Source organism: Sturnira hondurensis, unplaced genomic scaffold (assembly GCF_014824575.4).
Source record: "Sturnira hondurensis isolate 20B ecotype Veracruz unplaced genomic scaffold, ASM1482457v3 Scaffold0004068, whole genome shotgun sequence".
Taxonomy (NCBI): domain Eukaryota; kingdom Metazoa; phylum Chordata; class Mammalia; order Chiroptera; family Phyllostomidae; genus Sturnira; species Sturnira hondurensis.
The window spans coordinates 986,844-1,058,932 of NW_028076699.1; the positions used below are offsets into that span (position 1 = coordinate 986,844).

At 40.8% G+C, this 72,089-nt stretch overlaps 1 protein-coding gene across 3 annotated transcripts; it reads left to right on the plus strand.

The window, feature by feature from the left end:
• Nucleotides 1-21,829: 21,829 nt before the first annotated feature.
• MYSM1 (Myb like, SWIRM and MPN domains 1) lies at nt 21,830-56,118 on the plus strand. 3 transcript variants are annotated; one of them, XM_037043146.1, is made up of 20 exons: nt 21,830-21,909; nt 26,540-26,615; nt 28,379-28,449; nt 32,320-32,397; nt 32,487-32,510; nt 34,138-34,216; nt 37,528-37,626; nt 38,053-38,825; nt 42,666-42,796; nt 43,935-44,038; nt 45,499-45,576; nt 46,427-46,515; nt 48,059-48,113; nt 48,451-48,501; nt 49,181-49,255; nt 49,840-50,028; nt 50,747-50,879; nt 52,743-52,848; nt 53,027-53,084; nt 54,145-56,118. In XM_037043146.1, exons 1-20 carry the CDS (start codon nt 21,845-21,847, stop codon nt 54,310-54,312), a joined length of 2,502 nt encoding a protein of 833 aa, XP_036899041.1. In that variant the 5' UTR covers nt 21,830-21,844; the 3' UTR covers nt 54,313-56,118. The 3 variants fall into 3 exon arrangements, with proteins under 3 accessions (XP_036899041.1, XP_036899042.1, XP_036899043.1); XM_037043147.1 differs by lacking the exon at nt 32,487-32,510; XM_037043148.1 differs by lacking the exons at nt 28,379-28,449; nt 32,320-32,397; nt 32,487-32,510; nt 34,138-34,216.
• Nucleotides 56,119-72,089: the final 15,971 nt, after the last annotated feature.

The following is a 72,089-nucleotide window of genomic DNA, read 5'->3' on the forward strand; positions in this document are numbered from 1 at the left end:
ACAATCCTAAGGAGCAGGAACTATACTTTCCTTATTTTACAAAGGGAAAAATGAGGCTCAGAAAGGTTAAGTTATTTGTTAAAGATCACACAGCTGGCACAGGAGTACAAACTGAAGGTATTCAAACTTCGGTTTGCCTTAGCTCTACAACTCCCACTTAAAGTTCCAATTTTATATTCTTCCTTGCTCTCGCTGTACATTTAGAATCCCCAAACATGATCCCACTGTGCAAAACTTCATCCTTCATTTGTGAATTAACATTTTGATACTGGGAATACGACAATAAGCCTACAGAGCTGACTCGAAATTCAATCCGTCCTAAGGGAATAAATTCCTTAGCTTTGAGGGCTTGAATTCTTAGAGACCACTTAATAACTTGCTTTATTCCTGGGGCCTCCTTAATCCTTTTAGCTTTAGCTTTCTCTTTTCCTTCTCATTGGCTACCCATTGAACCACAGAACCCCAAGTTTGGAATGACCACAGCGATCCAGTGTCCTGGGTGAGGCTGGAGGCCTTGTTCAACTGCCCCAGCAAGTAGTTCCCTAACTATTTCTTAAGTACACCTCCATGGGCCATTGTATCCCTCAACTCCGTGATCCCACATGGCACAGCTCAGGCTTGGCTGGGGCCATGTTCTCACTTCGTGGGGATTTACTACAACCACATTGTCTGCAGAGAGAAGTAGAGCAAAATCAGTGCTGTCCTTACTTTTCTCCTCATGAAAAAGGAATTTTAATGTGCTGCAATATATTGCTTGCCCAGTATATTTAAGATATATCGGTGACGGACTATGGTGGAAAATGTCACCAATACTCTGCCAAGAAGCATCTTGGAGCAGGCCAAGCTGACTCTGACGGTGGCCTCTTCCTCAGTCTGCGCCTGCACCAGTCTCCCACGCCTCCGCAAATAGCACCTGCATCCCTTGCATTGCTCAAGCCAAACACTTGGGAATTATTCTTGTTGCCTCCCTCCGTCTCACCCCCACAGCCAATCTGTCACCAAATTCTGTTGATGACACCTCCAAAATAGATCTCAATTTCATCTACTCCTCTCTATTGCCACTATTCATGTCTAAACAACTAGCACTTCCCATCTGGATCTCTGATCTCCCCCACGTTCACAATACTGCCTCCAACACATACACACACACACAGACACCACAATCCATTAACCATCCAACACCCAAATGGGTCTGTAGAAAAATATGTTAGACCATGTCAGTTTCCTGCTTACAACCCATATGTATTTTCCATTGCCATCGGAATATCATTAAAAATCTTCCCTTATCCTTCCAAGGCCCCCTATGATCTGGCCTCAACACACTTCTTGGCTTCATCTCACACCCTTGTCCACTTCATTCATCATATTTCAGTCTCAAAAGACGCTTTTCGTTTCTGCCTGCCTCGGAGCTTCCATTACCTACCACCCTCGAATACTCTCCCTGTGCTACCCATCCCTTCCCTGATCTTGGTTTGGCCAGTGCCTATTTGTCCTTCATAGTGTCAGCTTAAAAGTCACCTCCTCAGAGAGGTCTTTATACTTTCCCAACCTATAATAGTTCCTTTGGAGGCCGGGGCTATTGCATATTGCAAATACCAAATAACAAAAACCCAATTCTAACTGATTTAGTTAAATAAACAGATTTTCCTACTTAAATAAACAAAAAAGAATTGATTGACCTATAGAACCGAAAAGTGTGGAATTGGTCTTGCTTTAGACACAAGAGACCCAGCACTCAAACAAGGTTGTCAGAACTAGGGGTGACGCCACCTCTTCATTTAATCTTGTGTTCAACAGGTATTTATTGAGTATCCATTAGGTACCAGGCACTAGTCTAGTTGCTGGGATGTATTGTTAAGATAAAAGTTTTTGCCTTCGTGGAACTGCCATTGTGGCAAAGGGAACTACACAGGAATAGTAAAGATAATAAATGCTGAGTTGACCAAAAAGATTTTTCCCCATAAGATGGCTCTGGTAAGGCTTAGTGGTCTTGAACTTCATTTGAAATCATTTCGTTAGTGTTGTGACAGCTGATACATCAGCGTGACTCTTTTTAAAACATCAAAATTGGTGAATTTTTGTGTAGCCATTTTAATATTGAAGACGGAAGAAAATATGCAACATTTTGGCATACTATGTTTATAATCTCAAGGAAGGTAAAAACACAAATGAAATGCAAGAGAAGAGATTCATGCAGTGTATGGAGAAGGTGCTGTCTGTGACTGTTTGCATGTGTCAAAAGTGGTTTGTGAAGTTTCGTGCTGAAGATTTCTCACGGGACGACGCTCCACGGTCTGGTAGGTCAGTTGAAGTTGATGGTGATCAAACGGAGACATTACTAGAGAACCATCAGTGTTATACCATGTGGGAAATAGCCAATATACTTAAACATTCAAATCAACAAGAGTATTGGTGGAAATGAAAATTGTATCTTTTATTTTATAGAAAAAACCAAACGGACTTTTGGGCCAACCCAGTATATCTACCATAGATGAATGCACCTAATATGAGAAACACAGAGCAAGATCGTGCAGATTGCAGAGGACGGGCCTGGGTAGTCAGGGCAGATCTCTATGAGAAGGTGACGTTCCAGCAAAGACTGGAAGAGAGTGAGGGAGAAAGCTGTGTGCATGTCTCAGCTGGGGACCTTCCAAACTGAGCAACTGGCCAGTAAAAAGTGCCCATGCAATGATGTGTCTGCCACCCTGAGGACCAGCGAGGGAGGAAGTGTGGCTGGAATGGGTGAGGGAGAAGAGGGGAGATCCCAGATAATGGGAGTTCCATCCTAGAGCGTCTCACGAGCCATTGCAGGGCATTGGGTGGAGGAGTTAAAAATCTGATTTCTAAAAGAATCCTTCCGTGTGGAGTGCGGATTCCAGGGGAGGACAAGAGTGGAATCGGGGAAACCGGTTAGGTGGCCACTGAAGTCACCCACAGGATGGCATGACAGATTGGACACAGCTGTGACAGGTGCCCAGCCTCCCCTAAAGGTGGGTGGAGTCGCCTGGTTCTAAATTTTGGCTCACAGGGCATCAGCAGAAGGAGGCGGGCAACTTCTCCGAGCACCTTCCACATGGCCTCTCCCCTCTGCCTTGCTAGCTGAGATACACCTGCTACACTGTAGTCACCTCAGATGTCACCATTTGGTCACCCCAAGGAGCGCAACAACCTAGGAAGCCACAGCTGCCGAGGGAACTAGAGAGGTGCTGCCACGCAGCCCTGTCTGCCAGTGCGTGGCTCGTTACGTGAGAGAGGGGGACACTTCTGCCATATTTAAGGCCCTTCGGTCACTGCAGAGGCAGACGTCCAGTCATAGCGAAGGTAATGGCCTTGTGGAGATTGTCATCTCATGAGTTCCAGCAAGACTTTATCTTGCAATCTGAGAGTCTAGTCCACCCAAGGGAGATATTTTGATGGCAAAAATGAAGCCTTCTAACCCTGGCTGGTGTGGCTCAGTTGGCTGGAGCATCTCCCTGTAACTGAAAGACTGTGGGTTCAGTTCCCAGTCAGGCTACATACCTAGGTAGCTCCTTGACCCCTGGTTTAGGAGCATATGATCCCTGGTCTGGGGCACACGAGTTGAGTATTACTCTGTGCTCTACCGTGATGCCTTACCAGATAGGAACCATACTTTTTGCTCATCCCTATATCTACTTCCCAGGCATCTTCAGTCCAGGGGCTAGCATTTAGTAGAGATCTAATTAATAAATACTATAAATTTACTATTGCTTTGTTAAGTGAAAAATGTTTCCCCCGTTTTCTAGGTGTAAAAATATACAAAGACTCAAAAGTTTTAAGGGATTTGCTCCAGGCCACACAGCTCAGAAGAGAGGAAGACAGAACACCGTGAGAGTCTGGACGCTGCTTCAGATTTTGCCCAAAGAGGAGAGGCAGGGCCTGGGGGAAAGATGGAAAAAGAGTCAAAGAGGAAGCTGAGGGAAATTGTAAAAAGAGAGGCAATGAGAGAGAATTAGCACGGACACTACCCTACTATGGGAAAACATTGTCTGAAGGCAGGGAACAAGTATACAGAGCGATTTACTCACTTCCAAGTCCTCAGGTGGAGCGTGGCCACACAGAAGAGGCACCGCGGACGCCTGGGCCTGTCTCCCGTGGCCAGCACACCCCAGAGCAGGCACTGGAGCTCTCGGCGAGCTCTCGGCTGTCTGGACTCCAGAGCTCCTGCCAGTCACTTTCCCACTGCAGGTTCCTGACACAGATGTTCTCTCTGGGTAATGGGTCCTTCTGTAAGGGAAAAGCATTTAAAAAGACCAGACCAGCAAAGCATTAGCTGTTTGTGTTTGCCAGGAACAGAAAGGAGTGTGTTTTTTTCTCTTAAACGATTCTTCTATGCTTTTAAATCATCCCGCTTACACAATCTGAAGGTTAGGCGCCAGATTTTTATTTTAAATCATTCTGTAACTTTAGAGTCTGTCCGCCCTACTCATTTAGTGGAGAGAATGTGGGCGGGACCCCATGATCTCAGATACAAAGCAAGCAGCAAGACCGTGGCATTCATCTTGGGCTGCAACCGACCACAAAAGGACCATAGTGACCAAAAGTCACAGATCTCTCACCTCCCTGGGTGATAGTAAAGGCCTGGTTCCCAGTGGTCTTCTTAGCCACACCTCGCAGGGCTTGCGCCCATTTGGAGGAGGGACTGTTCTGAACAGAAACCTATAGCAGATGTTATGGTCAAAACCAGAGGTGATGTGTATCATGTGCAGCCATGGCCAAGACCAGCGGCTGCCCAAGGGAGTGATAGTTGTTAGGTACCTACCATGTACCAGACGCTGGGCTAGGCCTCTCCGCTCACATCACCTTTATCTGACTTTGTTTCACATCATCTCATCCTTCCCTCTGAGGCAGGGACCCCTGCCCACCATTAATTACAGAGGGTGAAACGGAGACTCAGTGAGGATACAGCACGTGTACCCTGCCACTTCACACAAAGCCAGAATTGCCTCCTGTTCATGTTTCACTCCACCCTTCACTCAGCAAAACCCACCTTTTCCATTCAGCGACTTCACCTAAGCTCTCAATTTAGAGTGTGCCATGAGCAGACAAAATGCAAATAAAGATAACATTCCGGCAGCGAGAGTGTAGGGGCTGTGTGTGTCTGCCTCTGCTCCCCCGGGAAGCACCGCAGTCTCTGTGTTGCTGTCCAGGAGCCCAGGCAGTCCAGGCCCCAGGCCAGGGTAGAAAGGTTCGGACCCCAGAGGCCAGGGGGGGAAGGGAGCCCCTGCTCTGGAGCTAATGAGGTGTAACCACTGCACCCCAGGCATCAGCGCCTTCCAAGGTCTCCGGCTCCTTTCATGCCAGGTCCAGACTAAGGCTGAAAACCCTAGTGGTCATAGTATATTTTTAAAGGCTTAGTCGGATCAGTAAGAAGAATGCCCCGGAATCTTCACTAATGCAGTGAGGTCTGTTTCCAAGACGTGGGGCTTAGAGACCAAGAATCTAACTGAATATCATCTGGGCTGCTGAACAGAGGGAAATCACAGCAAGTTCAAGGTGTCGGTGACTGTGATGGAAATGGGCTCCAGTGAGCATGAAATTAAATCAAATAAAAGCGTGGAAAACCTTGAAAAATCCCTTCCTGCCTTAAATAAAAACCACAGAAAATGTATATGAATAATTCCTTGATGTCCACTTTTTTTTTCTTTCAAAGTAAATTCTTTCAAAGGGCTAGAAAAGTTAGGGACAGCATGTGGCCTTGCAAACATACCCTCACATGTAAATAATTAACACAAAAGCTGTGTTTTCAAAATTATGTGTGCTATATCACATTTACCTAAACAATGATTTATTTAAAAGTGGTCCTTGGTTTTCTTACAAATGTGATAGAGTATGATCCATGGCATGGAGACAAAAATACATAAAACACGTTGTGGAAAGTCTTCACACACTTCAAGTTTTCCAGTCAGTATAAACCAAAAGTTGGTAATATGATATTTTTGTTGATGCCAAATAGCAGTAGGTCTGTTTCATTATACAACGCAGGGTTCTGAGATGGATGGTGAAATTCTCATCTAATAAAAAGTTCTATTGAATACATCTGAGATAGGCTTTTGTTTTATCTTATTTTATTTAGGTTTAGTTGGTATACAATATTATGTTAGTTACATTCATTTCAGGTGTATAATACAGTGATTTCAGTATTTTTATACCTTACAATGCGATCACCCTACTAATTTTTAGCAATTACCTATCGCCATGCAAACTTCTCACAATATTATTGACTATGTCACCCTTCGCCTTTTTCGCCCCTCTCCCTGCCCTCTGTCAACCATCCCTTTGGTCTCTGAGGTAGGCTTCTCAGAGCTGTGTCAAAGCAGGTCAAGATAGAGATCTGCTCTGTTCACTGCAACAAACACTCGTCAAACCCGTACCAACCACACGTGTACCAAGAATTACGCCAAGTATTGGAAAGAGTCAACGTTCAACAAGCCAGATTCCTCCCCACCCCTATGGCTCACGATCAGACGAGGAAAATGAAAGTGCAGGTACCAATTTTAAGTTGCATATTTTTGCAAACCTCCAGAATCGGGATGCATCTTACAATTGACACCGTGTCCAAATGTAACGGGCAGCGCTTTTTCTTTCCACATGGCGCACAAAAATAATTGAGTAACTTTGTACCCATTACAATGGAATTCAGATTTGACCAAAATATGGCAAGTGATACATAAGACAGACCACAGACAGTGCTAAAATAAGGAGGTCCAAAGCTGCCTTCAAACTTCCCTGGAAGAGTATTTGTTGCTGAAGAACTTAGGTCATAATTGGTAAATAAGGTGGGAGTGATAAAAGCATCTATAATGTTGTTTGTTCATAATAATAAAACAATGTCAATGCACTCCTATGTTGTGTGACTTTAGTTACAATGGGTACTATACAATTTATGTTAATTTACTTTTATTTCCTTGGCGTTTCCCAGGACCCTCCTGTCCCCATCACGATGAGACGGTGTGCGTTCCTTTTACGCACCGACCGTAACATCCACAGGAAGAGCAGCTTTGTTTTCCAGAATTTGGCCTTTCACCCAAACAGTCGAGTTTGTCTTGGTTGCATTTTCTAAAGTTGTGCTCCGGTCGATGGGCCGATGATTTCCCAGAGACGAAGAACAAGGTGGCTACTGATGATGAAAAACAAACAACGCTTTGAGGGGACATTTTTTCAACATTTTCGGCTTAGTCTATTTGATAGGTATTTCTCAATCAACTTCCTACCAGTAATCTTCTCTTCACAGTCTCCCATACATCCTGTATACGGTACTGTCAGCTCACACCTCTGTGAGGTAGGTTGCCATGGCAATAGCTAGAATAAAAGGTGGGTTGGGAAGATGAGGCAAGAGGTGGCTTTCCTAACATGCACAGAATTAGCCTCGCCCTATCACCTGTCCATGTTGCCAGGCAGAGACCTCTGCTAAGGGCATTGGTCTTGCAGCTTTATAATGATCCATTTCCATATTGAGTATGAACTTCTTTTTGGTGGTGGCACAGTCTTGTTCACCTCAGGGCCTGCTGACGCCAGCACAGTAACCAACATACAGACTAAGGACCCTTCAGTGGAGTAAAAACACACATTTTTAATTAGTGGGAAATGTTATGGCAGCCAGTTTATTTCTCAAACAGTTGACATAACAATTCAAAAATGACCTTGTGATGGAATGCAAAAAAAGGAGAAATAAGTTAGAGGGACTAAAAATAAGCCGGCATAGACAAAGATGTGATTGTCCATGATCCTGGAGAAAAAGAATTATTTTAACAAAAAACATCAGTTATATTTTGGCAGGATTTTTTTCTTAAGAAACCTGACCAAAAAAAGAAACATCACATTTATCATACGCTCAACCACTCAGTATGTAATCCTCAGTAGACTTAAGTGAACTCATATTGCTAAAATCTATCTTTAATCTCACTAGATCCCTGCAAGGACTCCTAGATTCATTCTGAAAAACAAAACAAAACAAACAAAAACCAACTAGTGTCTTCTCAATGACAATGCTCTACAAAATGTGTCCTGACACCTGCCTGGCCTCTTCTACCACTGCTCTGCCCCTTGCTCACTGCTCTGTACCATGTGGGCCTCCACCTGGCACACTCCTGCCTGGAGCCTTCGAATTAGCTATTTCTTCCACCCGAACACTCTCTCCTGACATCAGCCCGGGATCTCCCTGAGCTTCGCAAAACTGCACTCGAATGCCACCTTTCCAATAAGGCCTGCCTTGAGCCTCTATTTAAAACCTATAGTCCTGGCTGGTGTGGTTCAGTGGATTGAGCTCTGGCCTATGAACCAAAGAGTCGCTGGTTCAATCTCCAGTCAGGGCACATGCCTGGGGTGTGGGCCAGGTCCCCAGCAGGGGCTGTATGAGAAGCAACCACACATTGATGTTTCTCTCCCTGTCTTTCTCCCTCCCTTCCCCTCTCCCTAAAAATAAATAAAATCTTAAAAAAAAAAACCCCAAACCTCTAGCTCTTCACTGCTATGAACTCTTGGGTTCCTTATCCTGGCTCTGCTTCTTTCTTTTTCCATAACACTCAATCAACTCTAACAGATATAAAATTAATCTATTATGTCTATTGTTTATTTTTCCCTCCCCTTTGCTAGGATGTGAGATCTCCCCCAGGGCAGGAAACTTTTTCTTCTTTATTCATTGGTGTAGCCCCCAAACAGTGTCTGGTACATAGTAGGTGTTCAATAAACACTGAATTGAAATAACTATCTTAAAGCTCAGGAGCAACAATATGCTTCATAATGTAAAAGACATGTCATTCATCCATTCTCCAAACATTGATCAGGCACCTCCTAAGTGCTGGGCATGGAAAACTTAGACGCAGTCTCTTCCTCAGGAGGTCCAGGCTGGTGTGGACCCAGGCAGGCCACCGCAGGCCAAAGTGACAGGCACTCCAACACAAGCACACACAGTGGCTGCAGGACTAGCAGGATCACAAAGGACGAAGTGCATGTGGATGGTCCGGGAAAGGTTAAGCAAGGAGACAACGCTAAAGCTGACTTTTCGTGTAGAAAAGGGGCTTCTAGACAGCGAGAGGAGGGACACTTGGACTTGGTGCACAGGTGTTCCATGATGTGTGAGCTACAACAATGAGAGTCAGTACAGATTTACCTCGGACCTAAACGGTCCTTTAGAATCGGTACAGAATGAACTGCCCTCAACTTAGTTATTTGCCTTCTGCCTCCCCTTATTTCCCCCAAAAGTGTAACTTGAAATAAATAGGCAGGCAGTAGAATTTCACATGTTTGTCCCTTGGTAACAGGAAGTGTCACTGAGCAGAGGTCCAAGGGGGGGCAATATTTGGCCCACTCAGGGATGCCAAAAACTGCTACAGAACAACAGGGGTCCCACCAAGGACCATATACCAATACTGTCCATGTTACTGAACAAGGGTCCGAGGTGGGGGCAATACTTGGCCCACCCAGGGATGCCAAAAACTGCTTCAGAAAACAGAGGCCCCTCCCAAGGACAGTATACTAATATGTATTGGGCTCTTCTGTCCACCGCCAATTGGAAAGATGTCTCTCAATGCCAGAGATTTGTGAAAAGGAAACAAAATGTTTATTTAATGCTATTTAGGCCTAATGCCTTCATTAAAATATTAAAGTCTTTAAGGGTATACACCTACACACACACAGCGCTCCCTTCTCCCACTGTCCCAACTCCGGGTACCGTAAATCAGGAAAAGAGCACAAGCCCATTTTTCAGGTCGCTGGCACGTGAGTTGTGTTGCCTGTCAGGCAAGATCTCCAATTAATCCAAAGTCATGTGGCACCTTTCACTGGCAAGAGTTCTTTGTACCAAGTTCCAATCAAAGTCTCTCCTGCTTTCCAGGCCTCTTCTACCAAAGCCGCACTCCACCAAAAGCGCGTCTTTCTTCTTCACCTAGCCGCAGGGGGATCTCCATTCTGGCAAAGCTGTGTGGTCTTCCCTTTCACCTGGGAAAGAGAGGGTCCTAACTCTGGCAAAACCACATAGCTCTCTCTTTCATAGCTAGAAGAGGGGATCCTAACTCTGCTGAAACCGCGTGTCTCTCTCTCTAATGGCTGCCGTGTCTGGGTTTAAATCCCCCCGTGCCCATCTTCCTCTGTACCCCTATTTCTGACTCCTCCCATGATCAGTTACACCTGCCAGTATTTCTGTATTATTACAAGTTTACTGGGCTGACATTGTTAGTCTGGGCAGGTATGGCCCCATGTCCTAGAGCCAATCTCCTCCAAGCTCCCACGCAGGCGCTGTAACTCAGGGGATCTGCCCCCCAGTCACATCTTGTGGGGAAGTGACTTCATTCCCCTAGCTCCACAGTCACATCTTGGGGGGAAGTGAACATTCCCCTAGCTCCAAGCCTGGCCACAGCCATTTAACATATCCAAGTGACCCGCCAAAGGCTATAGATATGTTAAATGACCAGGCCATGGATTAGCTGCACGGCTGTGGCTGTACAGAACAGCCCTGCATGTTCCTGGTCCATGTGTCCCTTCCCCCAACTCACACCTGTGGGGGGAAGGGGTGAGGACATCTTATAAGTCTCTCCAATATTCCTATACACTTTGACTTCTGGACACTATTCCAAATCTTTCCTGCCCCCCCCCCCCTTTGGCTGCACCCTGTATCATCTGGACCATCTACTGGGCTTGTCTGTCCTCCACCAGACGAAAGACATCTCTCAATGCCAGAGATTTGTGAAAAGGAAAGGAAAGGTTTATTTAAAGCTATACACAGACTTAAAGTAGTGACCCACTGTCTCCATTAAAATATCAAAGTCCTTTAGGATAACCACAGACGCCCACAGTGCTCCCTTTTCCCCCTACCCTAATTCAGGGTACCGTAACTCAGGAAAAGCAGCACACATTCGTGTTCAGGCCACTGGCACCATCAGCTATGTCGCTGTCCAGGCAGGATCTCTAACTACTCCAAAGCCATGTGGAACCTTCTCATGGCCTACTGGCAAGAGTCCTTTCACCCTTCTTCTAGGCAAAGTCTCTTCTGTTTCCCAGGCCATTCGTCCAAAGGGAGCACCCCAAAGCCATGTGGGCCTCTTCTACCAAAGCTGCAGGGGTCTGCACTCTGCCAAAAGCACATGATTCTTTCTTTCATATGGCTGAGGGTAGGGTTGCCACTCTGGCAAAGCCTAGTGGTGGTTCTCTGCTAAAGCCGTATGGTGGTTCTCTCTCACATGGCTGCGGGGGGTCCCCACTCTGGCAAAGCCACGTGGTTCTCCTACTCCTTCTTACACGGCTGTGGTGTCTGGGCTTTTTAATCCCTGCGCCAGTCCTCCTTTGCAGCCCCATTTCTGACTCCTCCCACAATCGGCTACACCTGCCAGTACTCCCATATCCTCCCAGCTTTACTGGGCTGCCTTAGTGAGTCTCGGCAGGTGTGGCCCCAAGGCGTGGAGACAATCAACTCCAAGCTCTTACGTAGGCGCTGTAGCTCAGGGGACCTGCCCCCAGTTACTCTTGGGTGGAAGTTACTTCCATCCCCCTGGCTCAGAGTATGGCCACAGCTATTTAACATATCTATGCAGCCAATTAAAGGTCATAGATATGTTAAATAACCATTCTAGAGGTTAGCTACAAAGCCTTTGCTGTACAAAGCAGCTCTCAATGGCCCTGCTTTGTTTGTCCCTTCCCCCAACTGACACCAGTGGCAGAAGAGGGGACAGTGAGGACATCTCAATATTTCCTGGACACCCTGAGTTCTGGACCCCAGACCCCATTCCAAATCCCTTTTGGGGGCCCCCTGTTGGCTGCACCCTGTTACAGAAGGAACTTTGGGGATTTATTTTTCCCTCTATATTCTATATTGAGTTACGTACTTTTTCATCAGGATTGTAATACAATTGCTCTTTAAATCTCATATACACACACACATATAGGCATACACATTCACTCAAAATGCCAATTGGTTGTGTTTATAACGTATATTTTCTGTTTGGGGATTTATAGTTCCCAGTTGATTTGTCCATTCATTCAACTAATTAAGTACTTAGTATGTTGCAGGCACTGTGCTAGATGCTTGGATATAAAGAACAGAAGCATGTTCCTTGCCCTTAAGAAGCTTTTATTTTTTAAAGATTTTATTTATTTGTCTTTTAGAGAGGAAGGGAAGGTGAGAAGGAGAGAAATATCAATATATGGTTGCTTCTTGCGAGTCCCCTGCTGGGTGTTAGATCCACCAACCAGGAGAACAAATGTCGGAGACTTTCAGGGATTCAAAGATGTTAATTTACTGGCCAAGTTTAACCTGCGCAGGGGCGATCCCTCCAGAGACACTGTGCCCACTGGGGGCTCGTCCGGGATTCGCGCCTAGCGCTTACAGCTAAGTCCTTATATACAGGTCATCAAGCAGGCGTTTTTGCACAGAGGCAGATTATTGGCTTACAGGGTCCACACTCGAGAAAAAGGGTGGGGTCTGACTCAACTGGAAAGGAAATTTTGAAACTAAACAGATGGCAATCAACTTACAGGGTCTCTTCTAGGGTTTCAGGCTCCTTGGGGCTGAGGCCATTGTTCTTGTTCCCAACACTGGGAACTGGCCTGCAACCCAGGCATATGGCCTTGTTACAGAAAAATGAAGTGACCAGACACCGAGGGTTGAGGAGCACTATCTTTATTTACATGCACGGACCCAGAGGAGGGTGATCTCCAAATTCTGAGCCCCGAACAAAGGGCTCCTGGGGTTTTTATAACCTGTAGGACCTTCCTGTCTACATAGCGGAAGCAGGTTACAGAAGCAGAATGTGGAATGTTGCATTCACCAACCGCGAGAACAAATGTCGGAGACTTTCAGGGTTCCATAGATGTTACTTTATTGGCCAAGTTTAACCTGCGCAGGGGCGAACTCTCCAAAGTGTCCGGAGACACGGTGCCCGCAAGGGCTGCAAATGAGAGTCGCGCCAAACGCTTACAGGCTTAGGGTTTTAAGGAGGCGCGCAAGCAAGCTGGATACAGAAGCAGATGTGGCGGTTAGCGGTTGGCTCAGGGGCACAGTAGGGTTACTGATTATTGGTGAGTTAACTCGTGCACTGGCTCGGGCTCCTTTATCTGATTGGTCAGTTGAGCTCCTGCACAGGGGCAAAATTTCCCTCCCTAGTAACTGTCCAGATGGCTATCTGCCTGACTAACCTTGTTGCTCTTACACCACATCCTGGAACACACCCCGCTCTTCGGGCGTGTCCCGGAGCCTCTTTGCATTAGTTAGTAAAACACCTTTTGCTTCCTTACAGCTATGTTCTGGCTAGTTCCCCTTTGCCCTCACCATGGAAGTTAGGTTATTTCCTTATTTGGGGATATCTGAGGTGCTGTGCTTCTCATTGGCTGCGCGGCAGAAGCAGGTTACAGAAGCGGAATGCGGAAGTTAGACTCTCCTAGGGGGCGTTCTTAGGCTAGCAGAAAAGGGGCTTTTCTCTATCAGCCTGACTGGGAATCGAACCTGGATCATGTGGTTCGCAGGCCCACACTCAATCCACTGAGCTACACCAACCAGACCTTAAAAGCTTTTAACAGTGGGTTAGAAAGACGTGTGAAAAAATAGGAACACTGAAGCATTCCACATGGTCTGAGAGAAGAACTTAGGGCAATAGTCGCAAACTGCAGGTCAGATAGAGCTCACGTAGTCTTTATTTGGTTCAATAGTACTTTTTAAAACTTTGAACTGGTTTTCACAAATTAAATCTTGATTTCTGACTTCTCTTAAAAGAAAAATTAGATCTGGCAACTCAGAGCCAGAGTTCCAAAATGGCAACAGTATGTTAGAGCTGAATCAGAACCAGTCCTTTCACAGGGAGGCCTGAGGGTGGAGGGAGGAAGGGAGAGAGGGAGGGAGGGAGGGCGGTGGAATGCTCCAGAGACTGTGGATGGGCTGAGAATGGGAGATGTGATGTACAGATTCCAGGCAAAGGGAATACTTGTCTGGTTTATACTTAACTAACCAGCTAAACATTTACAAGCCCATGCAAATTCCAACACTCTTATCCCTCTCTTTTGCCTATAACAATGTTCAATAAATGTCTGTGAGATGAATAAGAACTTGATCAAAGAATTATCCCTGAAAAATATTATTTGGTAGGCCATTTTGCAAATGAAGAAGCAGGAGTCTAGAGAGGTTGAGCTTGTAACTAAAGAAGACACCGGCATTCAGGCTGCCTGTCACTACCAAATCCAATAAGCAATGACAGCAACTGAATCTTTAATGGGCACTTTACTCAGATGGCCGGCGATCCGAGAAGCTGGCGGGTGATCCGAGAAGATGGCTGGTTCACACCCTAACAAACCATCTTCCTTTCTCTTTCCCGGCAAGATCTTATATAAGGGGGGTCAGGGAGGACAAACAAGGTGCAGTGAGGGCTTTGAGATTCAGAAGCTGCAACACTCCTGTCCTCCACAGTGAGCTGTTCCCAAGCTGGGTGGTCATCTGCTCCAATGGAAGACAAAAGGCCCGGATGCTTCCAACTTGTCCCCAGGCCGTAATCTCTAGCCAGTGCCCCAGGAGGTTGGCTGTTTTTCCCAGGGGCCAGGATGGGCCTTATCTGTAGTTTCTGAAACCAAAGCTTTAACATACATACTACTTGCTAGACATAACTTTGTACCTTAAGCTAAAATTTTCCAAGTCTTGAGTTCCCTATCAAGTTCATTTGCCCAATGCAAAGCTAGCGTGAGCCCATCGTGGTTAACAGATTGAACTAAGGGCTGAGGGAACAGGGAAATTGCAACACAGAACAGTATGGTGGACATCTGCTGCTTTGCCTACGCAGCATCCACTTCTCCTCTCTGGAAAGAATACCTTTATTTTGCTTGGGGAGCCACCACTCTTTCCGATTTCATGCAGTCCTGGTGAATCTGAGGCAACAGGGCTTCTGGTACTGCAGGTCACCCAACCCTGCCCAGCCACACCTACCCTCCCACAGCCATTGAGAAAGATGCATAATCATTCCCCTGGGGGTTGCTAAGAAGATGCAATTCTGAATGATGCTATTAGTACCCAGCCTAAGATAGCATGATGTAATGAAAAGATGATAAGCTACATTTCCTTGGGTAAATTGTTTAAGTATTCTGGACTTTGGTTACTACATCTGTAAATGAAAATAACAATTCCTTACCTCAAAGCACTGCAAAGAGATAATGTATGTAAAATGCCTGGCACATAGTAGGAGCTCATTAATGTTGGCATCTCTTCTTTCCCTTCCGAATACTGTCAGATGGATGTAGCATTACTGTAATTAAAATGTAAGAAGTATATTGGCAGACTTTCCTTACAACATATTGGGAACAGCTTTTTCAGTAGCTACCTTATGTGATTTCAGGGAATTGGGGAGGGAAAATAAAATAAAATGCAGCTTGCTTTCCTGGAACAATTCAAGCTGTATCCAATGCCTGCCAAGTACAGCCTATAAGTCTATTCTGCATTCATCTATTATCTCACCTTTCTGCAGATAAAGTAGTTTTCCTCCCCGCTCATTGGCCATTTTATTTTTAAAATGGAAGCTTTTTTGCATCCCTGACAATCATTTAGCTGACAGTTTGAGTCATAATGGAGTAATAACATTAGTGAGCAGTTGTATGACACTTCCCGCTTTCAAATCACTTTGCAAATCTGAGCTAATTAGCATGAATGCTAACATGCCAGCTTTTTATGGATTAATATTGCAACTATACTTTGCTTTTTCAATAAAAATGCAATGACTTTTTTTTTTTACCAGAAATGGGGGAAAACAAAATGAATAAGCTGCCTCTCCAATGGATTCAAATACAATGTAGTTGAAATACGAGACAGATGCCTTATTGACTGAATGTTCCTCCAACAACTTTCATGAGGATTTACAGGTATGGTGCCCCCTGCTAATTCTGTTTTAGGGTCGACAGAGGAAATAAAGTATGTTCATGGGGGAGAAGGAATTTGTAAAGCCCAAACAAATTTCCAACCTTCAAACTACACTTTCTACTGATTTCTAGGTTTAAGTGCCTCAAAGAAAAGAGAAAATCAATTTTTGCCTGTCATTTACTGTGATTGTGATTTATTCTCAAACCAAATGAGAAGATACCTGTTCACGTAGTATTGATAAATACCTATTGTTTGTGTAGGTATTTCATTGTTAGTATTCTCCTAATTGACTGAGTAAAGAGTGAGAAAGATGGGTTGGAATCCCAGGTCTGGCAGTCAGCTGTGTGACCACAGCTCTCTGAATCTTGGTTTTCTCACCTTTAAAATGGGGGTGATAATACTTACTCTGCAGGATTCCTCGGAGGTATTCCCTGTGCTCCTCTTTTGTGCAAATCCAGATTTCCATCTGACACTATCTTCTTCCTCCTGAAGAATATTCTTTAACATTCCTTGTAGTAACTATAGGCCGATCCCAAAGAAATTCTGCCTTGAACACTATCTGGGACAGGACAGGCCCACCCTTTCTGTCTGTCACACATCTTCCTCCCCTGTCCATCTAAAATCACTCTGACACTCATTCAGTTTACAGGGAAAAATAGCACCATAATAAACTAAACTGGTCTTCCATGTCTGTCCATCTAAAATCACTCTGACACTCATTCAGTTTACAGGAAAAAACAGCACCATAATAAAACTAAACTGTTCTTCCTTATGTCTGTGTTAGGTATTTTGAAATAGGTAATTACATTTTAATGGGGACTAGGAATAAATATAAAAGTTCAATTTGATGGGGAAGATATGATCACCTGAAATGAAATGGTAGAGATATCTCAGTTAAATTTGGTTACTTTGTACAAGATTATCAAAGAGTGATGTGAGGATGTACACTACGGGGAAGACGGCCCAGGGCGGGTAGAGGACTGTCTGGAGCACACTTAAATGTGGATGAACTCGCTTGCCTTCTCAATGTGCAAGAGTGGTCAGGCCCCAAGAAGCTGACTCACACTACCTGAAAGGCTTGCAGACTGAGGTGGCCACCAGTCTGTCAAATTGTTCTTTGCACTGAGAATCGTGATGGCCACGTGTCTGTAAAACTCACGTCAGTACGATCAGTCCATTTTCTTATTTCGGTGGGAATATAATTCGCAAAGTCTGAAGGCTGCTTTCTGAGTGTGGAATCAGAACAAGGAGAGTTAAATATGTTTCTAATGTAACGGCTTCATGCTATTAGTCATGGCCTTCTGTGACCATTAATTCAACAATATTTGCTGAGTGCCTGCTATGCAGCCAGTACTGTTACAGGCGGTAGGAATAAAGCACTGAAAAAACAAAGTCCCTTCTCTCATGGCACCTACCTTTTCATACAGACGGTCGGGCTACTGGGTGTAAAATATTAGCATCTTTTTTCTATCCACACTAAAATTGGAAACCTGAGATACTCCAGCTTCGTTCTTCTTGGACATTGCTTGAAAAGGTACTTGACAGCACGTGCTACTGTGAATTTAGACGTGTGAATTCATTCGGGCCTGAATGTGCTTCTATTTCTTTAAGGTCCCTTGGCTACCTCTGCCCTGATGAGGTGAATTCACCACTTCACTCTAAAGACAGTCTGATATTCTTTATTTACAGTCTGTGAGATTCAATTATCTGTAGCCTGAAGGACTGAACACGTTCGTATTTGATACATACGCAAGCTGGAGGTACAGTCTGGTGTGGGGAAAACAACCGGAGCTTTGAAGCCAGCTTCAGTTTGGATTCTTGCTCCAACAATTCCTAGTTCTATATCCTTCGGCAAGTTAGCAACCCTCTCTTTATTGCCTTTAAAAAAAACTATAAATACTATATGAATACATTTTCATTGTTAATATTCAAACTTTGTTTTGTTGTTTTAGCAATTACTTTAAGGTTTATATTATACACATTTAATACATCACAGTGATAACATATTAAAATACTATTTCATATGTGTATAATAATCTGACAATAATATACTTGCATTTCTCCATTTCTGGACTTTATATTATTGTTGTCACACATTTAGCTTGTACACATGTTATACACAACATGTGTACATGTTGTGTATACTCAACATTATACTCATACAACATTATTATGATTTTTGTTTAAACAGTCTATTCTCATATAAAGAGATTTAAATACTATGGAAAAACTTTGTGTTTTTACAATGCAGTTACCATTCCATGTGTTCTTTCTTCTTTAATGCAGATCCAGACCCACACCTGGCATTCCCCTGTGCTTGAAGGGCATCCTTTAACATTTCTTATAGTACAAGTAAGTCGATGATGACTTCCTTCAGATTTTGTGTCTTAAAAGACATCATGTGGCTTTCATTTTTGAAAGATATTTTTACTAGGTATACAATGATCTAACTTGACTGATTTTTTCTCCTTTCAGTCATTTAAAGATGTTGACTTAACATCTTGCCTCTGTTGTTTCCAACAAGAAGTTTGTTGTCATTCCTATCTCTTCCCTCTGTAGCTAGCATGCCTTCGTTCTTGAAGAGTTTCCCCCTTTATCACCGTGGTTTTTGAGCAATTATAACAGGCCTTTGCGCTGTTGTCTTTATGTTTCATCTGTCTGGGGTTCCTTGATTTTCTTGGATCTGTAAGTGTATAATTTTCCTCAAAATCGGAAAATTTCTCAATTATTATTTCTTCAACTGTCTGTCCTGACCCATAGTCCCGGCTTCTCAGAACTCCATTTGCACATATATTATGAAGCTTGGACTTGGAACATTATTGATGTTTTGCTTATATATTAATTTTTTAAATTTCTCCTTGTGTTTTATTTTGAATAATTCTTTTAAATGTTTAAATTCATAAATCCTTTCTTCTGCAATGTCTGAATTTCCATTAATCCAACGCAGTGTATTTTTCATTGTGAAACATTCAGTTTCATTCTTTTATATTTTCCATCTCTCTACTTAACTTTGTGAACACACAGAATAAGTTACAAGAACTGTTTTAGTGTGTTAATTTCAGCACCTGTGTCAGTACTAGATCAGTTTCAGTTGATTTATTTATTTTCCTTATCATGGGTCATATTTTCCTGCTTCTTTGTATGCCTAGTAATTGGGTGTCAAACATTGTGAATTTTGTTTTGTTGGGTGCTGGGTATTTTTGTATAACTATAAATATTCTTTTTTTAATTTTTATTTATTTATCTTTAGAGGGGAAGGGAAGGAGAGAAGGAGAGAAATATCAATGTATGGTTGCCTCTCGTGAGTCCCCCGCCGGGAACTGGCCTGCAACCCAGGCATGTGCCCTGACTGGGAATCGAACCGTGATTGTGTGGATCGCAGGCCCACGCTCAATCCACTGAGCCACACCAGCCAGGGCTAACTATAAATATTCTTAAGCTTTCTTGGAAGGAGAGGGAAGTTGAGATGCAGTTAACCCACAGTTTTATTCTTCCAGATCTTGTCTTTAAGATTGTCAGGCAGTACCAGAGCAGTGCTCCACCTAGAGGCAATCATTCTAATCTACTTAGATCATACCCTTCTGAGTTATGGCAGTAGGACCCCATGAATCATCAGGTTTTCCCAGTCTGGCCTGTGGGAATAGGCACTATTCCTGGCTTTTTGTGAGTGCTGGGCATTGCACTACTCCTTCCAATGTTTCCCCCCTGCTTTTCTCTCCAATTTAGATAGGGGGAATTCCTACTTTGTATTCCCCAGAGTCTAGAACAGTGCTCTCAAATTTTGACTGATCAATGTCAGCCTCAAAAAGGTGGTGCAGAAGAGGGTTCATTCTGGAATAAGTGCCCCTCTTTGGTGATCCCACAACAGTCTATACCAAACATAAAATTTCATCTTGAAATTGTATATTTGATAGACTTTGAGGGCAGAGACTGAGTCTGTCTTGTTCAATGTTGTTTCCCCAGTACTGAGTACAACAAGAGTATAAATAATTGTGAAATATGAATTCTGAATTCTTCATTCCACTTCCAAACTGCTCGGTGAGAAATGGGTCTTTAAACAAGGTGCTAGGTTGCAGACCTCTAGAACAGGACGTTTTAAATAGATCAGGCCGCAGGAGTCCACCTGACTGTGAGGTTATAGTCCTATCATGCATGGCAGGTCGGATCAAGCCTAGACACTTATGCGCCTGCTTCACATAAGGCCAACTAACTAGCAGCATCATGTGGGCTATGTATGGGGAGGCACCGGACTATTCTAAAGGTCTTGGGGCATATTGGAATTCTGTGCAGGCTTTTCCTTCCTTCTATAGATATCTAGGGACACTGATGCCTGTCACCAGGCAGAAAGCTCAGTGCAGTGTTGCAAGAGCTACTGTTCACACAGTATTTTGTGTTATGGTCTAGGGGGCATTTCCAGACCGTACTACCAGTGTTCCTGTCCCAGTCTGGCCAGTGGGAATCAGCCAGATCAAATGAAAGGCATCTCTATCNATTGGAATTCTGTGCAGGCTTTTCCTTCCTTCTATAGATATCTAGCGCCACTGATGCCTGTCACCAGGCAGAAAGCTCAGTGCAGTGTTGCAAGAGCTACTGTTCACACAGTATTTTGTGTTATGGTCTAGGGGGCATTTCCAGACCGTACTACCAGTGTTCCTGTCCCAGTCTGGCCAGTGGGAATCAGCCAGATCAAATGAAAGGCATCTCTATCCTGTAGTCTCTTTTGACTGTCTGGCCATGTACACCTTTCTAAACTTGGCTTTAAGCTAAATTCAATAAACATTTTGGAATATGTACTCTGGCAGGCATTCCAGTTACCATTGGGACTGGTCATTGGATAGGCCCTTTAACAACAGAAAGTGCACCCCCCAGGTTGGCCTAAGGATGAAGTGACATTTTGTTTCTGAGCACTGGGATATCCCTTGTTACACAACTTTCTCTCCATTTTCTGCCACCACATTCACAGTACAGTTAATCTTGTGCCCTGAGCACAAACGATAGTGAGATGGGACAAATTGAGAGTAGTATGGGAAGTGTATTCATACCATTGAGTGTCATTCATCAGTGTAATATTTATTTAGCACTTACTTTGTGTCAGACGCCATGCTTAATGTTAGTATTTAAAGACTAGCAGATTCAGCCTTCGTCCTTAAAGAATTCAGTCTTGTGCTGGAGACAGACAAGTGAACAGTTACAATACTGTGAGTGTCGGATGCTCAGGTAAAAGAATACAGAAGGCCAATATCTAATTTCTCGGGAGGACATAAATTCTTTGAGAGAAATGGTGCTATTTTTCACAGCTCCTAATGCAGACTTTGTAGAAGGTGAGCACTCCATAGTATCAAAACACCTGGATTCCGGCCCCAGATTTTTTTTTTTAAACTCACTGTGTATCTTTTGACAGTCACTTCAGCTTTGAGCCTCTCTTTCCCATCTGTGGAGTATAACTTCTGACACCCCTACGGCCTACCTCACCGGGTTATTGTGAAGATCAATGGTTATGAGAGCGACTTTTAAATTAATTGTAAAGATCTCTAGAAAATAAAATATGGAACCGTAAGTTACATTCTTAAATTTTTTTTTGAATTTTAAAATAGTTGTTCGGAAGGAAGGGTAAAAGAAAGGAAACGAAAAAAAAAAGGTAAGGAAAAAAATCCAGCAGGTAAGGGTTCCTCACTGTAGCCACCTTCACAGTTCAAAGCATACTCCAGAAAGCTGTTTACTATCATCGTCATTTTACAAATAACAGGCTTGACGGGCCAAGTAATTGTCCACGGGCACAAACTCTTCAAAGCTCAAGCCTGGACAACTTTCCAGCGCCTTTAACCTGCAACAATGGCAGAGGACCCAGCCCCAGGCCTCCGGAGACACCTCCGGCCCGGAAGCTCACGATCCGGAGGACCTGGACTGGGCTTCAACTCCGCCCCGTGACGCGTACACTCCCGCCCCCAGGCTTTCCACCTCTCGCGGGATCTCTCGGGAGAACGCCTGGGGTCACGTCCCATCATGGCGGCTGAGGAGGCGGATGTGGATATTGAAGGGGACGTGGTGGCTGCGGCGGCACAACCCGGGTGAGGCACAGAGACCCGGGTGCGGAGGGGCGCGTATGCGCGGGGAGCAACCTAGAAAGGCCGCGGGCGTGTCCACGGACAGGGAAGCGGAAGAAAATCCGTCGGCTGTCTGGATCCTGGCAGCGGGAACAGGGCCGCGCCCATCCCGCCCGCCCGCTACTCCTGACTCCAGCAGCGGGGTACCCAAGGCTAGGGTGGGAAGGCCCATTCACCGGGATGTCGTGAGCGCCCCGACTTAGCCTGGCAGCTGCACTCTCTCCAGTTAGCTTCCTTCCATTACCTCCACTTCAAAATCCACCCCTCGCCCTTGCCTGACATTAACTAGAACCAGGGCGGCCCCCTGGACGGGACCGGAGCTCAGGGATCCCTGTTCAATTATTTGCAAACCGTGAGACCTTGGGCGTGTCGTTTCATTCTATTGGCCACAGGTTTCCGCCTACACATAGGGATAGTTGTAAAAAACTTCCTGAGAGGCAGCTTGATTTTAATGCTCAGGGTAGGACTTTGGTTGGACAGCTCTGGCTTCTCCTGCGTTGGCTGGCCCTGCCGATTTTGGTAGTGTGACCTTGGGTCAGACCTTTAACTTGTCTGAGCCTCTGACGGCTCCTGTGTAAACTGACAGTCATGGTATGTACCTCATACGGTTATTGTGAAGAACAGATGAAATAATAAGGGTTTCATTTTTGCATGTGGAAAGCGTTCTGTAAATGTGTTCTTTAGCATCCCGGCACCCTCAGGTCAGGAGTCAACCTTAACAGGCCAATGTGGTTTTTAAACAGCACCGTGCAGCTTGAGAGATTTAGCTCTTTGACTCCTTGCATTCCCAGTAAGAAATTGATACATACCATTTTAAGAATGTGCTTCCAGAGTCTTCTTTTAGTAATGGGAGAGACCTAGACTGATGAGGAATCAAAAGACTTTGGTTTCATCTCAGCCAATAATGTTGCTTGTAACTATGGAAAAACTTCAATAGAACTCGAGTAGGTTGAACCACGTGAAATTTCCAATCTTAGACCATTTTTGCCCTGTAAAGCAGCAATTTCCTATAGTCCGACCCAATATTAGGGCCTCTGGAAATGGTGAAAAAGAATACTAACCCTGCCCATGAGGGAGAAAGGGCTTAAAGCACTCATGAACTCTAAAGCATTGTAAAAATGTGTGGAGTAATTGTCCTCGACCTTGGTAGGGCTCAGTTGGTTGGAGGCGCATCCTGTAGCTGACAGGTTGCAGGTTCAATTCCTGGTTGAGGGACATACTGTATTTTGCCATATATAATGTGCACCCACATATTTGGCCCAAACTTTCAGAAAAAAATTTAATTTATTGTTTTAATTTTTAAATGAATTTTTTATTTATATATAAAACCGATTATCATATTCCAGGGTTTTATTTTGCATATGGTTATTGTTATGGCTGTCTAGGGTTAAAGTTTTAATGCTTAAGCATAAATAAAATAATTAAAAACATTTATGTAGATATGAAATGAGTACTCCCCATGTATAATGTGCATCCTTATTTTTCCCTCAAAAATTTGGACAAAAATGTGCATGTTATACATGGTAAAATATGGTACCTGAGTTGCAGGTTTGATCCCCAGTTCCTATCCTGGGTAGGGGCCAGGGGAGGCAACCAGGTGATGCTTCTCTCTCACATTGATGTTTCTCAGTGTCCCTGTCTCTCTAAAAACCAGTGTGAAAAAAAGTGTTGAGTAATTAAATTCATATATGGTCATTTTTCCCAAAAATCTTGAGGCAGAGCAGTCCAAAGCTATACAAAATGAGTAGAAAGCCTTAATAACAATCATTGTTCCCGTTTGTGTAGGTCAAGTTAATCTTGACGAAGGATTTTTGCAAGCATGATTTAATTTACTTTTTGTAAGTCTGTGAGATAAGTGGGCAAGGCTAACTTACCTGCAGTCCAGAAATAAGTTAACTTTGGAAACACTGAAGATGATCTGAGAACGTTGGCTCTAACTCTTTTCCATAGGTTCTTCATTATTTTTCTGATTGTATGGAAGTTTTCTCCCTTTTCTCTTTTCCTTTCCTTTCTTCTTGCTCTGTGTGAGCCTTAGGTCTATTGGTGGCAGCTATTAGCATCTTTTATGCAGGGAAGATAACAGGTAATTGGTCAGAATCATTGCCTTACCAACTCTGATGAGTATCAGTAACATTATATTCTGGAGAATAGTGCCCCCTGACATGATTTTCAACTTTACTACAGTGGTACAAAACAGTACACATTCAGTTGAAATCATACCTTGAATTTTGAATTTTGACCTTTTCCCAGGCTTAGTGATATGCAGGTATGATACTCTTTTAGGATGCTGGGCATTGGCAGCAAACCCAAGATCCTAGTTAGACACTGGATCACAAGGGTAAACAACAGATTCTCTACAGTGAACTGTCTTGTTAGTGTTTTTTGGATGTTGTGTTGTGAGCACATTTAAGGCTTAAGCTGTGATGCTTGTTAGGTTAGGTGTATTCAGTGCATTTTTTTTTTTTTTGACTTAGGAGATTTTCACCTTTGTTGAGTTTATCAGGACATACCAGTGTCTGTTTAGAAAAGGAGGAAAATTTGCCCTGGCTGGTGTAGCTCAGTGGATTGTGCACGGGCCTGTGAACCACACGATCGCGGTTCGATTCCCAGTCAGGGCACATGCCTGGGTTGCAGGCCAGTTCCCAGCAGGGGACACACCAGAAGCAACCATACATTGATATTTCTCTCCCTCTCTCCTTCCCTTCCCCTCTAAAGATAAATAAATAAAAATCTTTAAAAAAAGAAAAGGAGGAAAATCCTTATAACATGGAGGATTTACTAGACTCAGTAGTATTAGAACATGAATTAAAAGTTTATCATATAACGTAAAATCTGAGAATATACTGAGTTAATTATTTTATCTGCTTTTAGTGTTATGCTAATTTTAAATGAACTGCTACTGAAACAATGTGTCTTTTAGTTTACACTAAACTTCCTTTCAAATGGTTTGACCACCTCAGGGAAACTGGCTCCGCTGCAGTACCAGTAAAACCCCGTCATAGGTCAAGGAGCTTTTGCACTTACTAAGTCTCAGTACCAAAGCTAGAAGATGGCATTGAAACTTTTTGATTTCCCTTCTACTTCTTTTTCTTCTCATCCTTTGGATTTTCGCTTGTCCTTTAATCAGTGTTCCTAGGGGTTTTGTCATAAGGGCTGAAATAATTTTAAGACTGTATAAATGTAATTCTCCTTAACTATTAAGGAGTTGAAATTATATTCAGCCCTTTGAAGGCAACCACAAGGCTGATGTGGCCCCAGGTGAAAATGAGTTTGACACCCCTGCTGTAGGGGGATGGAGATGCCAAAGACTGAGATAGGTAATGATGGGAGAGTAGCATATTTGAGAGGAAAGGTGAACTCAGGTTTACACATGTCGATATGTGGTACCTATGGAGATTCAGGTAAGTGTCCAGATATATACACCAGAGTTGTGGGTGTTGCTAATCCTTATTGAGGGGTACTATGTAAAAAGATCTCTAAAGAAAGCAAGAAGTGATACCAGTCTCACCTCCTGCACTCTGGGCAGACCTAGGTAGTTAAGTAAAGGTTTCCTTCTGCTTACAAGTCTCAGGACCCTTTATTTCACATTTCTGGTAGACCCTGTGAAATCAGAATGGACGCTTGAGTTAAACCTTTTTGCCATCAACAGTTGAGAGACATTATTGTTTTTATTTTATTGTAGATAGTCTGTTAGCCCCACAATTCATTACGACCACTGTGGGAATAAGTGAAGATTCAAAAATATAAACAGGTAGATAGATTTTTTTCGGTTTAATGGGTACAAATTCTTAGCACTACGCTAGGCCTGGGAAAAGTCAATAATTTAAGTAGGAAACTTTATAACTTCAGGACATAAAAAAGTAAATACTAAATTAATTATATCATAGATTGGACCTCTCAAAACTTAAGTATTTAGCTATTCAGCCTTTTTGCATATGAAGTGAACATGTGACTTTAGGGAGTTCTCACTAGTTTAATGAAAAGAGTGAATTAGCATAGTTTAATTCCCTATTTATATAGAAAAGAGCCCAAACAAGCCCCAAATTAATTTGTTAAATTATATGAGTTGTTATTAAAACATCACATTTTCTTATATCTTCATTGTACCATCCTTCAAGTATATTGTATTTTGGTTCTCCCACTCTTGGGCTTGTTTGTTTTCTTTTCCATTGTAAGGGTGGTGCTATTTATTGATGGTGGCCTTTATGCTTTAGATAGAGCTAAAAGAATTAGTTGTAAAGTTAAATGTCTGCATACATGTGGATATTCCTCAAAAGAAATCTGAAGTGTTGATTCATGGCCATAGAGCATGTGTGGTTGCTGCTTTGGGTTATTTTTTCCTCATGAAGTTGTTTATTCTTAGGAAACAAAAGAAGTGAACAGACTTGATGTTTAGCAATTAAAATACATAGCCACTATATAGTCACAGGCCAAAGAGGTAGAGGAGGCATTTCTGCAACATTGAATCTGTTTGTTAAGGGCATGAGGGAACTAAGTATTTGGTTAAATCTCAACCTGCCCATCACTGCTGTGTAAGTTGTATATATTAACTAGTGTAATATCACTTTTATACCTATTTTCTTAATTACTACAGAAACAATGAAAATACAGCATCTGTTTTACAAGATCACTATCTTGATTCATCATGGAGAACTGAGAATAGTCTTATTGTAAGTATTTTATGAAAATATCAAGTGTATTACATTATTACTCATTATCCAGAGTACCCCCTTTTTTTTTCAATTTGGTGCTAGTTCTCAGCACTCACAGAGGTAATATATTGAAACATTTTTCTTACTGTAAAAATAGCAGAAACTTATCTCTTTTGGTTTTGAAAAATGTCCTGTTGAAAAACAACTCTGGATCCTGCTGGATTTAGATCGAGATCCTTGCTCTATCACTTACCAGATTTTTGAACCTTAGTTTTATTATCTGAACTGTGGGGTACCTTGCAGGGTTCGTTTCCTCATTTAACAGTTATTTATTGAGTACTTACTATGTGTCAGATACTAATGCAGATTTGGGGGTTACAACTATAATCAAGACATGTAGTTCTGTTCTCAAGGAGCTTATAGTCTAAAGGAGAGTCAGGGGATAAACAAGTAGACAGACTATGTAAATCATAAAGGACATTAGATGCTGACCGGGAGTAACAGGATGGGGAACCTACTTTAGATAAAGTTGTCGGTGAAGGAAACTGAGGAGGTGACATTTAAGTTGAAAAGTAGTGGAAAGAGAGGAGTAGATAAGTGAAGAGTTGAGGAAAAGCATTCTAGGCAGAAGGAATAGCAGCACAAACACTCTGATTGGAAGCCAGTTTGATAAAAGAAGCTAAAATATGATAAGGGGGGATGGTAGCTCTGACAAGGTTGAAGAGGCAGATGAGCACTCCATCATATTTGCAGGAAGCAAGAGTGGAATCAAGATACCAGTTAGGAAACATTTGAGTAATCTAAGCAAGATTTGGTGGCACTTTGGTCTGAGGTTGTGGCAGAAGATGAACAAATGGACAAATTTGGAAATGGACAAATTTAATTGAATTACACTTTGAGCTCTGACCTGTGTGCCTCAGCTGATTGGGCATCGTCCCTGCAAACCAAAAGGTCATGGGTTCAATTCCCAGTCAGGCCACATGCCTAGGTTGTGCTTCCATCCCTGGTTGGGGTGCTTATGAGAGGCAAACCTCCCGATGTTTCTCTCCCTGTCTTTGTCCCTCCCTTCCCCTCTCTAATAAATAAATAAATAAAAATTTAAAAACATCTATTTTGAAGGTAGAGCTGCTTGGTAAATTAGATATGGGACTGAGAGAAAAGGAACAAATCCAGGATGAATCTTGGGTTTCTAGCTAAAATAGCATCATGACAAGTAGTGCTATTTGTAAAACTGGGAAGGCTGGGGAAGATGCAGGTGAAGGAAAGTATGGATGGTGAGTTATATTTTAAATGTTAAATTCAAGAAGCCTACTAGACCTAAGTGGAAATTTTGAGGGGGCAGTTGGAAATAACAGTCTAGATAGAGCCTTGGAGAAGAGACCTGAGCTGAACATTTTTAAGTTTTGAGAGTTGAAAATGAGTGTGATCATTCAAGGAAGGAGAAAAGAATTGTGAGTTTTGGAAATAGGTGAAGTATCTAGCAAAATGCTGATCTCTACTAGTTTTTCATACATGATAGCCATTATTACTTTATCATAGATAGGAGCTTGAGCCTTGGGATCTAACAGACTTGTATGTCAAGTTTCTGCTCTCCCACTTGAAATGCCAGCAGTGCTGTGGGTGTAATAGTGCCTGTCTCGTAGAGCTACATCGTCGTGCTCTGGAAATGATAGCTGCTCCTATTGGTAATCATATCATTATGTATTTTCACTTAGCAAAATATAGAAGATAATGTCAAGAAGTAGTAAATAAAAAGAAAACTATATTCTCTTTTTTATTAGCCTTGGACTCTGGATAACACCATCAGTGAAGAGAACAGAGCTGTCATTGAGAAAATGTTGTTGGAAGAAGAGTATCCTTTAATGATTATGAGGAAAGAAAAAATTTCAGGGTTAAAAACTTCTAAATGCAAAACTTAAAAACGAGACCACTGATGATTACTAGATGGATTATTTTTGGTCCCATATTGCTATAGAATATGTTACCCACCTATGCAAAAAGCTGCATTTTATTCTTCCGGTTCTGTTTCATTGCTAAGTCTGAAATATGACTCAATATTTTTTAGTTTCTGTTGTCAGCCAATTCTCCGTACTGTCTGAATATTGATTTGAAATTAAAGAATGTTTTAAGTTAGCTAGAATCTTTAGTGTAAGGTCATGTATCCAGTTCTCCATTTTCAGTTACATAAACTGAAATTCAGAGATGCTGATTTGTTCAAGGACACAGAACTAGAATATGTAAAATTTCTCACTTTTTACTCTATCAATTTACAGTTATGTGAGAGGAATCTAAGGAAAAAACACAAAACAAATACGAAAGGATAAGGATTTTTTCCTCCCAGCAGTTGTAGCTTCTTATCCATGGTTCAGCCACTAGTTTCTTGTCCACATTTCCATGTGTATATGATGTTGGCATTTTAACTCTTTTGGGACTCAGTTTTCTTATATGTAGACTGAGAGAATTTGAACAAAATTATTTCTAATTATATGATTTATAAAGATTATTAATAATAGTCATGAGTAGTGTTTTATTTTTAATTCTTTCATCTATGTTTCATGGATTTCTACCTCATTTTAAGCCACAATTTTTTTTATTTCTTTTATTCCCAATTTTTGCGATGTTGATTTCAGAGTGTTGCTGTACCTTTAATTATCATAAGTTAACCCTCTTTAGGCTTTCTTACCTTCTAGCCCTCCCCAAGACATTATAGCCTATATCATTGCTTTTAAGAGAAAAATAGTGTGAGTAGCATATTTAAAGTTTTAGTAGCCTCATTTAAAACAGATGAAGTTAATTTTAACAATATACTTTATTGAACCCAGTATATTGAAAATGTTATTTCAACATTTAATCAACATAAAAACATAATTGAGATATTTTATGTTCTTTGTGTCATATTCTTTTGAAATTCAGTGTGTATTATATTTGCAGTCCATCTCAGTTGGTGCTGGCCACATTTTAAATATTAAGTAGTTATACATGTGGCTATGGGCTAATGTATTGAATAAGATAATTCTAGATTAATGAATATTTTAGTCATTGGTTCACTTCCAAATTTGGAAAAAAGTAATGAGAGTAAAAGCTACGTCAGCTCTTAGAAGACAGAGATAATATTTTCTTGTTTCTTTGTCTTCAGTACCTAGAACCTCATGTAGTACCTGACATAATATGATATGTAGTCAATAATTGTTAGTGAAGAATATTTCATTTTTTAGATATATTTTATTGATTATGCTATTAGACTTGTCCCATTTCTCCCCTTCATTCCCCTCTCCCCTGCACACCCCCGCCCCCCTATGTCCCCCCTTTAGTTCATGTCCATGTGTTACAAGTTCTTTAGCTTCTACATTTCCCATACTGTTCTTACCCTCCCCGCATTTTCTACCTACCATCTATGCTACTTATTCTCTGTACCTTTCCCCCTTTCTCCTCCTCCCACTCCCCTGTTGATAACCCTCCATGTGATCTCCATTTCTGTGGTTCTGTTCCTGTTTCAGTTGTTTGCTTAGTTTATTTTTGTTTTTGTTTTAGGTATGGTTGTTAATAATTGTGAGTTTGCTGTCATTTTACTGTACATGTTTTTTGTTTTCTTTTTCTTAGGTGAGAAAAAATTCATTTTATATTTAACGTTTCATATTATAATAAGGGCTTGGTGATGATGAACTCCCTTAACTTGACCTTATCAAGAAGCACTTTATCTGTCCTCCCATTCTAAATGAAAGCTTTGCTGGATAGAGCAATCTTGGATGTAGGTTCTTGCCTTTCATGACTTGGAATACTTCTTTCCAGCCCCTTCTTGCCTATAAGCTCTCTTTTGAGAAATCAGCTGACAGTCTATGGGCATTCCTTTGTAGGTAACTGTCTCCTTTTCTCTTGCTGCTTCTAAGATTCTCTCCTTCATTTTAATCTTGGGTAATGTAATTATGATGTGCCTTGGTGTGTTTCTTCTTGGGTCCAACTTCTTTGGGACGCTGAACTTCCTGGAAGTCTATTTCCTTTTCCAGAATGAGGAAGTTCTTTATTATTTGTTCATATAACTTTCTCACTTGTTGCTCTTCCTCTTTTCCTTCTGATACCCCTATAATTTGGATATTCAAATGTTTAAAGATGTCCTGGAGGTTCCTAAGCCTCACCTCATTTTTTTTGAATTCTTGTTTCTTCATTCTTTTGTAATTGGATGTTTCTTTCTTTTTTCTGGTCCACTCCATTGATTTGAGTCTCGGTTTCCTTCCCCTATCAGTTCTCTGTACATTTTCCTTTATTTCACTTAGCATGGCCTTCATTTTGTCGTCTAATTTGTGACCAAATTCAACTAATTCTGTGAGCATCCTGATTACCAGTATTTTGAACTGTGCATCTGATAGGTTGGCTATCTCTTGGTTGCTTAGTTGTATTTTTTCTGGAGCTTTGATCTGTTCTTTAGTTTGGGCCTTTTTTTAAAAATCTTGACATGTCTGTTATATAGTGAGGGGCAGGGCCTTAGGTGTTCACCAGGACGGGGCAGCCCAGTTGCTGGGTTGTGACACTGTATGTTGGGCAGGGGTCCGAGAGGGAACAGTGCCACTTACTCTGCTCTCTGCTGGATTTCAGTCACTTCCCTCTCTTCCCACAAGCAAATTGGGCCCTTCTGGTGCTGATTCCTGTGTGGGTGGGCTTGTGTATGTTCTAGGACCCAGTAGGTCTCTCCAAAGAACTCTCCTGTGAGGCTGGGAGTTTCTCCTGGCACCTCAACCCCCATAGGTGTTTTCAGTCGGTGTTTTGAGGCTTTATTTCCTGGCACTGGGACCCTGGGTTGCGCTGTCTGTTTCGCTCCCCAGTTTGCCCTGGTTTATCTGCATGCGAATGTGGGACCGCCAGTCTGCTAGCTACCTTGCGCATGGCGCCCCTCCACAATATTCTGCCTCTCTGGGGCTGCCAGCTGCTGCCTTGCACGTCCTGGGTCCACCAGCCACCTCTTTGCTGCAAGTCCTCTCTGCCTTGGTTGCCCAACTCCGCCCCTCCTACCTGTCTGGATGAATGTGTCTACTTTAACTCCTTGGCTGTCAGACTTCCATACAGTTCAGTTTTCCATGGGCCCTGGCTGTTTTTTGTTTTTAAGTTGTTGTTGTCCTTCTTTTGGTTGTGCGAGGAGGCACTGTGTGTCTACCTATGCCTCCATCTTGGCCGGAAGTCCTGGAGAATATTTCTGATTAAAAGTATTGCAGAGGCCAGTTTTAAGAAGTTGGAGGAGGAGGCTTTCTGGTAGATTTGACCTGTTTGTTGTTTGTATTAAAGTAGAGAATAATCTTGAATTCTTCTCTTACCTTGAGAAATATGAAAACAATTGGTTGTCCTAAGTTACCCTGGACAACCAATTAAATTCATATATTACATTCACCCTGTGTTTTAGGAAAAAAGAACTAAGTAGAACATTGAGGATGTTTCTTCTCTTAGCCACTTGTGAAAGGGAAAGTAAGAGAAACTAGCCTCTATGTAGCATATACTTTATCAGGCACCATGTTGTAAGATTTTACATTTGGTATTTAATCCATATAACAACTCTCTGAGGTATAAATAATTTTATCAAAATTTGTACAGACCTGAAAAGAGCTTTGAGAGGAGTTGGTTTAGCTAGGATTCAAGTGTGACTTTCATGAGTATATAATATGAATGCCTACTTTATATATCACATGAAAGGTATGGTTTTATTATTGTTTTAAAAGTTTCCTTAATAATGACGCAGGTATTATTTATCTAAAAAATCACTTCCAGAAAAATTCTGGCTTGATCAAAAGGAAGATGATAAAAAATACATGAAGAGGTAAAAATCAATATATCATACTTTTTAAAGTCTAAATAATATTTTTAAAAACTTCACACACTTCTTATTTCTTTTTTCATGTGGTGCAGTCCGCAGACAACAGCAAAAACCATGTATGTACTTAAATTTTATACTTTAAAATCTTTTTTATTAAAAACTGGGAAAGTTAAACATTATAGTTGGCCTGTGAAAAAGCCCACTTGATCTTGAGTTATACAGAAATTAAAAATCAAAATTTCTTGTAGACATATTGAAATGCCCCAAGGTGATCTTATAATGTTATTTGCCAGAATTTTCTTTTGGTTCCATCAAATTATGGAAATGATAATGTCCTAGGGATTTGTGGGGAAACTTTTAAAATCTGCTGTGTAATATATAAGGAATTAATTTGATTTCTGTTGCCCTGGCAGTTAATTTTCAATCACGCCAAACAAATTTAATTTGAATTTGTAGCTTTCAAAAAAATTAAAGAAACTGACAGATTGAACTAAAAGTCTGTTATATTTTTGCTGTAAAATAAAAGACCCATTTTTCATTTTTACCAATAACGTTATTGATTTGTATATTTAGAGTATGTCAGCTCTCTCCTGTTACTGGCTTCTAGTGGGTAGAGGCCAGGGATGCTGCTAAACATCTTCTAATGCATAAGACAGCCCTACAGCAAAGAATTATTTGGCTAAAATGTCAGTAGTACCAAGATACTTGCAAACCACTTTGATACCTTCTCCATACACTGCACAAATCGTTTTTTGTGTTTCAGTTGTATTTTTACCTTCCTTGAAATAATAAAACATAACATACTGAAAATGTTGCCTATTTTCTTCCCCTTCAAAATTAAAACGGCTACATAAAAAATCTATTAATTTTGATGACTTTTTTAAATGCATGCTGATATGAAAGTTGCCACAATACAGTCTAACAAGATTGTTTTGAATGAAGTTAAGAACAACTTGGCACTGCATGGGAAAAATGGACATTTCCATTTCATGGAAAAAATGTAGTGGACATTTTGGCCGTCCCAGTATTAACTTTTATTTAGTGTTTATAAACTTGAATATTTATGGTCCCTTAAAAGGTAAGGGTTACAGATTTGCGGCAGTCAAGGGTTTGAGCACTGAACAGACTTTGGCTTTTACATTTTGGTGAATAAACAACAGAAAGTGAAGTTAATGAAAAGATTAATGGTTTCCTTTGAATTAAATTAATGAGCCTCATGACTGTTGATTTCTTCAGATACTGCAATTCAAAAACAATAAATGTGATGCCATGGTTTTTTAGTTTTCTGGCTTGATGTTCACATGGACTTACATGACAGAATCAAAGAGATAATATTTATGGAGTTGATTTAAACTGTTGCATGCCTTTTAGGATTTGGAAATGTATTAATGTCTGCTGCTTTGTGTTGAATAAAAGGAACCCTATTTATTTGTTTTCACACCAGCTTCCTTTAGTGCCTTTTAGTGTTTGTGTGTGTGTGTATCTTCCCTCAGACCAAGGATTACGTCTTTTTGGGGCTCCTCCTCTTCCTGAGCTAGAGAAGTGTATGAGACAGGGTAAATCTGCCCCCCATGTAGACGCTGCAGCCTTCTTCTTTCTTATTTATTTATTCATTCATTCATTCGTTTAAATTGTTAGACTAAGTGTTAAATTTAGTTCATGGCTATCTATAACCTTTAGGTGTATAAATATGGAATGTTCCATTTCAGAAATTTTTTTTGCAATTCCCTTTTTTCCTCTCAGGGTACAATCTCCTACAAAACCACCCAGTTTCTCAGTAAAGTGGACGATAGAAGAAAAAGAGCTGTTTGAACAAGGGCTGGTAAATAAAACAATTTTGATTTATAGTAAAATCTAGAAGCAAATACTGATAGAATTATAAGGTTAAATTAATTTGTGGAGACCAGAAATTTCTTTTTAATTACAGTGATCATATCTGTAGTTTTTCTATAGTTAGAATGATGATGTTTATAGCATCATACAAGAGAATTTCACTCATTTAAGTTACTAAAATATTAAAATAGATTTGGATTAATATTTTGGATAGTTTTTATACTAATAAAACCCACAAATTGAGCTGTCTCTGTTTACGTGACACCAACTACCTGGATTAAAAGGCAAACTTATTTAGTTATCTGATATTTTCTTTTGAAAAAACAAACTTGTGTATTTGGAACTGTCTGGGTTGAGGTTTTTTTATTCAGTTATTTGGCATTGTGCATACAATCTAAATATTTTAGTGGCTGTAATTGAAGACAAAACATTTCTTTTACATGAATGTTTCACTGAGGTCTATATAAATGTCTGCAAGTTACATAATGGAAAAATATGCACCTCAATTTCTAATTATGAAAATAATTCTTAACATGAAGAAACTTAATAAAATATTCAGAATTTTTGTAACTATTGGGAATAGGATATATCGTTTCTTTTAAGATACATATTACCTAATGTTATGCTAAATTAATTTTGAATTTATATATTTTATATATAGAGAATATTTATACAATTATGTAGGATCCATAAATACTAATTGAAATATTAATAATGTTTCTACAGATGATAGGAAATAAAATGTGTATTTTTATATTTAGTCATTACCATGGCATTTATATATTCCATGATTTTTTTAAGAGTTTAAAAAATTTATTTTTAGAGAGGGGAAGGGAGGGAGAAAGAGAGAGAGAGAAACATCGATGTGTGGCCGCCTCTCGTGCACCCCCAACGAGGGACCTGACCGGCAGCCCAGGCATGTGCCCTAAACTGGGAATCAAACTGGCAACTCTGGTTCACAGGCCGGCACTCAATCCACTGAGTCACACCAGCCAGGGCCGTGATGCTTTTATATAAATACCAAACTATCTTGAGACTTTATGTCTTCCTGAGATTTTTCTCCTGTGCTGTTATGTTTTTATATTGGTATTTCAGTCTGTTGCATGATTTTCATTTACATAATATAACTTGAACTAACCAGCCATTTGTTTAACATTGCTGACAACTTTGGTGTTTTGCCCCTTACTGAAGACCATATCTATACATACCAATGCAAGTAGGTTGTGAATTTTTAGGTTGTTATTGTTGACAGTAGTTACAGGAGCTACATCTGCATGGTTCAGAATTCAAAAGGAACCTAAAGTCATACGGTGTGAAGTCCAGCTTGCTTCTCAACCTTTAGTTCTCTATGGCTGAGGCACCCATTTTCATCTGTTTTTTGTGTGTCCAGAGATCTTTATCCCTGTATAAGCAAATGGGTATTTATTTACATACATGGGTAGATATCTATTTATATACATAAACAGATATTTTAAACTTAGAATCTTTTCCCACAAACATACATGGAACTGTTGGTTGTATTTCACCCTTTTTGACCTTTTCGTGTAATTTGTTTATAGACTGATTTTTCTCGGGTTTGAGAGAAAGTAATGATGTGGTACTGAATGATGAAGGACGAGTTTTTCTTCCCTTTCTTGGGCATAAGGCTTTCCCTTTGCTCTATTTTAAACTTGATGAGTGTTTTCTTTGCTCCTCTTGTTTTAGTGCCTTCTTCCTGAGTTTCACAAAGCCCAAGCCTTTACAGTCCCTACTGGTCATACTTTGTTAGGGTCTTTCCTGTCTCCAAAAGTGTTCTATACCGTCCAGTTGCCTATTTGATTTTTTCCCAAAATAAAGATAACTAGTTCTTCACTAAGTTGATCTCTAGTAGATGTTAGTTAAGAGAGATATAAATAGTTAATTTATACTTGCCAATATCTTTCCCTGAAGTACTTTCAGTTTTAAGAAGTTTTCCATATATCATATTTTCTAAGGTATACAAGAAGTAATTGTATAAATGAAGGTTTATTATTTGGATCAGATCTTTGACGATGACTTACCACAACAAGTTGTAACTGCCTAGCCTGTAAATTTGTTCTGAGATCAACTTCCCTGAGTTGTAGCAGGGTTTATTTGTTTTTCATAGCTTTAAGAATTTAAAAAAATTAGAATTGTTGAGCGACTCTGGGAAGTAGAGCGTATCTTGTGTTAGAGATGTTATAAAGGAGGTTTATGTGTGTATCAACTGATAAACTGGATACCTAAAAATCCCTTTTCACTGTAAAATTATATTTATTCTTTTTTGTATTTCACAACACACCAGAGCTCCCTCAGGTTCTTAGTTTTTACTTATCACAGTTCAGTGTTGGCAGGTGGATAGCCTTCAGCAGTAGAGGTGTGTGGGGAGGTGTTAGTTGCAGGTCACTTCATTTGTGATTCACTCTTTTTATTTACCCTCACCCTAGGACATGAGAGAGGAGAAAAAAATCAATCAGCTGTTTCTCAGACATGCCCAGACAGGGGACTGGGCCTATAACCTAGGCATGTGCCCTGACCCAATGGGGAATAGAATACGCAGCCTTTTGGTGTATGGGTGATGCTCCAACCAACTGAGCCACACTAGCCTGGGCAATGTGATTCTTCTGTCAGTTTGCTGTGATATCTGTGTAGTTACAGTATCTGCTGTGGTATACATAATGGATATCGTAACAAGTGGAATCTGGCTCAAAGGGTATTTTTAAATTAGTTTCAGAACATACTCAGTTCATTGGGCATAGGGCTTTCCCTTTGCACGTTGGGTTTAAGGGGACGTGCTGATCCCAACTTGAATGCTGTAAAATTTGAAAAGGTATCTGATGAAGTAGACATCACAGATCAGGCAGGTGAGGTGACTTCTCAAGCACCCCAGGAGAATCCTAGTAGACATCTCTTCTTATTAGACAGTTGATTGTGTAAATGGTAAGTGGGACTTGCCCCCCGTTTGAACATTTTTTTTAAATTAAGATAATATTATCTTAAGATTCAGAACATAATATGAATGCATATGGTTAGGAATACAAGAAGTGATGTATCTTTATTTAGCTATGAAAAGAAAACTAATTTCAAAACCATTTTGGTCAGTGTCCCTAAGTCCCGATTCCAAAGGAAGAATATGGGCTTAGATTTTTAAGAGTTTTAGCCATATATGAGGCTTCATTGTGTGCTTTAGAAAATAAACATGAGTTATTCTTTTACTTTGCTTTTATTTTGTTAATGTGGCAGTTGCTTAGAATATTAACAAGTAAGTTCAACAGAAGCAATTTCTTTTCCATTTTGATATAGGCTAAATTTGGCCGAAGGTGGACCAAAATTGCAAAGCTAGTTGGAAGTCGCACTGTTTTACAAGTGAAGAGCTATGCCAGGCAGTACTTTAAAAATAAGGTAAGCAGAATATAACTATCCATAATAATAGTATTTTAAATAAAATTAGTAAGACAAAGTAGATTTTATTTCAGTTATTGAAGTCTTAATGTTGAAGTTTTTATGTTGGAAGTCTTTTATACCTATAAAGTACTTTACAGATACTGATTTTCAAAAATCTGAAAGCATATCTTCAGTGTTGTGAATGTTCCTATGAAGTAGGTATTGTGTTATTCTACCTAATTTCATATAGTGAAGTAGTGGAACAAAATAGTAACTGCCCTTTTAAAATGTAGTGGTAAACGCTTTAAAGAAAGTTGCCATAAAGGTACATAATACCAAAGACATTTACTCAGTTTAATAATATTGTATTTCTCTTTTTCTGCCAATGATTAAATTTTAAAATTTTAATATTATGTATGGGGTTTTATCTTGATTCTTAATAAGGTAAAATTAGATGGTCCGGAGAAGAAAACACCAAATCAGAAGAACAGCAGTGATCTTCAGATTCAAAGTGAAGTTGAAAGCACAACAGTGTGGATACCGTCAGGTTTAAGGGGACGTGCTGATCCCAACTTGAATGCTGTAAAAATTGAAAAGTTATCTGATGACGAAGAAGTAGACATCACAGATGAGGCAGATGAGGTGACTTCTCAAGCACCCCAGGAGAATCCTAGTAGACATCTCTTATTAGACATCCCTAATAGTAAAAGCCACGAAACCTGCCAAGGAGAATTTGTCACCTCTGCCAGTCAGGACGATTCCATTTCTAAATCTTTGAAAGAATATCTTCAGAATTTAAAGCATGGTGAGGTGGAAACACTTTCAAGCTCGGGAATTACATTTTGCACTGAAAAACAGAGCACCAATGACAAAAAATCAGTTGAATTGAATGATCAGGAATCTAATAAACTGATAAAAAGCTGTGATAAGCATGATGGAAATGGAATAGTAGGTGATAACAGGCTGTTGCCTTCTCTAGAGCCTTGTGAAGTTCAGAAAGATTTGAGTGATAATGAAATGCTTTTTCAGTCCTGCTGCCAAATGGAGGAGGCGCACCACGAGGAAGAGGAGCTTAAGCCACCAGAGCAAGAAGTAGAAATAGATAGAAATGTTATTCAAGAAGAAGAAAAACAAGCAATTCCTGAGTTTTTTGAGGGTCGCCAAGCTAAAACACCAGAACGCTATTTGAAAATTAGGAATTACATTTTGGATCAGTGGTAAGGAAAAATTATAGATGCTGTTTTAAAACCTATGGTACTCTAGAATATTTAAACTAGGCTTATGAAGAATTTAGTATTGTACAATGCTAATGATCCAGAGAGCTTTAAGGTAATATGTTTCGATAGGCAAGACTTAAAATTTCTCATAGTGAAACTTTTGTGGAAAGCTTTGGTAAACATTGTTGTCTCTTTGTTTATTAGTGTTCACGTTCATGAGTACTTGGGCCTGGAGAAGAGGGGGTTAGATGGTTGCCTTAAAGAGCACTTTGTTAGGACAGTTAGGAAGACAGAGAAAGCACTACTATTCTGGAAAAGAGGGACAATGTGTTTTCTAGTTTGTCCCATACTTTGAAGTACAAAGAAAGAAAACTGACAGGAGGATAGTGTCATTAAATGTGGCTAGATTGCAAAACCCATTCTCCTAAATAGCTCCCTTAAATGCATTCAACTTTGAATTTGCTGCATAATCTGTTCATTCCTTCGTCCAGCTTCATCAGGAAACAGGAATTACCTGATTTGTGAAGTTCCCCCTCTATATTGTCAGTACCTTTTACTTACATGGTTTAGTGAGAGATTGGGAACAAACCAAAAAACTTTCCACCTTGTTAGCCTAAGTGCTCTGAAAGCAATTTGAATTTTTCATAATAGTTTAATGCATCATTAAACATTCATAATTGTTATTGCTTCAGAATTGTGTAGCGCCGTCTTCACAGAGGGCTTCTGCTGTAACCTAGGAAGATTATCAAAGAAAAACAAGATTTGGTAATTGAGTAACTTTCATTTTGCCCACACAATATTAAGTGATTTGGCTTTTAAAGATAGCTATACTTTAAAAGAAAGATTTTTGTTCTCGTTCTTGGAGACAGTTGAGATTGCTCAAAGTACAAGTTTGGGTAAGGGCGCTGTCAAAGTAAAGAATACTTACAAAGAACAACTGACATTGGCATAGTGCTTTGCAGTTTACAGAACGCTTTTCTATATCATCTGATTCCTCACAACAGTCCTGTAATAGATAGGCAGGTGGTGTTTTCTCTATTTGATTCTGAGGTCAGGAATGGTTTAGGGACTTGCCTTTGATTATATAACCAGCCACTGACAGACTTCAGTGCAAGTCGTGACTATAAATCACTGTGTTATTCCACATTTACCTAACTCACACTATTAAAACAGATAAATTAAATCGGATTTCTACTGGTATCTAATTTTGATTTTGGAAGTAAAAGGATGAATGGCCAAAATCGAAGGACTATATCAATCATCAGTGAGCATGTGCTGTTACTCTAATCAAATGGCATCTGTTACTGTGATTTGGGATTCTGTGAGGCAGAATGACTTAGATAGATAGTACAAATTATATAGCAGTAGTTTCCTAACATGATTGGCCTTGGTTCATGAAACCAGTTAACTGTTGTTTCAATGGGTGAAAAAGCAAAAAGGAGTGTTTAGAACAGGAACTCTAATGCTCTTTTCAGAAATAGAAGAAAGTGATTAGGAACTGAAGTGTTGAAAAAAATAGAAGGAAAAGTTAATGTTTGAAAAATACAAAGAGGCCTACTAGATTTTAGGCCTACTAGGCCTAAAAGAACCTTTTCATAAAAGCACATGGCAATCAACTCCCTGTTTAGGGGAATTTAATAAAAATAGTAACCAATATCATTGATGAATGCCTACCAAATGCTGTGCATTGAATTTAAATCATCTCCAATTCTCTTGACAGCTGCCCTCATTTTACAGGTGAGAAAAATGAGTTTCAGAGAGCAAAAGGTACTTGTTGTAGTCCCTTTAGGTGAAAGTGATTCCCAGAGTCTGTATGATCTTGATTCATTATTTTCACACTTCCACGTCGGGGCCTTGACCTAAACTTTTCATTCTGCCTTGGATGCATTCCCCTCCAGATCTTGGTAAATCTTGCTTCCTCTGCTCAAGGGAAATTCGAGGCCTTCTCTGACCATCTTATGTAAAGTAGCTCACATGTCTCCTTTCTCTCATTTTTTTACCCTGCTTTTCATTTATCTGAATAGAACTTATTACCACTGAAAATACTACATTTTTATTTGTGTATTGTCTTTCCCTTGTTTCCCCAATGATAATGCAGGCTCCACGCAAGTAGATTTTTTTGTCTATTTTTTTGTTAAATCCCTAATGCTAAGAACAGTGCTTGGATACAGAAGGCACTCAATTTGTTAGGGAGAAAAGATTGAATGAATGAGGCATCATTATGTCATGAACAGATATTTTGAGAGGCCTTAACTATTTGTTAAGCACTGCACTAGATTACTAGGTTCTGCTTCAAACCTTTTGCTTTGGATAATCATTAATGACTTCAATTCAGTTTTTAGATTCCTACAGTTTTTTGGTAACTGTTTTATATACCATGTTCATTTCTACTTTCTTGCCTTCATTTGTGTAGTTTGTGTTGTTTTCTTTCAAAACATTTGAAATCTCAACTTTTCATTGGAACTTTTGAAACCCCACATCACAAGCTACTTTTTTACTTTCCCTGAAGTTCCATAGAATTTATGATTTCAAATTTGGTTTTTGCTTAGAGAAGCCTTCCCTAAACACTCTATTTAAAATAGTCATTTATTGCTAGCTGACAATACAGTAGAAACTATAAATTTCTTGACTGTCTCCCCCATTAGAATGTAGGGTCAGGAACTTTATACTGTTCATCTCTGTATTCTTAGTGCCCAGAACAGTGCCTGATGTAGAGGATGCAAAATAAATATTTGTAAGATAAAGTAAAAATGGAATAAGAAATACCTATGTTATATGATTTATCTGAATACTTGGTTTGAAATCCTATCACTTTTAATTTTTTTAAGGTTTTTAGTTTATTTTTAGACAAAGGGGAAGGGAGTGGGGGAAAGAGGGAGAGAAACACCAATGTGTGGTTGCCTCTCCTGCGCCCCCTCCTGGGGGCCTGGCCTGCAACCCAGGTTTGTGCCCTAACTGGGAATGGAACTGGTGACCCTTTGGTTTGCAGGCCGGCAATCTGCCAAACCACACCAACTTAAGTGCTTTAATCTCTCTGATCTTTTTGTTTCTCATCACTAAAATTAGAATAGTAAACTCTGTCTTATAGGGTTGTTGTGAGGATTAAGGATGTGTAACTCTTGGTACAGCATCTGGCATAAGCTCTTAGTAATTAAGTTTTCTATTATTTTTAAAGTATATTGTACCATCTAGCAGGGTATATTAATAATATTCAGTAAATATGTGTTTTATTATATAAACCTCTTATTTCATAACTTTTGGGCATTTCTTGATTCCTTTGGGATCCCCTATAATATCTAGTTTTATTTTCTTCTGAGAGTTAGCACTTAATGTTTATTGGTATAATGATTAAAAACTAATATAAAACTTTTAAGTATTCATAAGGTAGTTTACAATGAAAAGATAGTATCCAAGAAAGTAAAAGTAGATGAACCTAAGTGACATAGTAAAAATTTGAAAGGTCTAATACTAAATGCTTCCAATATATTATCAAAGTGCCTTTTTTATTCAAAGATTGAGGCTTGAATTTGGATCTGTAGATAAATAAGCTTCTAACTTAAAACTCCTGGGATAACTGGAATTTATTGAATTTAATATTGGGAAAGAAAGAATACTTGTAAAATTTCACTATTCTTGTAAGTTATTGTATCATTTAAAGATATTTTATTTCAGCAAAAATGTACACTTGGGTATTATGTATTAGTATTGTATTTACTACACATTCATATATTGCAAGGGGGTGAATTTTTAAGATATTTCAAATATTAAAAGTTTTTCCCAGAAATCTTTTTTTCATGTTTTTATTTATCCAAAATAATTGTACTTCCATCTCTTAATTAGGGAGATATGCAAACCGAAATACTTAAATAAGACCTCAGTACGTCCTGGCCTGAAGAACTGTGGGGATGTTAATTGTATTGGACGGATTCATACATACCTCGAATTGATAGGAGCAATCAATTTTGGATGTGGTAAAAATAAAATCCCAACAACATCTTTTACTTGACATTTTTATCCTTACGGCACCCATGAATTTCTTGATGGTTAGAATTCAGGTAGACTTAGGTATATATAGAGAGAGATTCTGAGAGATTCTGTAACATTTTGGAATAAATGTATTAAGATTTTCCTGTAAAACAGATTTTGTTGATTAAACTATATTTCCCTTTGACCTACCTATAGTGAAAATTGGTGGTATAATTTTAAGGGAAATATATGCAGTCTTCAGAAGTAGCAATAATTTAAGAATGCAGTTCTTTGTCAAGTAAAAATAAAACTTTTATGAAAACTTTAAGAGCCCATTTAATTTGCAAATATTGTATTCATACTAGAAATACTGTCTAGCAGTGCTTAAATAAAGGAAATAAATTATGAGCCTCTATGTTTAAATGTAATAAAAATGCCAAAACATTTTTCATGGAAAAACGCTTTTTCACCCTAGTCTTTCTCAAACATAAAAGGTGATGAATATGTATACTTTTAAATGTATTCTCCCCTTTTATTAGCATGACACAAACCTTTTGAAGAAAGGTAATGCCGTAGTTGCAAAGTGATAAGGTAATTAGGACCTTGCAACCCATGGTTTGAGAAGAGTATTCTGTGGTCTGTGTCTGTGAAAAGACAACTAACCAGAAAACTTCCTGTCAGAGATTTTATCTTACGTAGAGGCAGATAAAATTTATAGTTTGCCCTCAGGTCTTTGTTTTAGTGTCTTTGTATGCCCAGAGCATTGTATATTGGGACTGGCTTTTCAGGAAAACTAAGGTGTTGTAACTTTGTCAGCCACCAAAAGAAAAATGAAATCATATTTTCTGTGTTAGACTTCCAAAGTTAGCAAAGTAGAGTAAATAAAAAAGTAAACGAATTACCCATTTCCTAAGAATCACATTTTATTGAGAATTCTTTATAATAAATAATAGAATTACTTTTATGTAAGAACTACGTGGCATATAAAATGTGTGATTGTGGAACAGGATAGAATCATAGAAGCTCTGGTGTAAAGAAACTTAGAAATTAGCTTACAATGTATAGTTAGTGTAGATGTGTCTTCTGTTTAACAAATGAATTCGTTAAAAAATAGATTGTTTTGTTTTTTCTGAATTGCCACAGAACAGGCTGTATATAACAGGCCACACCCAGTTGATAAAGCACGAATCAGGGACAGAAAAGATACGGTGGAAGCATACCAACTCGCCCAGCGCCTGCAGTCCGTGGTAAGCAGCCACCTCTCCCCCTAAATGACTTCTCCAAATTGCTCCTGGCCCTGCTTAGTAAGGTATATCTGCTTCTCTTCAACTGTTTGACAAATGGCCATTTTGTGGGTGAACATACTGTCTCTCGTATTTTACCTTGCCATTCACTTTTCTGGTTTCCATTGAATTTCACATGGGTTTATAAGGCAAACAAACCAAAAGAATTCCCAAAATTCACCGGCAACTGTTTCAGAGAAGTGTACTGTGTTGCTAAAATGGCCTCAGGCTGCTTGGTTTCGATTTCTAAATCCAACATTTTTTTAACTATATAGTTAGGCTCTTTTTTTCTTTTTCAGTTATTTTTGTTTAAAATTTTTAAGATAAGTTTCAGCTTTTTGGAATAGCTATCCAAAATATTTTAGCCTTTATTTTTTTAATTCTTGAGGTTAGTCAGTTTTATGATAGTTTAAATTTCATGAATCTTGTTTTTTAAAAGTGATCCAACAAGTCTCCTAAAAGGCAGAGTCGTGCTGTGAACCAATAAAGTAGGTTATGTTGATAAGAGGTGGGATAAAATATAGGTGATAGAATGGGTATCTTTCTCAGAGTACTTGGGCTATAAGCCATTTCTACCTAGATATACTTTTTTAAAAATTATATTTTATTGATTATGCCATTACAGTTGTCCTGACTTGCCCCCTGCAGCCAGCACCCCCACTCCCTCAGGCAGTGCCCCCACCCTTGTTCATGTGCACGTGTCATGGGTGTAAGTTCTTCGGCTGCTCCCTTTCCTATACTGTACTGTACATCCCCATGGCTATTCTGTAACTGCCTATTTGTACTTTTTGCCAGATACGCTCTAAGAAGGGGTGTTTTCAAATATAGTTGGTGGGGATGGTGCTAGTCAGGGGCCTCTGACAGCTAGTCCATTTAAGGGCTTAGAACTGAGGTTTGCAAAACTGGATGTTAGTATGCCATTATCCAACTTTGTAATTTTTAACTGTTTGTGTTAACTAAGCAATCTTTTCCTTTCTAAAGCTGAGATGTAACTACTTTGCTTCTAGTTGTCAGTAGTTTACCTCTTGCTGTGTATTCTTTCAAGTTTTCTACCATGAGTTAATGAATAGGAAGTCATTTTTTTGGTGGCTCTTTTTGGTCTTAAAAAATACTTTTTATCAAAGTGTTTTATCTCCTAAATGGTGAAAATATATGAAAATTAAAGATATCCAAGTGGAATACTGAAAAAAAAATCACTGATTTTTTTTCTGAACAGAGTGCCAGCTATTGAACATAAATTAATGAAATAAAATTTAGTCAGGCACTGCTGATTAGGGATTAACATTATTTAAAATGGAGAAGTTGTTTTCTAGAAAATTATCATTTTGACTTTGTATATTAATGTGTTGTGATTCTGCATTAATGTGTTGTGGTTTCTGCAAGTTAATCTCACTATCTTTTGCTTTATTTTCATCTCATCACAGCGCACAAGGAGACGTAGGGTCCGAGACCCATGGGGAAATTGGTGTGATGCAAAAGACTTGGAAGGACAGACATTTGAGGTAACTTTGACCTTCTTAAATGGCTCTTTAGTGAAAGTTGTTTTGTCAGCACATATTTGTGTAACTTAAATGTCACGAATATTACACTTTTTGAACATGTATACATATATGTCTCTCATTTCCATATTAATTGTTTTGTCTAGAAGTCATTGATAAACAGCGAAGTAGAAGACATTAGTGGTTCAGTTAACCAGGAGTTTGCAGAACTCCTAGTTGGCTCATTTTCAGAACTTTGATTATCTGTTTCTACATTCTGTTCTCTCCCTCAGCAATATCTTCAAGGGTGCCAGGAAGTTGGTGTGCCCAGTTCATTTCAGTAAACATTGTTGAATGACATTCTGATATGCCAATTAAGATACTGTCCCAAGCATTAGACATAATACAAATATTGAAGTATTATTTCTACAAATAAAAACTGTGGTCCTAAAAAGGAAATAGGCAGTGAATGTGTTTGTAACACATATCCACATGCACTCCATATATATAACTTGTTTGTGAACGACTAGTATAGTAGAATGGTGTTATGAGCAAGGGAGCATCCCCAAAGGGAGCCACTCTCGCATATTTGTGTCTTTACACATGCCAGGTTATTAGGGGAGACCTCCCCAGTAAGCCCACAGAGTCACAAACAAGTAAAACACCAAGAGGGGTTATATACATAGAGTCGAGCAGAGCGAGCGCCCATCGCCAAGTCCTAGTCACCAGCAGTGTCCGCAGGTGGAGACATACCTGTCAACTTCATCTTGTTCTCACATGCCCTTAAATGTGGTTTTAAAGGAATGTTTTTATTAATTCTGCTTATTAGTGGTTGGTTGATGGACTTCTGATGAACTGGTGTTTTATATTTTAGCATCTCTCTGCTGAGGAGTTGGCACGAAGAAGAGAAGAGGAAAAATGCAAACCTATTAAATCTTCGAAAGTGCAAAGACCAACAAAAAGGTATAATTAACATTATATAAATGTGATTCTTTAACTTATAAGTGATTAGAAAATATTGGGAAAATATTTGAAATAGCTTGCATTATAATGTTCACATTAAGTATAAAAATACAGGTAAAGTTTTTGAAATTTTTTTATTTCACTGATTGTGAATTTGGAATATCTTGAGTACAAGTTTTAAATTTTTTCAGGTTCAGTGAATATAGGAACTAAGCCATGTTGCACAGCGGCCTCATTTATGACAGATGGTCATTTAATATAACTCGGGCACTATGAACAGGTAGCTCATATTTACATGAACCCATTATTCTTGGTAGTCACCTCTTCACTTGCTAAAGGCTTACTAATGAGCTATTTTAAAATCTTATCTAGAATTTTTCTATGTGCAACATCTGATTCCTCTGTTTCTAAAATCTGCTTATATTGTGTTTGAAAACAAGCCCAGTAGTTGCCTATGCCAAGCCCCCCCCCCCGTCATTTTCCCACTCTGCAGCTCCTCAGGTGATATTGACAGTGGTTTTAGGTCACGGTTCTTCAGTGCTCTTCAATGCGTATGCCCTCTTGCTATTTGCTCATTTATCGTGGCCTTTAGTTTCTTTTTATTCATATTGATGAAGCATTTTCTGATTTGAAAAATCTTTCTCCTTTATTCAACGAAAGTTTTTTTGAATGCTTACAACATGTCAGGCACTATTCTAGGCCCTTGGAATGTAGTAGTCAGCACACAAGGTGTGTGTTCTCCTGGAGCTAACAGTCTCAGGTAGAGCAGGAACTAAATTGTTCTGCTCTTTTCAGTTGTGTTAACATAAATATATCCCTTGTTTGTTTGTTTTCTCTGAACATAGTCTTAAAAATCTTTATTCTTACTATATCCCTCAAATCTCAATTCTTTGCTAGTCAAAGCCTTTAACATTTCTTGTAGATTTATTTGTATGTGCCTTGGTATCTAAGCACTTGCTTAGGTGCCCTGTTCCCCTCTTTTATTTTTGTTTTACTTTTTCATTTTAAAATTTGACTTTATTATAGAACTTTCTGTATAGATTAATTTTTTTAGCAGAACCATTTGTCAATTATTTATTCAACAAATATTTATTGAGTCCCTACTCTATGCTGACCATACTATTGTACTGACAGAAATATTTTTGGAAAACATCCATCTTTCTTGACATTTCTTTCAGGTCTTATGCCAGGGAATTGGTTACATCCTCACTGAACTTTTTGAAATCCGCTTTCAGTGTAGGACACATATCTGACCATTTTTAATGTTCTCCTCCTTGGGTATTAAAAGTAATTCAGAAACAATTACTTTCTCCCCAAGGGCCTGTCTTTCCACCCCTGCCCCGTTTCAGAACATCAAGTCCAAAAGAGCAGGGCTGCTCTCCAGTGGCTGTAGGGACTGTTTGAAGAAATTCTCCTCATTTAATATTTTTCTCTCAGACAGTAGGTTTAGATTTTTGATACATATTTTCAAATTTGTGAATAAATGTTATTTTCCTAATCTTGTTAAGATTATATTAGAAATAAATATTTTCTTCTTTTTCAGCTCATTTGATCCCTTCCAACTGATTCCTTGTAATTTTTTCAGTGAAGAAAAGCAGGTACTACTTAATGCATCACTGAACAACCATAGATAACACCCTCCTGTTAGACATAAAATCCTTCTTGTTTTTCAGGCATTTCTATGTGAAATAATGGGCAAGGCAGGCTATATGAGGAGTCAAATGAGTGATACAGATGGAAAAGGAGAGGGAATTGCTCTAGGCTAGGATTTTAAACCATATTTTTTTGAAGTTTGATTCTCACTGACTCTTGGTTGGTGGTGAGATAAGTGTGATGGGTAAACGGAGAAAGGGGGTGGACATTCCAGTTAGGGGGAACAAAATCTCTATTTTATGCTCCCCCATTTTTTTGCTTTTTTGTTTTTTTATATTTCAGGAGCCATTTCAGGTGAAAGTGGCTTCAGAAGCACTTTTAATAATGGATTTGGTAAGGATAATCTATTGTGTTTACTTAGTTATTCTGATTTCTATTCTTGTGTATTTTTATTGCAGGCATAAGAGAGAGTATGGAAGACCTGTATTTTGGATCTTAACTATCTTCTTTTACAAGGAATCTAAAAATAAGTCTTTTCTTTTGGAGAAAAGCCAAACAATTGCATGTTCCCATATTTTAGAGCAAATAAATTAATGTGAGTTTTTGCAGACTGTTTGTCATCATCAACCCTACCTTTACTTCCTAGAGCCCTTCGTCTGCTGCCTGCTGGACAAGGAAACACAACTCCAAATTTGGAGTGTCCTGATTTGCACTAAACTACTGAGGACTCCATAGTTGTGTGGTTTTGTCATGGTCTTATCCTATAGGAGGTTCTAGAGTGATTTTTTTTCTTTGCATCTTTATATCTTTCCTGGATAGGGAGAGCAAATGGTGCTTTTGTTTTGTAAGTGAGGAAGTGGCATTGTTTGAAAGCTGGGTTCAGAGCTTCTCAGCCAGCAGGGAATATAGCTCTGAAATCTTGAGACTGTGCCCTGAACCTAGCATCTAGTTCCTCTGACGTGCTACTTTATATTAAAAAAGCGTAATTACCAGACTTGATAAGTGAGTTTTATTCTGATTTTTTCGTCAGATAGTTTGTTTGGGCTAAGTCTGTCTTGTGTTTTTTTTCCAGCATGCTCATGTGTCTATGGCGGAAGTGATCGGTCTGTTGGGAGGAAGATACTCAGAAGTTGATAAGATAGTTGAAGTAAGTTCTCAACTTTAAAGATTTTAAAAGTATTTTGTCCTGCTTCCAAACCAAATGTTTTTATAGGTATCAGTGGGTATAATTAAAATACAGCTATGATATCAATTTGAACATGCAAATGTGGAAAGTTATATATCCCCAAAAGTGACTTAACATTCCATATATTGAACACCTGTTTCCTTTTGCCACTGAGAAAGGGGGAACACTGCCAGGCCTGGGCTCCTCATTGCCTTCACCAGTGAAAAGCTACAACTCCTGTGAGGCCAGGAAGCATGTGCTAACCTTATAGTTGAAATTTGGTTTGCATAATTCTGTTGAAATTATTATCATAAATAATAGAGGCCATTGAAAGAGTATGTTTGTACAGGTACTATTAACAATTGTTATGACCTTGTTTAAGTACAAAGTGGATCCACACACTTTTGGAGTTGATTCATTTGCAAGCTAAAGGCTCCCTGTGATGTAATCAAATAAAAGGCTTGGATTTAAAACGTTTCTGTATGTTCATATGAAAGAACTAAAACATTAAAGTAATAGGAGTAACAGAATTTCAGTGTAATCACATACGGGTCAATCCTTCATAGGTCTGTGCAGCGGAGCCATGTAACAGCCTGAGTACAGGGCTGCAGTGTGAGATGGACCCTGTCTCCCAAACACAGGCCTCAGAGACCTTGGCTGTAAGAGGCTACAGTGTCATTGGATGGTATCATTCTCATCCTGCCTTCGATCCTAATCCTTCCCTACGAGATATTGATACTCAAGCCAAATACCAGGTGTGTTTCTAGGTCTTACGCATATGTATTCCGTAAATGATTGCACATTCTCTCCCTCTCATTACTTTCTATTGCATAAAAGTATTTTGAACATTTCTATCAAAGTGTTATATTTCTGATAATCTGTACATCTGGATTTTTTAAATAACTTGCATTTTTTTCTGATTACAAGAGTAATGCATGTTTATTTAAAACTTTGGAAATCAGCTTCCTATTTCATACTGACAAGCCATTAAAATAACAGTGATAATTGTTCCCAGAGCTTTTAAAAATCGATGGGAACAATTAAGACAAGGACTGGGAATAACTGAAATAATCAGAAATATAAGATATATTTTGCATCTGTGAGAAATATAGTTTTGTTTTATTATGCAATTTTATGTTTGATATGTGACTGTTTTTACTGTAGGCAGCTGTTTGTAAATTATTAACATTGAAAAAGATTATAGTTGATGGATTGTGAATAAAATTAGTAAATATATTCATAGCCAATACAGATTTTTTTTTAAGTTTGGGTTGAACACGTTTTGGCCTGAAAAACTGAAGAGTATGGAATGAATATATAAGACATTTCATTTAGTTGCTATTTGGATGTGAAGCTTTAACACACCTATTGGTTCCTTCTTTCTCCCTTAGATGTTTAAAATGTTAGTGTGGATAAACATTGGCTTTTAAATGTATGTTGTTGAAACTAATTACACTGTACTTCTCGTTGTAGAGTTACTTCTCCAGAGGTGGTGCAAAGTTCATTGGAATGATTATTAGTCCCTATAATCGAAACAACCCTTTACCTTATTCCCAGGTTACCTGCCTGGTTATAAGTGATGAAGTTAGCCCAGATGGCTCTTACCGTAAGTTTCCAACCAAAACTTCATCCCATTTCTGTCATCATGTCTTGGAATCCTACAGATCAAAGAATTTACAACATTACAGAACTATTCTGTGGCTGAGTTTGTGTCTCAACTGGGGAATCAGTGTTTGCATGCCACGAGTGCAACCCACCCTCCCCTCGACCGCCACCCCCCATTCCCTTTTATGATATCCTTCATGGTTCAAGTCCCTGCTGCGTTACTATGGCCGCTGGAAAAGTGAGGGGTTATAGCCAAGCAGTGTGTGTGTCAGGTACTGAAGACACTGCAATAAGCAATATAAATGTAGGCTGGCTTTCTCTGAGAGGGCATACAAGTCGAAAAAGAAAAAAGAAAATGACCACCCGACTACCAGGCCAGTCTCTCTGTGGCCTCTTAGTTTAGGCTTCACAATGCCTGTTTTTTTTTATCTCTTAGCTTCCATTCTATTTCATGAAGAATTTTGTTGGGTTAGCCCATTGTATGACTTGGCTCCTTTGGGATTTATGTCTACTTGTGGTCTAATCAACTCTGTCTGGGAATTAGTGTAGCCGCTTAGAGAACGGAAGAGTGGATGGAGGGAAGTGATTAGAAGAAACAGTTGTCGTCTCTACGGTGTTTGTTCTCTCTACTTTAGCCTTTCTGCCGCTGCTCTAGTTTACCGTCCTCTCTGGATGCTGTTACTCACTGCACATTGTGCTCTTCCCCATTTGCTCATGCGCTCCTTGACGATAGATGGTGTTACAGGATAGTCATTTTTCTATCCTCAAATTCTAGCACAAGCCTGGCATAAAGTAGGTGCCAAGTGAACGTTCATTAAATTAATTTCTCTGTATCTTAGTGATGTCACTCAGGTGCCCTCTCTTTGATAAAGATTTTCCAGCACTATCTCCATGTCATTTACTATTAATTGCTCTGTTCTTTGTGTATCTGCTGCACTTATTTCCAGTCTTCCTGGCCACTTTGTCCTGGTAATTTGTTTTGGTAAATGGGCATTTATCTGTTTGGCACGTCTCACTAAACTGTGTACCTCAAAGAGCAGGAACTGTCTTCTTTGTGAGTGTGTCTCTAGAAGCATTTAATTAATTGCCTTCTGCCTAGGAAATGATCTCCACTCTGTAGATTTTTGTTCAATGAATACTGTTGACATTAACTTGAGTTCAAAATGCCCATAGCACATATATAAAGAACATATATACATTGTTCTTTAGCAAGTATAATTTTACAGAAAAGTTACGAAAGAAGGAACCACAATTCACTTGTTCCCAATTTAAATACAATTTCTTAATCTCAATCTGCTAGATTATGGCTCGAACTCGGATGCTGTTCAGTACAGTAGCTACAAGCCACACATGCCTGTTTAACCTGTTTCAGCCTGAGTTCTCTCTGTTAAATAGGAATGATGCTGCCTACCTTATAACATCATTGTAAACCTTAATAACCCATGCTTTGAAACATTGCTAGAATGGAATACGTCTTCGTTTGATTGGGTCAGTCTCAGTTTAAGCCTGGCGTTCTGCCTCAATTATTAATAGTGCCCCCATTTACTCAAAAGGACTCTTAGTTTGGATAGTAAATTATGTGATCATTTTACCTCCCACAGCTTCTTACATAGAATTGTCACACAAATGACACTTTCACTTCCATTTATTATTGTTATTATAAATTGCTTGGCATTAATATGCTTGGTGGACCAAGTTGAGTCAGGTAATAAATATTTCATTAACTCCCACTATGTTAAAGTGCTGTTCAGTTGCTCTGTCGAGTAGTGGTTGTGGAAAGAGTGAAGGGAATTTTAAGTAGTGAAAAGGAGATTAGAGATTTAAGAAATAGTCGATGACAGTATGCTTCTCTGTGCTCTTCTAGGTTTACCTTACAAATTTGAAGTACAACAGATGTTAGAAGAACCTCAGTGGGAATTAGTGTTTGAAAAGACAAGATGGATAATAGAAAAATACAGGCTCTCCCGTAGGTATGTGCTGTGCCCTGAGATGGTTGCACATCTGCAGCGTTCCTCATTAAATTATGTTCTAGAGAAAACCCCAGTGAAATGTAAAATGGTGATGTATGGCATCAGGGGTGGTTTATTGCAGAACTGATTAGTCGGTAGTATTTGTTTCATCAGTTTGCTTTCCTGTTCCCTCCAGCAGCAGTGTCCCTATGGATAAAGTCTTTCGCCGGGATTCTGACCTGACTTGTTTGCAGAAAGTAAGCTGCCTTCGTTTTAATTGGTTCTTTTGTTCACAGATTCTAAGGCTATTCATCTTGATGTGTTTCCCCATGATGCCTAATGCTTCTTGGATACATTTTCTATTTCCTTTATTGCTTTTTTCTTTTTAAAATTAATTTCTAGGAGATAATTAGTAATCTGTTTTGTTGCCTACACTTGTGTATAGAAATAATGCTATTTTAGAATAAATTTGTCAGTATTGGCTGATAAATTTCTTAGCAGATTATTATTGTACACAATGGAGAACATTTTTCTCATTTTACTAAACTCAGAAGTGCCATATTTCCATTTAGCTTTAACAATTGATCATTTTTAAGAAAGGTATTATAAATCTAACAATTAAATTTAAATGATCACCTTGCTTTCTGATAGGAAATAAGACTCCTGAATTCTTTTATTTCAGTTCTAGTTTTGTTTATGAGTGTAATGAGTTAAGACCACTAGGCTGGCAACATTTCCCTTTCTCTCTCTCTCTCTCCCTCCCCCTCCCTCTCTCTCTCTGTAGCAGTTTGGAAAGAGAAAGTATAAACATACTAAGTTTCTAAAATAAAATTTAAAAAAAATATTTTACCCCCTTCTATTATAGCCACTTTATCTTTGTTTGGTTAGAAGATTAACATGCACATTTCCCAGGAAATAAATAGACTCTAGCATCCTAAATTTGAAATGGTAGAGTCCTGTGTTTATATGTACATATATATTTTTTATCCTACAAAATCTTTTACAAATGTAACTACTCAAAAAAAGGAGTACAGTCACAGATTTCTCCCAAGTAGGAAGCATTGCATGCTTATACAATCTCAGGCTTGTTTCCTTACATAAATCATAAAGGAACTAAACTAAGCCTTAATTCAGCACTGGCTTCCTGTGCTCCAGCTGTATAGTTATTGCATGCAAGTTTATCTTCAACCATATTTAAGAAGCATGTTTCTCATTTGAGCACTAGAAAAATGTGAGATTTATTATTAAATAAAGGTAGTAATATAAGCCTTCTTGTACTTTTCACGTGTTAAATATAAAACTTTTCTTTTCATCTAGCTTTTGGAGTGTCTGAGGAAAACTCTAAGCAAAGTGACAAATTGCTTCATTGCTGAAGAATTCTTGACTCAAATAGAAAATTTATTTCTTTCCAGTTATAAAAGCAAGCAGGGGAACGGAGTAGCTGAAGAGAACTGTGCTGTGGGTTCGAAGGAATTGTTGCTGTAGTGATTTCACAAAGTGACATATTAATCTTGACACAGTAGATCCTACTGTCCTATATAACCTTGAAATTATTGTAACCTAGTTAGCAGTAGCACAGCTTTGATGTTTTTTCTCTAATTCACAAAATCTGAACTTTGCCACATAAACCATATGACAAAAAAGAGGAAAGGACTTGTTGCACATAGCACTTACAGGGTGCTGGGGGCACTGGGGCGAGCCGTGCGCCCCAGTCGTGCGAGCGGTGGCCAGTGGGCGGCGCAGCAGGCGCTCAAGGACTGCCCACTTTACTGTTGTCTTCAGGATGGTGAGTGAGGTCTGTCTGGTTTTTTGTTCTCCCCCAACTGGTCATTCCCTGTTTTCTATCTCATGTCTCATTACGAGCACTTCTGTCCTTTCCGTGTGTTTTGATAAGATGTGTTTATTGTTGCCAATGAGAAATGGGTGAGTGGTCACTGAGGTAATTAACATGGCTGAAAACTACTGATTTAGTAAATTAACAACCTGCTGTGTGAGGCAGGGGAGGCATCAGGAGAAGAACCTTAAAAACAGAGAAGAGACCCACCCAGATGAGAGAATCAAATTGCTGATTTTTATTCATAGCTATTTGCTTCCATTTTATTTTAGAGCAACAATACTACAGGATATGTGATTTTCTCAGCTATCTAAAACATTTTGTATGGATTTCAGATGCATAAAATAATTAGTTTCAGCAGTCTGCCCCTTTATGTGAGTGTGCAAATGATAAAACCTCACTTAACTGCCACACAGGTCATCAGCACCCTCAGACTAGGTTTTTTTCTACTACCTGCTATCAGTAGAAAGAGGCAAATTGCAGTCAAGCTTAAATAAATTGGAGATTTAATTTTGAAAACAAAAAAGCCTTCTACAACATACACATATGCAGCCCAGTTTTATGTACTTTCTAAATCTAGACAGAAGCCTGCAAAGTGTAAAGGGGCAGCCAGTCAGTAACTTTGACTTTGCAGGACGCACACTGTCTCTATCAGACGGGTTTCATATTATTTTACAACCCTTTAAAAATGTAAGGTCATTCTTAACTCGCAAGCCTCACAAAACACATTGCTGGCCACTGTCCTCCAACCCCCTGCTTGAGAGAACTGTAAATAGAATTTCTCTTCAGATGCATGAGCCTGAGACACTGAAAGACATTTCATAATTTTCAAACAACAAAACTCAAATTTGTGTTTTTTTACATTTAGGTACATTGTCAAACAATTATGCTGCCTGATTTATCCTAATAGATTGTAGTTTATTAACCATTGAATTCATTTATACCCATTCTCCAAGCATTCTTAATAATAACAGGTTTATTACACCTAATCTGGGTATTAATCTGTATTTTTACCTTTTTTGGTTAATTAATAGCCATGGAAGAATACGGCAGTATTAGAAGGCTCAGTGAGCCAGTTTTAAATGACCTGGTTCTGGACTCAACCATGTGACTTTGGGGGATAAGCTCTCTTTGGACCTAAATATTGTGTCTCTGGGGTCTCAGCTGTCTTTCTAGCATCCTTCTAGGTCTTAATTCTTACACTTCATTCTAATTGTTGGACCACTCTCCTGGAACTTTTTATTTTGAGATGGTATAGTTCCCAAATTAGCAAATGTTTTTAAAGAAAATTGGTAGTGTTTTCCATTTCTCTATATGTGTTCAGGATAAAAAACGTAACATAACTTACGAAGCAGTTACTTGTGGGACCAGGGGTATGATAGCTCGAGACCAAAAATCAGGAAACCTGAGAGTTCTTACCGGTTCCGTAACCAGCGTTGCTGTGTTACGGTGATAAAGCACGTAACATGTCGACTTCAGGCTCTTCCTCTGTAATTCAGGTCTAAATTTTGTGTGTAGTATTTCTTCCCAAGGTAGAAAATCTCTGATTCTATAAAAGGTAGTAATTCATTTATTTGTACTCTTACTTTTAACATATTTTCCTTGTTATACATTGGGAGTAGATCCTAGAAAATGTTATTAACTAGCTTTTGTGATGAAATTTTTCTATGATATTGATACATTTGAGTGATGGAAAATAGTGGAAATTGTTAGAAGTTCTGTTCTTAAACCTGAGTCCCCCACGTGCCCGTGGTTAATAACTGTATTTACTAAGAGCCATACTCTGAGGAGCTCAAAAATGGTAATCCTCAATTTAAAGCTTTAAAAGCACAATTTTTAAAATAAAACGTTTTTTACAAACAGAAGCATAAAAATAATCCTACTATCTAGAAAACCAGGGCTAACGTTTTAGTAGAAATCCTTCCCCCATGTAAGTGTAGAACATTAAAGGCTGTGATACCTGCTCCCCTCCTCGTTCACTCTCTCTGCTTCCTTTTTTTCTCTTAGCGTATTACAGTTTCCCAACTGCAGGCGCCCACATTTCTGTCACTGCCAACCCTGGGCTACTGAGGGGGGTCGAAGCAGGTTTCCTAGGGGAAACACCGAGGAAGTCTAAATCGGAATGGCCCCACGGTGCAGGCAGTTCAGGAGGCAGGGTCTCAAAGGGAAACCTGCCTCGAGTGCTGTTTACAGTCCTGGAGATGGGGAAGTCTAATCCTAAGGTAACATTCAAACAAGGGAGAATCGGTGGCACAGGATCAGCAAAATCAGGCTCTCCTCTCCAGTCCGTTGCTCCTGCCCTGGCCCTCGGCCCTGTGTTCACAGCTGCATTATGATGTTCAGGGCGCTAGACGCTTGTCCTCTTGGACCTCTTCTTCCATTAAAGATTAATGCATTATCATTGCACATGTATAAAGTGAATATAGTATTATCTATAAATATGTCCTTCAATCTAAAAGGGCTTTTTTCCTCCCTGAATTTTAAGGACATTAAAACATTTTCATGGGCCTGAGGCATGGTGCCTAATTATATGAATTGGCCCTGGAAGGTTCTCCTTAGAAAAAAAAGGCAGCCGCTGTCCATCCTCTGCAAAACCCACCTCATAAACCATAGTGTAGCTTTGTCACCCCAGCCAAAAACATGAGACCGCAGCTTTCAGTCTTTAGACATGAACATAGTTCTTAAACTCAGCAATATTGCTGGGACCATTTTCCTCAAAAAAGAGATAGGCAGCAGCAGTTTTAATTTTCAGGTAGACTGAAAATTTTGTTCTGATCCTTAGTCTGTAGTTTCAGAACTCATCCACATATCCTACCATTTTTCTCCCTTCATTTACCTCAAGCCCTTTTTTCATCTCCACGTGTTCTGCTTCTTACCATGTAGGCCTGAGGTCATTCATTCTGTCATTTAATGAAAGTAGGACCTGAAGAAGAGAGATTAACATACCCGTCCCTATTTCCCAGAAGCTGATTCATGCTGCCCTACCCTTCTCTCCATAATTTTCCTCCTCACAGGAGTGGGGTGAGGTCTGTCGTGTGTAGACTGTAAGTGGGATCAGAACCTCTACAGCTCTCTGGGCAGCAGGAGAGACTGGCTTCAACGTGCCAACTTGAGCAGCTTCCTGTGTGTCTTGTTGGCTCCTGACAAGGTGAGCGTAGGACCTGAAGGGACTGATAGTCAGGATGCCCTAGGGTTGGTGCTTTGCCCTGCACCCGTGGAAGAGCCATACAACACCTGAACACCTGCAATGTAGCTCCCTGTCCTCAGGTCATGGGCAGATGTCCAGCTGATGGATTTCTCGGTAGGAATTAAGTCAGGATACCCAAATTTTGGTTTTCTTCTTTTTTATTTCCACTTCTACCAATGGCTAGAGACTAACTCTCGAGTCACACTAGGGCAGTAAGGAAAACTGACTGCACTCAAGCACAAAGAAGAAAAGCACACGCATTTTTATCATCCCTTCCATCAGGGTTAATATTGTACAAATTCAATAAATTTGATCTGCTCTCCAGCTTACCAGGAGTTTAATAATTTTCTTAGAAATTAATACCAGATTTTGCAGTGTTTCCAGAAAGTCACTGTGAAGAATAATGTAACATACTTAATTCCTTTTCTTAGGGATTTAAAACCTTTTCTTAAATGGTTTTTATGTTTGCGTTTCTCAAAACCATTCTTTCTTTCTCTCTTTCACCCTTCTCTCCCTCCCCTTCTCCCCTCTCTCTCTTTAAACTGTAATTTTTGCTTTCTGATATTTTTCTAATCTTTTAAGTCACCTTAAATTCTTTCTAGAACAAGATAGAGATGTCTGGTTCCTCCCACCCCCAACTAATTAACTCTTGATATCTTGTTTTTGTTTTCTTCCTTTGACTATATTTATGAATGTATTCATAAGGACTGTAATTTCAGGGGGAAATGCCTGATTTGTTGTCTTTGAGGTTTCCTAAAGTTAGTCTCTTAGGAATCAAGGAGGATGTAAAATATGATTTCATAGTTTGTATTCCTGTTTCATGGGGTACAACAGAATATTTGTTTCAACCTATTAATTATAAAATAATATTTAGATTATAGCATGATTTAAGTAGATTACTCACATATATCTTTGAATTTATGAATTGACATGTAAATTGTATATTTTGTATAAGTTTACTATGATTATTGATAAACCTGTTGCTGGTTTCCCTAAATGTTATCAGTGTATGTAGATTTCTTTTATTAGTTTGAATTTTTTAATGTTCTGTAACAAAATATGATTTAAGCTATTTTTTACATTTCAATATGATGCCATATTATCTATATCTGTATTAAGGAATATTGTGAATATTAGTGTTTATACAATTATGAAAGCTTTTTCTCAAAATGATTGAACTCTCCTCCCTATACTGAACTATGACATACTATAAAATATATGATTTTAAACTTTGGGATATGTCTCATAAAAATTAAAGGGAAACGTTCTGAAGATTCTATATAAAGTTTTGAAAATAAAGTGGTAAATAATTTCGTCTCTTTCTGACTTAATTAGCATACACATTGAATGGCAGAAACGTCTCATTACTTCAGTGTACTTTGCTTGAGCATCTGTTACGTGAGCACTGCAGGGGACACAGTGATGCATGAATCCTGGTTTCTTCTCATGAGAAACCTGTTACTTAATAAGTGGGAGACACACAAAACTTGACATAGATAGCTAAGACTCCAAGACACAAATTGGAATTGATTATAAATGCCTATAAAAGACTTCAGCGATAATAAATGTTTAGACAAATGAGAAGTAATTCTCTAAAATGGAAGCATTGATACTGATTTCTTGGAAGAGTTCACCTTTAAATAGCCTGGAAGGGTTTGGGTAGATGACATGTGTGGGAAGGTGTTCTAGAAAGAAGTGACCTAGCACTGGGGCCATGGAGGTAAAGAATGAGAAATCGAGTTTGGGGACAGGGTAGACAGACTATGTGAAGATGTTAATTATGAAGATAATTCACATTTACTCAACTAAAGATACAGAAGGTACAAAGAGAAAAATCTCACTTTCGAATTAACTCATTAGTCTTTAAATAAAGGGTCATTAACGCACACAAACACAAGGTCCATCTGTAAAGAATCCAGCCATGTGCTATGAAAAATACACATTTATTGAAGAAGATACAAGAAACATTGTCTATAGGGCAATGATGCCTCAGTCCCCTTCAGAGTAGGCATCTTGGGACCTCACATGTTGTCCCAGTCACCATCAGCTGCCTCGTATTTTCCTGAACCTCATCAAAGTTCTGAAATACCTTCCCTTTCAAAGGTGATTTTAGTTTTGGGAAAAGTCAGCAGTTGCAGGCACCAAATTGGCTGTAGCGGGGCTGCCTCACTTGGGTGATTTGATGTTTTGCCAAAAAACTGGACGAGATGTGATGCATGAGTAGGTGCGTTGTGATGAAGCTGCCAATCAGCAGTTGCCAATAGCTGTGGCCTTCTGAATCATTGAATGGTTACCATGCAGGAACATTCAAGCTTAATGCAGAATTTGATGCAGATTTGTTGCTGTACTCGCTCAGCCATTTTGAATGTGACAGCCACACAGTACACATGCTCACTCAGTGGCATCTACCATCCTCACTGGCTAGTGCAGTGAAGTCATTGTTCATACATGTGCATTCCAGTCCAATCTTGGCTGCCAGGTTACATTGATATGCAAATTGTTCTCATTATGTTAACGATGGCTGGACTTTTCCCAGACTGTGTGTGTGTGTGTGTGTGCATACACACAAGTGTATATATCTAATTTCTGTCTTCATTAAGGACTTCATAGCAGCATACAAACACGTATTCTTTGTGAGAGGTACCTAGCACATTCTATAATACAGATTTGCATAATTGATCAGTTTTTAATCGATGACCTTTATGTTCTTATTTTTTCTATGCAAAATCCACCTGTTTTTGCATACTGCTGCCATTTCTCTGAATAGATTACTAGGAGTTTAGTTGCCAGATCAAGATCTATGTGTCCTTTTAATTTGGTTGATATCTGCAGAACATTTTTCAGTATAAGTGAATTTTCCTCATAGTAATACAGCCATGTACATCTTGTATACAGAACCAATTTGAACTCAAGCTCCTAAATGATGATTTAGGTGGCAAAGTACAATGAAACCCTAAGAATTCTAATTCTATAAGGCATTTATTTCATTGGACGTTTGTTTCTCTATACAGCTATTATGGGTTCCAGCTAATGAAGCATTCGCTATAATTTTCTGATTGTAGCCAGTATCATACTCCGCCTGTGGCTCCAGACCAGCATTGTCTCACAATCCTGTTTTGACTGTAATGGGTTTTTCTTAGTGTTGCTGATGTGTTTCTGCATCACTGATTCTCAGTTATCTTCCCATACAGTGCTAGCTAAAAATAATGTCAGTATTTGCAGATACAGCTAAATAAGAAAACTTTCGTCTTCCATATTTTTCCTGCAATCAAAGTCAATTAAAATTTTCTTTTAATTTTCACTGAGGATATGTTTATTGATTACAGAGAGAGAAAGAGAGAGAAACATCAGTGCAAGAGAAATTGGTTGGTTGCCTTCTGGACAGGCCCCGACCAGGTATCAAACCCACAACCTAGGTGTGTGCCCTGATGGGATCAAACCTGCAGCCTTTTAGGCTTGCTTTTATGCAATGCCTCAAATTGGATCCCAGCATTATGGAGTCTGTATGTCAGCATAATTAAAGCTAGCTGCTATAACAAAACATCCCTGATTCTCAGTGCTTTAACACAGTGAAAGTTCTCGCTCGCACAAAGTCCATTGCAGGTGTTCTGAATGGGCGGCTGTCCTGGGCAGACAAGTCTCCAATAAATAATGCAGATACCCAGGCTCCTCTCACATGTGGCTTTGCCATCTTGTGACTCCTCTTGTGATAAGTAGCCCGAGTGTCACCCTTTGGACGACAAAGTGAAGGAGAAAGAATGGAGGATCACACACTTGATATTTCACCAGCTCGACTTAGAAGTAATACACACATCATTTTTGCTCATAGCCCTTTGTCAAGAGCTAGTCATATGATTCCACCCATATGCAAAGAGGGGCTGTTAAATGGAGTCCTATTTGGGCAGTTGCTTCTCTGCAAAACTCTTCACTATGGAAGGAGAGCCTGAACCTTTGTTAGTGACTGGCCTTCTGTGTTAGAGCTGGCTAGGGCTGGTTTTGTAAAATGTTACAAACTCATCTTCATTCAAATGGGCTTTAAACTTCTGCACTCGAGACCCCAAGTTTATAATGAAAAGTTGGCATCAAGTTTCTTTGAAGGCAGAGCCCTAAAATTAAAAAACAGGATAATTTCCCCCCATCAAATCAAATAATCTCAGAGCTGGAAAGGACCTAGGCTTCGAGTCCTATATTCTAATGTGAGAAAACTGAGGTCCTTAGAAATGAGCCCGTTCCACTCAGCCAAGTCTGTAGCAAGGTAACCTCTCAAAACCAGCCAGCCCTGCCATTGCACCGTCCTTTTGAGTAATTCCAAGTTATTTTCAGTTTCACTGAGTAAAGAACTAATCTGGGGGTTTTGTGTGCAATTCAAATGTTCAGTTTAATTTATGTTTTCATTTAAAATGTAATTTTGTCTTTTAGAACTGCAAGATCTAATAAATGCCCAGAGCATGACTTATGAAAAAGTTGACTAAGGAATTACTATTGGAAGTGATGTAATTAATGGCACTTTACTAGCTTTATCTAAGATTAGCTTTATTAGCTTTATCTAAGATTAACAAACCTCCAAATCCTTGCTGTTTGCTTATAAATCCACAAAGCTACATTTGTTCTTCAATCATCTTAATGATAGTGTTACTATTTAAAGCCACCAGGGGGCGCTCTGTCACAGTGTATGCGCACAATAGTCTCAGCCTGTAATGCTACCTGGTTTAACAAAATCAGAAAAGATTGCACAAAAGGCTGAATTTGTAAACACTGTAAAACACTCAGCTGTCTAGTTCCTTTACATTGTGTGATTGAAGGGTGAGTTTCCTTATTTCATGGTCTCTCCAGGTTAGCCATTTTCCATTTTGAAGCCATTTTGTAAGAATAGCATCCATCCATTTAAAGACACCTGCAGTGCTAAATGCTTACATATAGTAAGTATGTAATCTCTACAAAACCTTGCAAGAGGTTTTGTTGTCCCCATTTTAAATTTAGCCTTGGAGTGTTTAAGTGATTCATTCAAGGTCATGCGGCCAGAAATGGCAGAGACAATTTAAACTGAGGCCTGTATGATTTTCAGATCAGCTCACCAAACTATTGTGTTACTGCTTTCAGAGCAGGGAAGGACCTAAGGAACAATGGAGTTCAATGTCCTCACTTTGGGGTGTGAGAACTGATACCGAGATAGAAGTGGTCTGTCCACATCAAGGCCAGATTGTAGAATCAGTCTTCCCATGGCCAGTGCTCCTCGATTACACCTCTGGGGGCTCTCTGCCTTCCCTGGGCAAAGAAACCCTGTGCTCCAGGTCCTGCACCAGGCTATGCCCCAGCACAGAAGACGAAGCCATGGGCTTGTTAGTCTGTTACCTAGACAATAGAAAAAGTGGACTTTATGGATAGAAATTTTGCTCCAACATGGTTCTCTGTCTTTCCATTATGGCCAAACCCAACAGAAGTGAACTTACAGAAACACTTCACATTTTCAAAAGTAATTGATCTCTCTGCCTTTAACAGGCACCCCCTCCCCTTATCCTCTACACTGCAGCCTCTACACTGATTGCTTTTATGAAGCACAAACCTAAGCATGTCATTTCTCTGCTTAAAACTCTCCAATGGCTCACCACACTTTCTGCGCCAATTCCAACATGGAAGCTCGGGAGACCAGCTTCCATTCTCTAGTCTCACCTCTTGCCGATCCTCCTCCCGCCTCTAACACACACACACATGTGCACGCACACACACACACACACACTCTGCCCTGTTGGGTGAACCCAAACATGTGCAGCCCCACCCCTGCAGGCCTACAGGTACCTTTCCCTTTGAATGAACACGGTCCCCACTCCCACCATTGTCGTCTGTCTGTGCCACCTTCCAAATTCAAACACCGTTCCTCCCCAGGGGCCTGCCTTGCCTCTCCACTCCAAGACTGGGCTTGAGCCTTTCAGCTGAACCCCTCTGCCACCCATTCTTTTCTTGTCTATTTACTGCTGCCTTCACTGGACCATGAGCTTCTGAGGATGGACCCTGCCCTTTTAAACTTCATATCCCCAGTGGCTAATATGAGACTTAACATAGATTTAGAAGGCTCTTAATTGCAGTTTGATGAACGAATACATGATTCATTCTTTCTGAATGAAACAAAGAATGGAAGGCAGATCTTTTGAGGGAGGTTGGGGAAATCCGTTCTATCGCACCGAAATGTTAGAGGTTTTTGTTTCCTACCAGGAGGAGGAGAAAAGAACTGAGGCAGCCCCGTTCATAGGAAAATGAGTCCCAGGGTCTGGGTGGGGCCCTGAGAGCCTCGGGGAAGCGGAGTTTCTTCATTAGCGCCCATGTGAGAGAGCTCCGGAGACACGAATCCACCGGTTGGCAGGGGCAGCTCGCTCCAGAAGATGTATTCTCTGGCAATTTCTCTGAACACAAAGGCAGGTGGGATTACAACACAATAAACATAATTGCACTTTCTAATAAAAAGTGCAACATAACTTGGATAATTGTGAGACATCAGTGGCCTTACCACCCCCATCCCGACATGTTCATCACTGTCAGCTGGGGGAGGAGCTCTCATTCGAGTAACATTCTGGTCCATCATCACCTCGTGTCCTTTCCCGTGGCTCCTGCACACAGAGAAAACCACTCGGAACGGGAAAGCCGGCAACGAGGCAGCATCCAGTGCAAGATGACACGGGTGCCTCAGGAGTTTGAGGTCAGAGAGTGGGGTGGGCTCTGGGTTCTTTGGGCAAGTGCCGTTCCAAAGGCAAATGGGGGTCGTGAGTGCATCATCCGGAGACCTGGCGGGGGCCTTCTCCGCTTTGGGAGATGCCTTCGAACTGTTCTATATTTTTCCCCAGGGAGTCAGCACAGCCGGCTTCTCTGTCCAAGGCCAAATGGTGGGCACACGCATGCTCCACACACCTGCCTCTGCACCTGGGACGGGGTTTCCCTCGCTCCTTAGGAGGGACAGAAGGCAAAGACCAGAACACAGAACCGGAAGCAGGCCTTTGCGGGGCCGGAAGGCTTTTCTTTCCTTTTTTCTTTTTTGCTGTAGAAGAAAGAGAAAAGGATTCTGCTGTTTTCCATGGTTTAGAGGTACAACCACCCTTCCTTCTGAGCCACCACATAAATCCTAGCCCCTGCTAGTGGGCAGTGTCTTCTGGTTGTGGAGAGGCAGGGCCACGCAGAAGGGACTGGAATTCTGGTCGCTAGATTCCTCTGTAAACTGGAGAGCAGGATTTGGACAGTCAGGGGAGGGCGATGAAGGGGGCCGAAGTGTTGCCTTCCTGAAGCTGCCATTTTACAGGAATTGATATTAAGTGTTTAGTAAGAAACAGGACTCAGAAAGAACCTCCGACCCTCCCCACTTTCCTTCCCAAAAACCCGCTGCAGGGGGGAGATGTTAAGACGCCGCCTCGGCCTGGTTTGAATCGAGTGTGGTAAATGAGGGCTGCAGGCAGGGGCCTGTTAGCTCCCTACCTCCTGTGCCCTGTCGTTCCCAAGTCACCTGGTGAGGGCTTTCCCGCCACGTGTGCTCCCCTCTTCAACTGCCTGAAAATCGTCCATTATGGCGACTGAAATCTAACACCCCACCCCCTACTTTTCTTCTTTGTCCAAAAATGTCTTCATATATGCAGTCTTGTCTCAGTGTCTTTGGAATTTTCGGGCCTGTGTGAATTCTCCACGTGCATGCATTAAAAACTTTATTTTCTCCAGCTGCTTTTATTATCAGCCCAACCAAAAGAATTTAGAAGGTGGGAGGAAAAGTCTTCCTATTTTTTAGCCCCCAACAGAAAAAAGACCTCTGGGCAGAAGGGTGGGGCAGTAGCCAGTACACGAGGCAAAGTGGAGATTTCCATGGGGCTGGAGTGCCCTGTGTGTGGCCACTTGCCGGGATCACCACCGGAATGGGGTGGTCAGTGGGGTCCGATCCGCAGGAGTTTCCCGTGCCATTTCAGAGAGGGGGTCTTCAGGATGCTCAGGAAGAGAGGCTGGGCAATCCACAGCCACCCTCTTCAAGTCCTAAAACGAATGGTTTCCTTCCGCAAAACTGCTGGTGGCAGTGAACATGGCACCAGGTGTTAGACCCGTGGAGTCAGACCAGACTTTATTTAGTTCGGCCGCCCCTGTCGGTGCTTGAGTTCTGGCTAAGGAAGAATTCAGAACCAAGATGCAAACTGTAAGAGAAAGTTTATTTAGAAAGTCACAGAGGTAGAAGAAGTGTGCAGTCGAAGAAATGAGCTCAGGAAACAAGTTACTGAGGCAGAAGAAGGGCCCTTGGAGCTTAGGGGAGAGAAGGGTAAAGGTAATGCACCTTGGGCAGGGATGGGGGTGAGGGGGAAGGTCGAATAGTGGGCAAAAGTCCAGTTGCTCTAGTGCTCCCGGGAAAGAGGGCAGCTGGGTTCTCTAAACTAAGGGCTCTTAAGGGTGGGGATTTTAGAGGCTGCCCCAGGAGAGAATCTCACTAGACTATTTCATCAGCTTTCCAGGTGGGCTCTCTCAGGGTCGTGGTCTCCACCGATTGGTTGGCGCCAGGGCAGGGGTCATTATTCAAGGCAGGTGGTCCTCAGGTAGCCCTGGTGCCTGGTGGTGGTGTCAGAATCTTGCTGTGATGCCCCCACTCTGGTTTTGCTGCTTCCCGGGCTGGAAGCTGAAACAACGGAGGCCCAGATGTATTTGATACAGGTCAGAACTCTGTGTCCTGGGGGCTTAATGCTTAAGGGCTGTTCTGCAGGCCCTTGTTCATTTCCCCTTTAAGGGGGTCTAACCCAAATAGCAACATGCCAGGGGAGGGTCAAGGGAGGGCTGGAACTGTATGACCAGTGATGCGAAAGGTCAGGGGTCTAGACCGCAGGACCAGTGATAAGCTGGGGGAAGGGAGGTTACCCAGGGGGCAGGGTCCTCCTTTCCCAAGTTTCGCCCATTGCTAGACACCCTGGGCTTTCCACCCTGGTGACCTTCTGGCTCAAGGTCCTTGCTCTGTTCGTGTCTCTCTAATTGCCTTACCACAAAAGCAGTTGGGTTCAGGCTTTGCATTAGCTAGAGATCACTGTTTAAAGGCAGCTTGCATCAACAACAAACAGATAAAACAGACAAAAGCCAAAAAGTAGAAGCAAGCACTTGGCCCCCAAACAAAGCGCGGCCTGTCCACGGGATAGAATGACGCTCACCCCGAAGAGGAGTGAGGGCTGATTCAGGCTGCCACCTGGATGGGCGTTATGCTGGGTGTCAGCGTGAGAAACATTCAAACATGTAAGAATTTTTTAGTTCATTTCAGCCAAACCACTGACAATGGCCAGAAAACAAACCCTCAACAGATTGAGAAAGTGCTCTGGAGGAGGGCAGTTTTACCACTTCACTTTATACATCAGAATCCAAGGGGAAGAGATAAAGGGATTGCATGAAATTCGGTGCTGATAGATTAGGGAGGCAGGAGAAAGGAAAGTGGGGAAATCTCTGAGACTGGATTAAAAAAAACAAAACAAATAGACACATAACTCTTTTACAACTCTTAGCATTAACAATTAACATGATAACAACAATGAGGGATTTGTGGTCTCTGGCTCTGCTGCCGTGGCTGTGCATTGGAGGGTCTGGGCAAAAGGAAATTACTTTGATGTTTCAAAGGTATGTCATCTTCATTGCAAAGCAAGACAACAGGCTCAGTTAATGTAAAGACTGACCTTCGTTAGAGGAAAATGTCAGCCTAGGACACGACTGCCCGCCATGAACTGCTTTAGTTCATGTTTTAATTGCAGACCATCCTGTGTGTTTACTTCAGGTCTCTGAGTTTGGAAGACCACCAAGTAGGCCTCCCCTGAATTTCTCAGGCTTAGTATGTGGCCCCTTGTTCAGCCACATAAGGGCCACATTATGTGTGATTCCATTTATGGGAAATATCCAGAATAGGCAAGTGATAGAGACAGAAAGGAGTTTAGCGGTTGCTAGGAGTTGGGGGGGGAGCAAGGAGTGGGGACTGACTGCTAATGCGAGCAGGTTTCTTGTTTGGAGTGACGAAAATATTCTTAAATTAGATAGTAAAAACAGTGGTTGTACCACATTGGGAATATATTAAGAACCACTGAATTCACTAAAAACGTTACTTTAAAATGTTGAATTTTTATGGCCTGCGATTTTCGTCTCAAAACAAAAAGAACAACCACAGATAAAGCAGAACTGATCCCTGGCGGGAGGAGGAGGAGGCAGGCTGAGGCAACGCTGCCCTCCCGCCCTCCCGACTGCTTCCAGTCCCCCCCCCCCCCCCNCCCCCCCCCCAGAGGTGTTCAGCCTGGCTTCCAGAGCCCTGGGCAGCTGCATAAGAGAGAACATGAAAGGGGTAGGGGAGGAGGGGTCCTGAAAACTGAGTAGGTAAACTTTCACTGAATTCTCCTGTCCCCACCACCCCAAATCCTGAGAAATCTGCTTTTCCCTCTCCGAAGACCAACCGGGCAGTGGCCTCGTGGGGTGGCGGAAGGCACTGAGAGGTAACTGATTCTTAAACTTACTTTGAACAATCCTCATCTTTTTTTGACCATCTTCATTTCCCATCCAGTTATGCCAGGTGCCGTAAATTCCTGAGCCTCAAGGGGTGGGGGGGCTTCTACAAGGCAAGTCAGGTGACTTCTTGCCTTCCCGGACTGGCTGGGGCGGGGGGCGGGGGGTGGGGTGGGCTGTGTTTCTCTTGTACTTCCCCAGGTCTGCTAAGTCAAGCCTCTCCTATTTATCNCCCCCCCCCCCCCCCCCCCAGAGGTGTTCAGCCTGGCTTCCAGAGCCCTGGGCAGCTGCATAAGAGAGAACATGAAAGGGGTAGGGGCGGAGGGGTTCTGAAAACTGAGTAGGTAAACTTTCACTGAATTCTCCTGTCCCCACCACCCCCAATCCTGAAAAATCTGCTTTTCCCTCTCCGAAGACCAACCGGGTAGTGGCCTCGTGGGGTGGTGGAAGGCACTGAGAGGTAACTGATTCTTAAACTTACTTTGAGCAATCCTCATCTTTTTTTGCCCGTCTTCATTTCCCATCCAGATATGCCAGGTGCCGTAAATTCCTGAGCCTCAAGGGGTGGGGGGGCTTCTACAAGACAAGTCAGGTGACTTCTTGCCTTCCCGGACTGGCTGGGGCGGGGGGGCGGGGGTGGGGTGGGCTGTGTTTCTCTTGTACTTCCGCAGGTCTGCTAAGTCAAGCCTCTCCTATTTATCTGCTGTGGTCACATTAGTTAGTACAAATCAGCCACCACCACTTTGTTGACTTTATTGATGTTCCAGGAAAGGATGGGGGTTAACCCTGCATGTTCAGTCCTTCATCTCTAACCCATAGCCCACCCAGCTTTTCCGTATTTCTTAAATTGCAATTAGCGTACATAATTTTTGTCATTGAAAAAAATGGGAAGCACAAATGTAGACATTTTAGAGGTTGATTTGAAAGAAGTTGGAAACTGCAAACAGATGTGAGAGCCAGGCAGTGGTCTGGCCTGACTCAGAGAGATGGGGACAGGGGTGCCACTGGCAGAGACATGGACTCAGGGACCAGAAACAGGCTCAGTGGTGATCAGCCAGAGCTGAAGTGGTTCTTTCTGTTCTTAGGGGATGGATTTGTCTTTGAGCTATGCCCATAGGGCACTCGGGGAAAGACCGACTTTCCAGAGTGACCAAGGACTGACCCAATGTCCCAGGTGCCCCTGACCTTGGCAGCTGGAGCCACTGGACACCCCGCTCCTCCTCCCCAGATCCAGCCCTTCCCTCTGTTCTACAACCAGGTCTAACCTTAGTGGGGGTGGGGCAATATACGGGACATCCTGGGCTCTGGCGTGCTGATCATCCGGTGAACCTGGCCAGATTCCTCTCTGACTCCCAGTCCTTATGTAATCCTCCAGTGCATACAGCGCCACCTTAAACCCCAATGCTAGCACCTACTTACCTAAAATAGAGCGGTGGGCAAAAGTAGGTTTATCATTGTGGCTACATGAAACACGCAATTCTTGCATTATTGTTTATTAATTGTGGTATGATTTTCCATACAACAACTGTAAACCTACTTTTGTCTCATCCTGTACTTTTCAATCCGGATGTTGTTGGGCCTTCCACCAGGGCCTAAATCTGAGCCAGAACTCACACCTTAACTAGGTCCCTGTCACCTGCGGCCAGTCCTCCACTCCCCACCCCCACGAATTCAGAACCTAAGCTGCTGCTGCACGCAGGCCTGTTGGTGATCAAAGGCAGCTAAGAAGGCCAGTGTCCTTTCCGCCCCTGGATGCCTGAGGCAATGACACAGGACTAAGAAGGAAACGTTTCACCTGAGATGCCTGCTACCAATTTACCCTCAAATGGGTCTCAACCCCTAGATTAAACCCAGACCTGGCCTGTTCTGGAGATTTCTGGGGCACTTGGAAACTTGATGGTTTCTTCCCAAGGTCAACAAACAAATTTTCCTGTTGCCCAATTTAGACCTGATCTTGGGAAGGCCTTCTCTGGAACTTCCTGAACTGGATTTGCAATGCAAACTCAGAGGAGAGACTGGATATGGGCCACAGCAATGGGGTTGCAGCTCCTATAATCAAATATTACTGGTTCTCTACTAGTAACACATCAAGTGCTTTTGGAATGTTAAAGACGGTGAGGGAACAAGGAATCCTAGGGTCAGATGGGAGGAACAGAAAAGACGTCTAAGGAAGACACACAACCTTCCCGGTCGCTATCATTCTTGCAGCTTTAATGACGGGACTGCCCAGGTTCAAATCCTCTGCTTCCGCTTCCTGGGTATGTGACCTTGGGTAATCTTTCTGCATCTTGGTTTCTCCATATGTCAAATGGGGTTACTAAGAGTCCTGTGGAAGGAGTAAATGAGTTAATACATGCAAAACACTGAGAACAATGCCTGGAACAAGGCAGGCACTCAATAAATGTTGGTTGCCATCCCGATTGCCTTTACCATTCTTATTACCATTATTAGTATTGTTGTACGTGTTGTTAACGAAGCCATCCTGTCAGAAAAGTTTCAGTGTGGGGAACAGAAAGCACTGTAGTGTTTTATGCTGGAGGGAATGCAGCCCAGGACAGGAGCTGCTTACAGAACCCATGGAAAGGGTGGAGGTGTGGGCTTTAGTCTGGAGTGACTGTAACAGGGTGCAGCCAAGAGGGGGGCCCCAAACAGGGATTTGTAATGGGGTCCAGAACTCGTGGTGTCCAGGAAATATTAGAGAAATATATATATATAGGATGTCCTCACCCCCACAAGTCTGAGCTGGGGGATGGGACACATGGGGCAGGGCCATTCAGAGTTGTTTTGTACAGCAACAGTTGTGCAGCTAACCTCTGGCATGGTCGCTTAACATATGTATAACCTTTAACTGGTTTCATAGATACGTTAAATAGCTGTGGCCTTGCTGTGTCAGGGGGATGTGAGTGACTTTAACCCAGGATGTAACTGGGAGGCAACTCCCTCTGGTTACAGCGCCTGTGTGAGAACTCGGAGATGATTGGTTCCACACCACGGGGCCACACCTGCCCAGACTCACTATGGCAGCCCAGTAAAGCTAGATAAATTTGGGGATGTTGGCAGGCGTAACTGATTGTGGGAGGAGTCAGGAATGGGGCTGCAGAGGAAGACTGGCCAGGGGATTTAAACCCCAGTGCGGTAGCCATACTAGGTCAGGACCATGAGGCTGTGGCAATAGAGGGAAAACTATGTGGCTTTGGCAGAGTGGGGACCCTGCAGCTTTGGGGTGGTCCCTTTTGCCATGTGGCTTAGGAAGCAGGAGAGACCTTGCCTGGAAGCAAAGGGGTGAAAGGACTCTTGCTAGTGGGTTATGAGAAGGTGCCACATGGCTTTGGATTAACTGCAGATCATGGTGGTGACACAGCTGATGGTGCTGGGAGCCTGAATCACAGACTTCTACTTCCTTTCCTGAGACACGTTACCCCAGACTAGGTCAGAGGGAGAAGGAAGGACTGTGCATCTGTGGCTATTCAAAAGGACTTTAGTATTTTAATGAAGACATTAACTCACTACTCTAAGTCTGTATAGCTTTTAAATAAATAATTCCTTTCCCTTTCACAAATCTCTGGCATTCAGAGATGTCTTTCCTCTGGCGGTGGGCATAGCGAACCTAGTGGGGGGGGGCCCTGGAGAAAAAAGGGGGGTCTTCTTGGTAATAGTATATCATATACCCCCCTTGGGTCTGTTCTGTAAGGGTACCTCTTACTGACCAGGTGAGGTACCTCTGAGGCCACCACTAGAGCTGGGATTCAGATCCCAGGATCTGAATCA

Coding starts and splice junctions, on each gene's coding strand:
- MYSM1 (XM_037043146.1), top strand. CDS start 21,845: ATGGCGGCTGAGGAGGCGGATGTGGATATTGAAGGGGACGTGGTGGCT. Junction 34,217..37,527: donor AGCTGTTTGAACAAGGGCTG/GTAAATAAAACA, acceptor ATTTTGATATAG/GCTAAATTTGGCCGAAGGTG. Junction 48,502..49,180: donor CACTTTTAATAATGGATTTG/GTAAGGATAATC, acceptor TTTTTTTTCCAG/CATGCTCATGTGTCTATGGC.